A 72,089-nucleotide genomic window follows, 5' to 3' on the forward strand; every position below is an offset into this window, starting at 1 on the left:
AATGACCAAAACTTTCCATAAGAAGAGACCAGCACTTCCCTAACATAGCTACCATTCGTAGTTCCTTCCCAACCTGTGCGTTGGATAACCTGAGGTGTAGAATATGATTTAGTAAAGGAAAAATAATTGGTTAAATGTTACACAGCCTATAGAATTTAATGATCTCAGCAGCATCGGCTGCATCCGTAGGAGACGACCGCACTACAGAATTAGAAAATCTGCCGTCTGCTTGACTCGTCTGTTGGCTCTTTGCTGCTCCTGTGAGCTGGCCTGCGTTGACCTCTTCTTCACACCGCGCGCACTGAGCCACCGCTTCTCGCTCTTCCGACATCGGTCGAGTCAGCCGGAGATCTCTCTCTGTTGAAAATCACCTCTGCCCCGGCATGCTCGGAGCGCCGGCCGCTCGCACCTCCAGACGTGTCCAAGATATCGCATTATTGCACAGCGTGTGGAGGTGCGACCGACAGATGTGTGTCCCGAGATGTGGTCCGGCAAAAAAACCCCCCAAAAAACCCATGATTTTTTATTTTTATTTTTACACTTCCTCACTTGAAAACCCCAGGAATCCAGCAGAGGAGCGAGCATACTTCCTGTGAAAATTCGACTCTCCGCGTCCTGAGTCGTCCTATCTGACATTGGGATATTCTAATTATTCTCATTATGGAGAGCCTTTAGAGACTTCCAGCAGGAGGTAGTGTGCTCACAGAAAGACCTCGGCTGACCTTGGAGGACGTGGCTGGAGGGAGGTGGGTGATGGTGGGGGGTGGAGGTGTTGAATCGCGGCTCATTTAAAACGGCACATTGATGATGGGGATGCGTGGGAGGGAGATCGAGCTCCGGGTTCTCTCTGGGAGCTGGTTTTGCCTTCCACACAGGTAATTAATACGCTTATTAACTCCTCGGCTCATATCGCGCTCGGAACCGTGAGCAGAGAAGAACGGCAGGGGTGGAATACCTTAATGGACTTTTGAGTCTTTTATTTATTTTTTTTGCTCACAAGGTTGATGGTCGAAACTGGAGGGGAGAAAAAAAAAAGTTTAAAGGTGATTGAATTCACGTACTTTGTGGCGGCGTGTTCTTGGCAGGGGGGGGGATGTTACTGAAGCAGTATCGGTGTAATAAAGTGTGTGTGGTTGCCAGAAGGTAACTTATAAATGACCTGCGACGTACAGGCTGGTGAGAGGAAGCAGAAGTTGCCAAAAACTGGCATAACTACGGAATTTAAAGGGGCAGTGTTATGTAACATCGACTTTTTTCATCAGCATTACATCATGTTGTATTATTATTCCCTCATTAGAAACATATTTGGAGTGTTGCTTTGATTCTATCACGAATGTTTAAGAGATCCTCTAGTCTCCCGTGGCAACCATTCAACTGTGCGAAACGCCTAGGTGGACCTAGCTCCGCCTTCGAGACCCAGTTCCTCCTTGATTCTGCTACAAAATGGCTCTGATTTAATGATGAATGAATGCAACGAGTGCTTTAAATATGGACACATGTGAATGTTTGAGTACTTACTAGCTTGAGAGAAGTCGTGTTGAATGTGAACCCTGGCAGAGAAACATTCAAGGTAAATGAATTGACAGCGTTTAACCCAGTTTAAGAAAATATTCTGATTCTGATTTGTCCATATCAGATGTTCATTCCGACGCCCCGTTAGCAATGCTGCCCAATTTTTCATGAAAACATTAGCGGCGTTTTCATCACAAATGTGCTCAAATCTTTGCAGGTTTTCCGGTAATGTCGAAAAAAAAAAATCAAATTTCCCATTTGCGGTGTTCCCGTTAAATAAGAAACACAATTAAAATCACACGTAAATAAACGTATTTACACAATAAGTCATTGAGTAATTTGACAGACGTAAACAGTTACATGAGATTACATTCACATTTCAGCGCTCAGCCATCGTTGGAGACGTCGGCGTCTCATTCAGGCGTTGGAGCGACAAACTGCTTGTATAGGAGCTGATACGTATGCGGCGTACTGGGGAAATTGTAGTCTGCCATTTTACAGAAGAGCAACGGATTCAACACGTTGGAATGATGCACAATTTTTTTATGAACATTGTCTGAAAAACACAAAGTCAAACCATCATCCTCCTATCACTTATCTTTTTATTTTTTTTTGACATTTTCGAGAGTAGCAACAACCAGATGTTAGTCACACGACTCGTGAGATCCGCAGTTTTGCGAAACACACGTGTTTTGATACGATCAAATAAACACCTCATCCTAGCGCAAAGACTTTTTGTTGGGAAAACGTGAGTTTTTCCAAGCCCGGAGTGTTTCCGTTGAGCTAACTTATTTTCTTAATTTCAATTTGCCCATTTCTATGGCCAATGGAAACACAGCTGCTGTTCTGCACGAGACGTGGTCACATTATGTCACTTCCAGCAACCCATTCGAATTTATCGCGCTTTCATTCTGTAATAAATCAGAACCCTGGGAGACGATTGTAGCAAAAAGCACTTTTTTTTACTGATAATCCAGCTTGGTTTCAGAGGTCGGACGTTGCAGCCTGACCCCTGTGCCGCAGGCTACACTTCAGGTGGCTGAGCAATGGAATGGACGATGCAGACACACATCACGCCTCATCAGGCCGGCTGTCGGGATGCAGGTGTTGCTCGAGTCGAGAGTGGCTCCCCCCCCCCGCCCTGCGCTTCGCCCACAGCTCGGGTTTGAGCTCGTTTTTAATTCGGCTTCTCTTGGGCAGTGTTTGGGAGTGTTTGAGCGTGGAGGCTTTCAACAAAAAAGCCACGTTGGACAAATCTGACCCGACAGCCAATAAGGAGCTGGTGACCTTGACCTTGACGTGAGTGGGAGGGGGGTGAAGGAGGGGGTCGAGCCTGACCCAACTGAGCAGAGCTTTGTGGTGCAGGAGAGGTCGAGACGACAGAAAAACACCCTGACTTTTATGATAGGTTTTTGATGTTGTTGTTTGTGTTGGTTTTACTTCTAAAATAAAATGGAAAATATTAAGCAGCAGGTGAAGATCCAGAAAGAGGATACCTGGTTTTCAAAGTTCGATGCGACGTCACAGCAACGTGAAAGGATGTTCAATATTGTTAAACTTTAAGAAGTAGCCTACTCATCGAATGCAGAGACAGATATTCATTCAGATTTCTGCCTCAGGTTTTCCTTTTATGTATTTGTTGCATGTTCCACAAATCACAGAACTAGCTGGGACTACTTATAGCTGCAACTAATGATTATTTCAGCAATTGATTATTCTGACAATCAATTAATTGGACAGAAAAATTCGGCACAGACTTTTCATTTGCCCACTTCAGTATACTTTATACAAATAAGAAATACATTAAAAGGTGTAAATTAACAATTTGGTTCCTTTTTTTACATGAGAAAAAACAAACATTTTATTTAACAAAATCCAATACCGTAAAATCCCTGTGGCGTACTCTTGATCATCTGTAGCAAGACGTGCATCTGCAGCTACAAAATATTTCTAACATCGACATCTGAAAAGCTCAGCCCGTCCTGCGTGACTTGTCAGTACAGTTTGGATCAACTGATTAGTAATTGGATAGAAAAAAAAGAGTGCTCTAGATGTTTTTATTTCACAGAATTCTAACTAAATTTGAGCTAAAGCTTTGAATTACTGTTTTAAGTATGTTGTTATTGATTACTGAATTCGCTGACGATTATTTCAGATTAATCGTGATTAATCTGAGTTACCGTTCCAGTTACCGGGAACCAGTTACTGGGAACAAACTGGGAACCAGTTACCAGAAACAGTCTTCTTTTAATGTATGTTACCTGAGGGAAAGGTAATGAAGCAGGAGTGGATGAGACGGGTGAGGAGGGGGGCCGTAGGTAGGGTTTCCTCCCACCCAGCCCCCAAGTTTGCTTTCAAATTCTGTCTGATAGAGTGAAAAGCTAAAGTTTGTCATTTTCACACACACATACAATCTCGAGGTCTGCTTTTGATCTCAAATCTTTGGCTCTGAAGGACATGCTGTTTTTGCTTATTGTGCATATGAGCACATGTTTTATGACACACACAGATGCACATGTGTGCATCTGTGTGTGTGTGTTTGGACGCGCGCGTGCCCGTCCCTCGATCAAAGGCGACCCTGAAAACCGGCTCAAAGGTGGGTATTCTTTTCCCCTCTTCTACCCCCATCCAATTTACCTTTAAAGAACAGAGGCTTTGAAAAAAGCCTGTGAAGAGAGGCAGATCATTTCCGATCATTAAAAAGTGAATTTTGGATGAATTATGACTTTATTCAGCTAAGTGGCCTTAAAGGTAGGCATCAGGTGAAGGGGACTAGGTAGAAAAAAAACCCTCCTCGGCTGTCGATTTTTTTTCTCCCTCGAAGCTTTGAAAGCAAAGAAAGGCCAACGGTCTCAATCGGCAGAGAGCCTTTGAAGGTCTAAATGCGATTCGGATTATTATAAGGCAAAAGGCGAACGCTAAATCCTGCTTTGGTTTGGGAGATTATTTCGAGTATTTGTACTATCTGTGCGCCATTCGGCTGGAAAGCGACTGGAAGGACAAGAGCTGGACAAACGAAACGGGCTGTTAGCTGAGCTTGATGCTGCCGTATCACAGAGACAGCAGAGGAGATGAGCTCTGACTGTGACGGACCACCTGTCGCAGAGGACAGAAGGGAAAGACGAGAGAGAAGCCAGAACTTTGATTGCTTGATTTAGAAGTGTGGGGCTGGTCAGGGTTGGAAACTGAACGTGCATAAAAGGAAAGAAAAGTAATGGAAATGGTATTGCGACTCTCCGAGATAGGGTATTTTGACACCTGTTAGTCCGATTTGTTAGTCTGTTTGATTGTGGACTAAAATTGCAACATTTGTTAAATTCTTAGCTGCCGTGTCAAACGGACAAATCTGCTCCCCTCCTCACCTGTTGGGGGCAGTGTACCAAAAACCACTGAAGTAACACAAAAACCCCCTCCAAAAACACTTAAAACACAAATTATGATAAAATACAAGCTCTGAGCGCATAAAATGTAAACAAAAATGGAGTGACATCAGATTTTACCGGATGTTGTATTTCTCTTCAGAGCTAGTCTCTCGTGTTTGTTTTGGTTGTATTTACCCAAAATGCTTAATGGTTCGCTTCCTGTTTGTGGAGCAGTTTCCAGTCCACTAGGCATCCTCACAAATGTTCAAACCACACCAGAACTCACATCAGCCGAACCGAGACCTGGATCTTTAGGAGGCGTTCCATTGCGCATCCACACCTTAGCAAACAAACCAGACGGTTTAGATGAGTGAACTAAACTTTTTAGGCAACCAAACTAGACTCGTATGAAACCGGAAACTGTTGATGAAAGCGCCGAGAGTTTCCTAGTTTTCTTTAAGTTGGAATTTCTGCTTTCACTTGCGTTATTACGAAGTCTTGCTTTCTAAAAACGCCAAAGTATTAAAGGGCAAATCCGACTTGTGAACCGCAGTTTTACAATCTGGTTCAGTCAGGTAAGAATGCATTAAATATTGGAGCTTTTCGTTCCCAAATTGTTCATCAAAAAAGTATAGACAGTACAGAGAGGGTACAAAATAAAACTTCACACACACTTTAAGTCAAATGCTATTACCCTTCCTTTCAGAAGATGAAGTTGATAGGTTTTTTTAAGACTCCGGAATATATGCAGTTTTAATGTAATGCTGCTCAATTATAAATAAGGTTTGAGATGGATTTTGTTTTCACAGGCACAAGGGATTTGTTGCTTCCAAGTGAATGTTGGATCTTTCGTATTCTATTTTGTATTTTAGCAGAATCTGCACAGATTGGGGCTGCAATTGAGTCTACGTCTCAGTAGAGGGGATTGGACATACGATATTGTCCATTTGTCACTTTTTATGTTTCTCATTTACATAAATTTAACAAATTTTGGCAAAAGGTGAGCACTTTTTGTAGGTAATAGGCACCGAAAGCAAATTAGTGTAATCTCTAATTTAGCAATGAGGTAAAGTGATATTTTAACTGCCGTCAGTTTTTGTGCCTTTCTGATTTTGCGGTACCGAGTCTTCTCACAGACGGTCAATATAATGATCACCCAAAAGGACAGGAAATGAAAAGGTCTGTGAGGCGCTGAGGCAGGCGTTGGGAGAACAGGAGAGGTGTGGGTGACCAAGGAGGAGGGGGGAGTGCTGGTCAAGTCCTAAGCAGGTGTGACAGTTCTGAAAGCTTTCAAGGGGAATAAAAGGTTTTCCTGGTCTTGTAGCGATGCTAAACTGAGCGTGTCCCTCAGACAGAGCCCAGCCACCTTCTCCTGCTCATTTTCTCTCGCCCTCTTGCCTAAACCTCTCCGGCAAAGGAAAAGCCTCTGCTGACACAGCGTGGAAAAGAAGATTTAAGCTTACAAATTCCTGTTTTCCTTCTATTTGTCCCACCACTGGTTCCACTTTATCTCTATTTCCAGGCTGCCGTTGACCGAGGGAAATATACTGCAGGAGATAAAAACCTTCTCTTTAAATTGACTATCATGAAAGGTGTCATTGTTTCCCATTGGGATACGTTCTGCCAATATATGTTCGGGAAAGCCAATCAAAGTCCCTGTCTGCTGACCGATTGACTGTCGGCTTCCCAAACATGTTCATGTCAAATTGAAAAGACTGTAATACTTTGTGCAAATGTTCCTGCGCTCTATCCATGGGCCACTGTCGCACCATGCATAACACAGAAAGTCCAACTTCTTTCAGTATCTCTGTTTTCCACTTAAACAAAGCTGGACTTCATATAAAGAGTGTTAAGATTTAAGACTGGCAGTGTTCATCTTCACAACAGCCCGTCTTAACTGTTGACTACAATGAGCAGTTTTATCTTACCTTCTTTCTTTATCAGAGAGAAGGTAAAGTCTTAGATGATTTACATAAAATGATGAGTGGCTTGTTATGGAGCAGGGGTTGTATATAATGTTGGTGCTGTTATTATAAGGGTAAGATAATTGGGGAAAAAATATACACATTACTCTTTTAGTGTGGTTTAAAAAGAAGAGAGCGGCCTCAATTTATGTGGCACTGCACTTGTTACACAACACTGACAATGAAGATTTAAGTGAAGAGCAAATGTCCACAGAGAAATATAGCATTTTTTTTCAATAAGTTCTTGGTTGTACTGCTGGTAGACAGGCCTTACTGACATGTAATGCAGTTTGCTTGGACAGGAAGGCTGGATTTGTTAGCTTCAGGACTTCGAACCGACCTTCAGTGGCAGCTGTCATTCTTCTGTCAACATTACAAAGTGGTGGTTCGGTTGCCACATGTCCAGATGTTGTGGCACAAATGAGCAACTACTACCCACTGTCTGTGGAGACAGAAAAGAGACTGCTGGATGGGCATAACTGCTGATCAAGACATTGTATGGAATACCGATTATTCCTTCTGTCACAGCACCTATTACATTAAGAAAAGTACTGTTCGATGTACTTACATCTTAAGCAAAACTCTACTTCGTCCTCTGAATATTGTATATTTTGTGTAGCACAGTTGTAAGCAGTGTTGCTTTGAATCCTTGCCAGGACCTTCTTGAATATAGTTTACATGATCTCCTTGCACTTTCATGGGTGGGCCATCTCCAGGAACTCTGGCTTAATTCTACCACCCCCCCCAAAAAATCTATTTTAGGTTACATGATCTCTTTGAACGTCCCTTAGTGTGTGTGCATGGCGTTTTTGTTTCTTTTGCCATATGAATTACTGATGACCTGCCCTGTGAGTGAGTACACCTCTCATCCACCTGCCAGTGCAAAAAAGACCACCTCCCCCAAGCCTGTTTCCTGACACCAAGTCCTCTACATTTGCAGTTTGTGAAAACTGCCAGTCACAAATGCCATATGAACCCATTAAGATTTTATTATTTGTACTTCAGAGGGAGTTTCGTACTCCCTTGATGCTCCAAATGCCGCTCTAATGAGGGCGAGCTCTATAGGCACGTTGAGTTCTTGCCTTTTTGTTGGAATCTATGGGGCATGAGGAATGGTAATAAAGATCTGGAGTGGAGGCAGCTGCCTACAAATGGAACCCCAGTGGTTAGCTCCCTCCATCTGCCCTTGTTTACCCCAGACTGTGAACCTATATGTTGGGGGACAGCAAAGATCCACACAGGCAGAAGACAAGAGTGCAAGCTATCGGGTCGGAACCTTTGCACCTGCCAAGAAAAGTAAGTCTTCGTTTTATGAGCCAATTGAAATTCAGCTCACAGGCAATTCGTTCTGTCAATGACAAGAGGAGCTAGAACAACCTTGCAACCCCCCCCAACACTAATAACACAGTAATGGTCAGAGATAGATCAAGCTGAGCACTGATGGTTAGAATAGGTCTTCGCTCTCCTGTAAGTGTTTATTGCAGACAATTTTTGCCTTCATTTGTTTCGAGCAGATGCACGCCCTGGTACACCTGCGGTCGATTGTAATAGTTTTCACTCTGGCAGCGGACTGACAAATGACCTGCAGGCTTTCAGCTGTTTGTTCAGGGAGCAACCATCTGCACTTAATGCATGCCCCTGTTTATACCAGAGGCCCAACATGGAGGGAAGACCTTCGCTTGCTTTGTATGCAAGGGCCAGCTCCAACCTCTGACCCGGTGTGCTTCACTGAACAGGCAGGCAGGTTCATTACAGGTGCCTGAGTGGAAGAAATCAATCCTTGAAATGCTTCTCCTAGTAATTCTTCTCAAAAAGCTCTTTGCTCACAGGTAAGCATATTTTAATCAATACGGTGAGAGGAGAGGAAAATGGATGATTAGGTTAAGAAAAGGACTGCCTCTGCTTAGGGGGAAAACCTTCGGTTGCATCCTTTTTGTCGTTGTGCTCACTGACGACCACTAAGGGGCAGTAGAGAGCCTCAGTCAAAAGTGATGCACAATCCATATATCCTGTTATCTGGAGTTAAACTCAGTAATCGATAGCGTGTTTGTCATCATATGGCATGTTTTTCACACTTCTTTAATCCTATAAAGGCCACATACAACAATACATGCGTTTCAATGAATATGAAAATCAATTTCGACTAATCACACTAGAAATTTCTAGTAATTGTATTTATGGAACACAAATATCAATAAAGATACTAAGAAAAAAAACTACTTTTTGAACTATACTTCGTTGATGTGTTGGTTCACAGTGTTTTATTGTGCTATGAGACATATATTAAAAATGGCTCATTGTGAAAACAAAATTGGACAGAGGTAAAAAAAATTATGAATAAACTTACACTTTGTTTTAAAGATTAATTTCCAAAAAAATATGTTCAACACTTAAAACACATATTATGATAAAATACAAGCTTTGAAACCTATGTTGTTGTTTTTTTATTTTGTTTAAATGATTGTATCATATTTACATTGAAGCATAACAGTTTTATGTCAGAACAAATTTTGTTATCTGGAAGAGCTTGTATCAGATTTGAAGTGATACCAGGATGAAAATCTAGGTCAAAAGCTAAGAGAGTTACACTATTTTAGAAACGTATATGCAAACAAGTCAGGTGATTTTTGGAATATAATTCTTAAAACGCAGTTAGGTTGTTTGAAAAACAACACCAAATAAATGTTAAACATTTTTTGCTGTGCCAACGTTTGGAAGTTTTACCAAAGCAAAATACCTAAATATAATTGCAAAAAATTTAATTTGGTTTTTGGTGTGACAGTTGTTTTCTTAAGTCAGATCAATCATATATGAAGCTACTGAAGGAGCCGATCTATTTAAAAGGTAGATGCTTCTCTGTAGAATATAAAAAAATATTCCTTACCCCTACATGCTGATACACAGCTTTTTAATTCTATGCCACAGAATGACTGTAGTCCTTTACAGTCACTATAGCCAATATTATTAACCAGTTAATTGGTCTGTTTATTTTTCTATGAAGCATTTTGAATAACCCAGTTAAAAGTGTTACGCAGATAATTTTCCCTACCTCCATGATTGTGGCCACCCGTACAAAACTTTATGGAGGCGCCCCTATTGGCCACTTATATATACAGAATTATTATGCAGCTTTTCATGATTCATTTCTCTCTGAATCAAGTGTTTGTAGATTTTACCGCCTTAAGACAGTTTTCATATTCAACTTTCTTGTAATCCAGTGAACGCGCGGTAGGCGGTGTCAGACCAGAGAACCACGTCCCTCTGAGCTCACTTCCGCTTTTTGGAGTAGTATACCCTTCACTGCTTTTGTTCTCCCATTTCCAACGAGTCCGCACTTCCGAGAAGAGGTTGGTCAGCCTGCGAAGGGAACCAATACGAGGCAAAGCGCGGAGCCGTCCGACTGTAAGCCACATGCGAAGCCCCGTCTACTCTTGGGATACTCGGCACGACATAGCAACATAAACGGACTACTTTTTTGTCTTCTTGTTGGAGTTTTCCCCACGCTTTTTCATCTTCCACGATCCACACCGACTGCCTCTGCGAACTCAACAAGATGGAGAACGACGATAAATATCTCCCCGAACTGCTGGCGGAGAAGGACAGCTTGGACTCGTCATTTACGCACGCTATGAAACTTTTAAGCGCAGGTAGACAACTACTAATTTGTGTTTTATCGTGTGCTTTGACTAGCAGCGCGAGGGAGCAGAGGAACACAGTTTCACTCTTGTAGCGCAGTGTGCTTTGGCACAAGACCTAGAATGCCCCCCCAAAACTGCAGCGCTAACGCGGAGGGCTCCTGTAGCTCTGTGGTGAAGATAAATGGCGGTTAATGACTTATGACTCAAACAGAAAATAACCTAAACCTCGGGCAGCGTCGCACACTTCCATGTAGTCAAGCTGAAGGATTTCCGTTTCCCCCTCGCGCAGCTGCGACATGTAGTCACTGATGTCGGTCACACAGTGGAGGCTCGTGCTGAGTTTAAACTTGCAAACTTTAATGGCTCCCAGACAAACCGTCCTTTGTCTTCGTCGTTGTGTTTCTGTTGGTTTCACTACGTGTCTGCCAGCTTTGTTGAACAGCAGAGTACAGATATAAGTCAAGTATCCAGGACACCGCTAACCCCAACATCTGAAAGCCGAGATTCGGCTGTCATTTAAGGTGTAAATGAGCTCGAGGTCCCGGTGTGAGCCGCCGTTCTCTACAGAGACGGCAGCCATGGCGGATCTGGGACTGCTGTTCTAGTTCCTGCGTTGTGGAAACACCCCCCTCTACCCATTTTAGTTCTTCACTTTGGTCTCTATGTAACTTAATTTTGTTGCGGTATTTAAAAAATATATATATATTTTTTTTTAATGTTTGAACTTCTGTTCAAGTGAAGAAAATGAACTCTTAATACCCTAACATAACGTAGTACATTGAAATTATTATATAATATGATGAAGTTCTGCAGGGTCATAGCAGTGACGCTGTTAAAAATAAAAAGATTAATTTTAATGGAGATGCACTGGTTGCATTTTCTATTAATTGGATCACGCAAACTTTGACACTGAATGTTTTTGGGGTTTTTTGCATGTTCTTTGATAGAGGCAGTTCGAATCAAATAAAACATATTTTTGCATAAAGCCATATATATTCCCCATTATGTTTCTTTGGACTACTTTTGTTTTCCACCTTACTTTTTTGGGTGCTAAATTGATCTGTGCCAGATGGAGTATTTAGTTCATATTTTCTCTAATTTACTTGTAGTTAACTTTAAGTAAATGTGATTATGATGCATATAAATGTGAGCAGTGCTTTTGCTAAGGGCTGTTTTCTGTCAGTCAGTTGTTAGGATTTCAAGCCAAGTTTCAGTCAGCCCAAACAGGGAGCGGAACTAAATGAATAGATTGTAGGAAAGTCTTTAGATTATCTCTTATGATTTGTTAAAGTAGTTATTGCAAAATAAACTAATAAGGAATGATTTCACTACACACTCACAAAGTGGCTTGTGGGAATGAAGGGGTGAATTGTCCTGTTACAGTACCTCACTTATTTTGACTAAACATCACTTTAATATGCTCACTACTGATGGTTTTACAAGTGACCATAAAAATGGTAGGACACAGGAAAAATGATATGAAGAAGTTTTGAATTTGTCACAAATGTAAGAAATAATGGGATTATCCTTATTGTATCCAAGTGAAGATCCCAAAGAGAGACTATCAATAAAACAAAGATGTTTATTAAAGTACATTCTGTTAATTAAGGAATCTTGAGACAGAAATCTGGTCATGTTGTTTGATAAGTCTGGGGAAAAAGTAAAATCTGGAACCCTAAATATTTAAAGTGGTCTTTAAATATTTGACCCAATGATGGAACAATTGGCTTATTCCAGCTGATAATTAGTGTCTCTTCAAGAAATACAATATTTTTTACTATTTATTTAGCAAATTTCACTTTTATGTCAATGGCCAGTTAACTGGTGCACCACAACATTTTTTACTTTTGAACTTTTAACGTTTCTGTCCGATCACGTTCTTTACAACAGCCTGGACTGCCGTTTCCAATTTTGGCGGATAGGGATTCTTTTTGTCTGAAAAGTGCTAAATATAGCGACAAAGTTGCTAAATTGGCAACAGTGGGATGGGCATAGATGGGATATGATTTAGATGGGACGCTTTTGTCCAATGACATTGGAAAGGAAAAATATCCAGCCTTCTTGTCTGTACTGGGAAAAGTGACACCGGTGGGTGCCAGGCATTGGATGGGGTTTTGAGGTACTTTTTGTTGTTGCAGGTAAGTCTGTCACAATAAGCATTAAGTCAATTAAGGGAACAATAAATTAGAGTGAGAATTAGAGTGAGTGCAATCATTTGAACAACAGTCGTTAAAGAGATGCTTCCCTGTAATATTGCTGAAAAGACATTTGACAGTTTGCACTACCTGCCACTTTTGCCAGTGGCAGGTAGTGCACTGGCAAAAGTGCCTTTGCCAGTGCAAAAATTTAATTAAAACGCAATTTTTCTAACAGTGACTTCATAATCCATTTTAATTAATGTTTTTTATATTGGATATTTGAAATTATTTAGAGTGTTATCTTTAAAAATGTAGTTTTAAAAAAAATCCTTACATAGGTAGACATATTGCATTGGTTTACCTTTCAGCTAAAGTTGTTTTGGTGACAAGACTAGTTGCAGGAAAGAGGGTCAAGAAAGGAAAGTAAGCAAGTTGTGATTTACTTTTGAGTTTTTATCAAATCTTACTTTTTAAATATTTACCTTAGTTCCTTTAAAACTGGGATGAGGGGTCCATAAACTATTTAAACAGCTTTCTGTGTTTGTTTTTAATTATTTCACCACGCCAGCAGACCAAAAGCCATTTTCAGAGAAAAGTATCGTTTCTCTACATTGAAGAGTCTGTAGAAATACTCTAATGCTTTTAAAATTTTGCTTACCCACAGCTAAAATTATGAATTGATCTATAAAATTTAACAAATGGATCTGGAACAATATATTGATCTGCAATATGAGTTTGTGGAAGGACTGGTTGGGTGCAATATTTTGTTGGTGGTATTTAAGTCAGAAATGCGTATCATATCACTTGGAAGAACTTTCACTGTCTTTCATGCAAACATCCTAATGCACCATAGCAACAACATCAAAAGACAGAGTGGACGTCTGCCTATTTGTAGAACTTCAAATTATTTGTGGAAAATTTACCTATTTATGGATTTTTCTCTAAAACATTCAAAAGAAAAATGCTTCTGTGGGACCTGAAATACCCAGTCAATGCTACTTGACACACTATTGGCTGGTGTTCACGTAGCAGCCAATCCAGGAGCACCATTTGCCTATCCTTGTTGCTGATTGGCTGTAGCCCCAAGAGTGGTGATGAGGAAGACTATAGATGTTAGCTTCTGTGGTAGTGCTAAGATGGTTTCCACTGTGCTTATTAATGCATATTAAGTTCTATTTAGTGTTTGAACTATTAAAATAGTCAGTTATTAATTTTTAAAGGGTGTCTGAAGCATTTGCTGATTTTAGCTATTTGCAAGCGGTTTTGGTCCCTGAACCATGCAAATACAGGGGCTTCACTGTAATGAGAACAATGTGGGTTGTCATGACAATGTTAAACAATAAAATAACGATTGCATGTTTCTTATTCGATAAGCATCAGCAAATTAACCCAGGATTTTGTTCCTTTATTAAAACAAGGCTGAATATTACAAAATCCCCCAGTAGTGTTTTTATTTTTGAATATGCCCTTCATTTCTAGACCAAAGTTTGTAAAACTGTCAACTATCTGGTTCAAGTTTGATCTTTCAACTGTTTTGTGGCTCTTTTATATATTTTTTTCTTCTATGTCCATAATTCCCTCTCGATACAAACGATACGGTTTGGTTGCATAAAAAAGTTTTCCTCCCCTCTCCAGAAATCGATAGAGTGCAGAAAGGAGAGCCGAAGAAGGAGACTGAGACCTACCTGGACCTTTTCACAACAAAGAACATCAAGCTCAAGGAGCGAGTGCTCATACCTGTCAAACAGTACCCAAAGGTGAGACGCTTTGCTCTTGAACTGCCTTCAAATGATTTTACCAGCTGACCACCGTGGCTTTGTATGTTTCAATTTCACAAAGTCAAGTGTTACTCAGTAGCTTCCCAGTTTGGTGCAGACCTCTGCTTTCTAAACTCCTGACTATAACCGCAAACAACAAATGGACCAAAAGGTTAATTTTGATTCCCTCCATGTTCAGATCTTGCTATTCCTTTAAAGTTGAGCCTTTCATGTGGATTAGTCTATATCAGTACAGTGGGTGTGTTTAAACTGTTGCACTCAGAATAAGAGGCTCATAAGAGTAGCATCTCCCCTCTAAAGATACAGAAACTCCTCAGCAGTTGTGAAATTTTTAATTGTGGAGAAGCCTGTCTCAATAAGCAATTAATTGTTGCCCTTAAAAGTTTTTTTTAAGGGCAGTTTTAATTATGATGTTCAGACATCATAATTTTGGTTGTAAGAGGGATTTTTATTTTCATTTTATTGTTTTTTGTTTAGTTGTGTGTTTTGACTATTTTAAATGTCTTAAGTGTTAAGTTTTTACAAAATTAAAGTATGTTCATATTTGAGGGCAAACTTTCATTACTGTGCCATTAACAATGTATTGCATGAAAACAATGTCAATACAACAATAATATTGTTTATTGCAATACTTACTGGGACAATTTATCATCCAGCAAAAGCCCTACTTGTGGACAAAAAAATTTTTCTGATGTAGTTTTAAGCACTAAAAGTAAATATTATTTTTTAACATTGGATAGAACTAATTTCTTAATGTATATATATATATATATCTTTTAAGTTTAGGGAAAATTAATATAAATGGCAATTTTTATATATATATATATATATATATGCATTAAGAAATTATATGCGTGATTGTAATTATATGCATTATTATATAGAAATTATATGCATTAATTTCTTAATGCATATATATATATATATATAATATATATATATATATGCATTAAGAAATTATATGCGTGATTGTAATTATATGCATTATTATATAGAAATTATATGCATTAATTTCTTAATGCATATATATATATATATGCATTAAGAAATTTACTGTTGGCCAGAATTGGATGAGAACTCTTTACATTAATAGAAGTACTGAAGAATGACTTCAAGGTCGCCATTGTTTTGTATTCATAAGATGGTTAAATAAGGTCAGACAGTTTTTATTTTTTTAAGAAACTGAATGAATAGATGTCTCAATTTTTCTAAAGAAATCAAACTGAACAAGACCTGATCTTTAGAGGAAGTAACAGGAAGGCTGAACATATTACAGGAAAGCTGCTCTATTTATTTCTTTGAGCTTTCAGTGTTAACCTTTTGAAAATCTGAGATCAGCTCAGTATCTATATCCTCCAGAGAAAACAGACCGATTCAGTAATATTATGAGATGCTAAGGATGGTTTAAATGTTGGCTGTACTGATTTTGTTTCAGAAATGTTAGTAATATCGCTATTAGTCTTAACCCTTAAACAGAATGGCGGAAACATTTAGGGCTTCAACTAAATTATTTTAGTAATCAAATTATTATAACGATCGTTTTTCTGGTGATTGATTATTCAGATGATTAGTTGGGGGAAAAAATGGGTGCATTCTGCAGATTTTGCTTATTGGGAGTGGTTTTTATGTAATTCAAACCATGTGAAGCTAAAACTGTGCCTCTTAAGAACAGAGTAAAGCTTACAAACATTTTTGTTTAAATGAAAAATGTATGTATTTTTGTACAGCTTTGGCTTAATTTCTGTTCTGACTGCTTCATCAAAGTTTCCTTGTTTTGGTCTTTATACTCTAAATAACGATTAATCGACTTCTAATTTAGTTGACGATTATTCAAATAATCGACTCATCACATTTAATCCGATTTATTGTTTCAGCCCTAGAAACATTATTGTCCTTATTTGTTCCATTGAATGTTGGATCAACATGAAGCCTGAGCGTGTCTTGTGTGGGCGTGACGGCCGTCTGATCTTCCAGACATGGTTTGATTCGGTATATAATGTACCACTGTTGAAGATGATGGAGCTCATTTGCCAAAACTGCTTCAGAAATCAAAGCAGAGACTGCTCCCTTTTTAAAAGCTGCTTTAAAAAATAAAAAAAAATCTGTTACCTCTAAGCACGGTGGTGGATGACAGCTAATTGTAATCCACGGTCATGACTCGGTTCAGACCAAGATTGCAGCCTTTGATCAGGAGGAGAGTCTGGCTCGGTGCATGGATGATAGCAGCTGACATCGCTCCAGCCCTCAGGGGATCATATCGACTCTGTCTGCAGTGTGTGTGTGTCTTAGCAGAGAGCCCCCTGACAGTGATTGCTCCCTCAATCTCTTGGTATTTAACAGGGGCCCTCACTTTGATTGTCAGGCTAATTTTGCTCCGCTTTGTTGCTCTGTTTAGTTCAATTTTGTGGGGAAGATCCTGGGACCGCAGGGCAACACGATCAAGCGTCTGCAGGAGGAGACCGGCGCCAAGATCTCTGTGCTGGGCAAGGGTTCCATGAGAGACAAAGCCAAGGTACGCCACACATTTGTAGCCGACATGGCAAAACATCTGGATTTCCCACGAGGAGAAGGCCAGATGTTGCTAACCTGCAGGAAGTCCAAATGTAAGGCCGAGGAAAAGAGAACGCTGCAAATCTGGCTTAGGATACCTTTCCACTTCGGTGTGATTATTGGGCTCTGTAAAAGCAGCAATATCACACCCCTTCTCCTGCCCCCGAGGTGGATGAAATGTGATAACGGCTTGCATAATTCATGCAATATTTGAGTAAGGCTGCGCCCCCTCTGGCTCGCTGACACTGCTCTGATGTTGCTCGTCTCAGGAGGAGGAACTGAGGAAAGGCGGCGAGCCCAAGTACGCCCACCTGTCCATGGAGCTGCACGTCTTCATTGAGGTGTTCGCCCCCGTGCCGGACGCTTACCTGCGCATGGCGCACGCCATGGAGGAGGTCAAGAAGTTCCTGTTTCCTGTAAGTTTCTCCCTCCCAAACTACAAGCGTTCCATTATCTGGTCCTCTGACTTTTTACTTTTGTTCTTTGTGAGATTATTATTATTGGTATTTATTTATTTATTTATTTATTTATTTTTCTTGTCTTTGTCCAACTAAACCTAAAATTTGAAATGTATTTTTATACCTTTGTAAACGTCTAAGGACTCTAAAGCACTTTAAACTACAGTAATACACACATTCCCTGTTGGTGCTGAGCTACATTGTAGCCACATCTGCCCTGTAAGGTTTCCATTCAGTCTGCAATCGGTGATTATAGCACAGTCATTCAGCAGACAGGTGTGTCTCAGGCTGTGATGACTTGGAATAAAAACTGTAAACAGCTGTAAGTATTCCTACTTGTTTTTAAAATAACATTTTGATGACTAAATCCAACTATCTTATCTATTGCTTCTGTTACTTTGAACAAGTTTATTTGTATAACACATTTCATCGGCAAGGCAGTTCAAAGTGCTTTACATCATTAAAAACATCATTCAGTAACAAAATAACCAATAAATGTTGCATTTTGTCAAATGCTGTCATCAAAATCAAGAAAATGTACATCAAACAATGTTGATTAATGTTAATGTTAGTGCTACTTAAAGGCAGCTTTAAGCAGGTGGGTTTTAGTCTTGATTTTAAGGAACTCAGTATTTTGATTGTTTTCTAGTTTTCTGGAAGTTTGTTCCAGATTTGTGGTGCATAGAAGCTGAATGCTGCTTCTCCTTGTTTGGTTCTGGTTCTGGGGATGCACAGCGGAACCAGAACCAGGAGACCTGAGAGGTCTGAAAGGTTGATACAACAGCAGATCTTTAATGTATTGTGGTCCTAAGCTGTTCAGTGATTTATAAACTTAGTTTTTTAAGTCTATTTGAGCTACAGGGAGCCAGTGGAAGGACTTTAAGTCTGGGTTGATGTTCTTTATCTCCCTGCTCCATCTAAAGCAAAATATTTAGATTAAACACCATAAATGTAGCAAGAGATTCCAGTCGTATCTTGCTGGTCCTTGTTGATGTGTCCGAAAATCCCAGAATTTGTCTTTGTGAGGGGAGGGAAAGTGTAGTAGGTCAAAAACATTTGGAGGTGTAGAGTTACTGCTTCATTCAGCGGAAGAAAGCCTCTCTTGCTATTTGTGTGGTTTTGACATTAAAGAATTAACCTGTAGATAACCTGTATTAAATAAGCTAGCAATGGTAACCAGCCTGGGCTCATCAATCAACAGGACTGTTTTTTTAATTGCAGCGTATAAAATTAGTTGGTAGAAAATAAGACACAAAAAAAGATCAAGAAGTCAACATGTCTGACCAGATTGACATTGAAATATGATACATATGACCAAAGTGATTACAGTTTTGAGGTTTTAGAAATTAAGAATCTACTAATGGATACAAAAAATGTTGTGGTTGCAATATAACCAGATGTGATTAACCCACATTTTCCTCACTCTTTGCCACTGTCTCAGTGTCCCTAAGACTCTGAACGAGCTCCAGCGTCCTGGCCTCCAAGTCCTGTATGAGTTATGGGCATAAAGCCAAGTTAGTTCATCCAACTGGCTGCAGATAGAATTGCCTTGCAGAGCTTAATTGCGTCACACTTGATAAATAATGGCCTAGCTGTTAATATGCAATTTTTGTTTTTGGACACGATGGTGTTGCTGTTCAATATTTTTGCTCAGCTCTAACACTGCTTCTACTGTGTAAGCTATTTTCTAATCTGCACATCCTTTAAGGTCTTAAACTTGTCTAAAATTAAGGCCTTAAAAATGTTGAATTCATAAAAATCCAGTTGGCATTAAATATGTCAGTCACAGGTCTAAAATGTTGTTGCATGACCATTTAATCTAGAATATTCTATGTAGTTTTTTGTTTTTCTCACGGGGCTTTTCTGGCAGTCAAAAGTTTGACTCGCATGCAAACATCTTGAATGCATCCTGTCACTCGAGGCGGTTGAGGCTAGCTGCTAATACAGCCTTGCAAGGTAGCTAGCAAGCTTTTTTGGCTTCATCTTGGGCACAAAGTTGGGTTCTTAGTTTTTGTTATGCTTGATTATAATGCAGCAAGAGTCCCCCCAAAACATTCCCTACATCTATAGTTTTTTTTCTGTCATAAATTTGATTCAAGGTGGCATTAAGATTGTCTTAAAAGTCTTAAATATGAGTTTCAGAAATCTGCAGGTGTCATGTTTAATCACAGGCCAGAGAAGATTGCAGAATGGCTGGAGGTTTTTATTTCTATTTTTACAGAATATTGCCCCTCCCCCACCTGCTGCCTCTCTGCACTGCCTGTTAATAGGCTGGAAGAAGAGTGTAATTCTTCAGCTGATGGCGAATATTTTCAGTTGCTATAAATGTGAAAATTCAGCCATTTTTTAAATAATCAGCAGTAGGAATAATTGCTGATTCTCTAGTAGAACTAAAAACAATTGAATTATATACGTTTTCTTTTTATAATATGAAAATAATTCATATTATATTGCATATTACATAATCATACAGTGAGAATCCCATATTGGTCCCTGCCTCATACCAATATGGCTGCTCAGTACATTAGTGTTAAATTATTTTTTATTTCTCTAAAAGCTAAAAATGGTAAGTTTTTTTTTTTTTTTTTCCAAAATGTGTTTTTATTCAGATTCCACCTCATCTTTTCTGATCGCTGGAATCTGAAAGCTGTTTGCATGCAAACCTGATTCATACAGGGCTTCAGTGCCTTACCAGGGCGACTTGCTGCATTATAGATGGAAAGAGCTCTAGGTGGGAGCCCAGAAAAGACAGGCTGGGGAAAATGGAGTGGGTGTTTACCTTGAGCAAACACAATCCACGGCACAGTCCAGAAACGTGAAGCAATCGGCTTCAAAGGGAGGAACTGGGGCTGCATTCGGCGTGTCAGCACGGTGCCCGCATGTCTGTCCATCACTGCACGCTCAACAAAGTCCCTGCCTGAAAATGTCCAACTCAGACACACACAGAGCTGACACCAGCTTTATTGGTTTCTATCTGCTACAGTCGAGCCAGGGAGGGTCTGCATGTCGGGCTTGGCTCTGGATCGTAACAATCCAACGAGGGTGAGTCGGGCTGACGGGCCCCCACCGTTGTACAACGGCGGGGGCCTTATTGTGCAGGGTGCCACAACAGACTCATTCTGAAGAAAACCAAGATGAATAAGCGAGAGAACTAGTTGCAGCGTTAGTATTGCTGTCATGTAAAGAGCTGTCCCCTGCAGCACCTGTCACAACAATTAAAGCCTGTAATCTGTCGGGCTGTCATGTGGAACAAAGCTGGAGTTTGAGAAACGGTTATAGAAAACGTGAGGCTGTGTTGGAGAAAATTTGTCCTTTAGCTCCATTATTTGTGTTCAGGTATTCCGAGGATTTGACATCCTTCTAGCATCTGTGCAGCCTCATATTTTACTGCTGTAAATGCCACAGCAGATCACTGCCGCAGTGTTCCCGTCCACAGCGCTACATGTCTACAGATCCGTCTTTAACAAGGCTGCATTGGGGTTGATGAATGAACACGAATTGATTGGGTCACAGAGAGAGAGAGAGAGAAAAAAGAACAGCAGCTCGCATCGCTGGAGTTGCGCTGCTCAGGCACGCCGCTTCACTAATTCAGTCCAACTTATTGTTTTGCAGATAAAATAAGGTGGCTGCTGATGCAGTCACACTAGTCTTGTCAAGGCTGTGTAGAGAGATGAGATTTACATTTTCTGCATGATGGAATGATGGGATGGAGTGTGGATGGAAGCTTTCCAGCCCACCCCACCTCCCTGTTCTTCCTCTCCTTAACAGTCTGAGTCACTGGCACAGAGGCTTTTTTTCCCCCACTTGCTCTAAGCTCTTGTATATCCTCTTTTTTTTGCCCTTGTTTTGTTTCAAGTCCCCTTTCTCCCCCCCAGCCCGCCTACTGATTTTTGCACAATCACATTCCAACGTGCGGTACTGATGCGCCTAACGGTTTCTTTCTGTGTTTTTCTGCTGCGTGTGTGTTATTGCAGGATATGATGGATGATATCTGCCAGGGCCAGTTCATGGAGATGAGCTACCTGAACGGGGGCCAGGAGCACGGAGGCAGAGGCCGAGGGGGCATGCCTGTCAGGGGCCGTGGTGTCCCCCCTGCTGGAGCACACAGGTAGAGGGGCAGCCCTGTTTACACACTCATTATAAGGTTCAGGGCATATGTACAGCAGCATTTTCCCTCATCTCTGTAGCTTTATATTGCAACGTTAACATGATAAAGCTATGATTGCTGAGAATGTAGTATACTCAGTATATATAGTAATATACTCCATTCATTATTAAAAAAAAGCCAATATAAAAGCTAAAATCCACTGAATTGCCAATGTTAGCTTAAATGCTAATTTTATTATAGTGGCTATCAGTAGCATGTTAGCTAGTAAGGAGTTTGCTCTCTGTATAAAGCTTTAAACAACTTTATATTGGATATATTGGAAAGGTAACATAAAAAGTTAATTATTGTTATTGTAATATAAGCAGTATATACCGTAATACACTCTCACTTTAAAAAAACAACATAAAAGCTTTAAATCTAATGTTAGTTTAAAAGCTAATTTAAACTAACAGTGGCTAACAACGACTTGCTCCATATATGCTTTAAGCAGATCTATATTGCAACAATAGCATAGTAAAAATGTTGATTATTTTGATTGCAATATACTCTGTTCATGATGCAAAAACAAATTTACTAAAATGCTAATTTTTGTTATAGTGGCTAACAGTAGCAAGTTGGCTAATAATAACTTGCTTCATGTATAGTGCTTTAAACGGCATTCTATTGCAAAGTTAAAATTATGATTGTGATTGCAATATAAAATATAAAAGCTGAAGTATGGTAAATGCTAATGTTAGCTTGTATGCTAATTTTACCTTTGGCTAACAGTAGCAAGTTAGCTACTAGTTCCTTCCTCCACCTTTGAAACGCTTCATATTGCAAATTTGATGTGAAGTTACATTTGTGAATCTGTATCCTGCTACCCCGACATTTAAAAATCAAAACCATGTGAACAATAATGCTACTTTATATAATGTGCTTTCTCTATGAAGAAAATAAATGAAGTAGTCAGTTTAAAAGGTCCTAAACAGATAACAAAGTGACATGTTGGCTGGATTGAACCGTTGCTCTCCCCTCATGCAGAAAGCCATGCGTGTTCACTCTGCCCTCGTTTCCCTCCAGGGGGAGGGGGATGCCTCCTCACGGTGCTGCGGCCAGAGGAGGTGTGACTCGAGGAGGCCCAGCCAGGGGCGGAGCAGTGAGGGGCGTCCCCGCAGGCCGAGGAGGACCTCCCGCTGCCCCCGCCAGAGGGGCTGTGGCACCACGCGCCAGACCCCCGGCTGGCGGCCCACCTCAGAGGATGGCTCCGCCCCCTGCTCACCAGCACACAGCCGGTGCCGGCGCAGAGAACTACGACGAATACGTAAGTTGTTTCCAATCCTCCAACTCCTACTTTTTTCCAACAGCTGGCTTTATGTCGATGGCGCGCTAGAGAGCAGTTCTAGATGTGAGCATAAGGGATCGTGTCAGCTTTACTGTCAGGATGTTTTCTAGGGACATCTTGACACTCAGGATTGGTGAACAAGCCCCTCTTATATCTCTCTCTGTTTCTTCTGGTCTCCAGGGTTACGACGAGAGCTACACAGACACAGCCTACGAGTCTTACGACAGCTATTACAGCCAGCCGCAGGCGTAAGTGAATCAGACGACTCTCTGGTTTTCACCTGCTTTTCCACGTTGGCTCTGCATCACACCGGGAACCATCAGAAGTACAATTTCAGTTCTTCATGTGGAATTTAGGAAGATTCGATTGAGCTCAGATGTTGTCTAATGGAGCACTGAGATTAGAGCTCATTTGTAAAAGACAAATATCATCTCCCTGGTTATTGCAGTCAGCAGCTAGTGATGTTATGCAGAGATGAAAATTTCATTTCTCAACTGTTTCATTTCTCTTTTTGCAACTACCAGAGAACCAGAGTATTACGACTACGGACACGGAGAGACGACCGAGTCGTACGAGTCATACGGTAAGAGCCGACTTCTATGAGCTGAGTTTGCTTTAGTCATTTAGATCCAGTGAAAAAATCTAAGCTGGTGCAGAGCCTTGGTATAAACCTGAATGTAATTTATTTGGAATTTATGTAATAGACCATAACAGTAGTGCTAGTAGTGTAGGAAGAAAATCCTCAGTTTTGTTTTTAAGAAATGGAAATCTGAAATGTGGCATACTAGAATGCAGATCCTAAATCATGTTAATGTTTGATTTCTGCCATACAAAGAGTTTAATGTTGGTCTCATGTGAACACAGCAGCTTCTAACTCCAGTTTACTTTGTATCTGGATAGAACATGAGGAAATGTGGCAAAGCCCCTGGGGTATGAAACCTTTTACAACATGCTATGTATGTGGGTGACTTGTTGTTTGGATTATGGTGAATAACGTCTGGTGTCAGGTTGAAATTCTGTGTCTATTTTTCTTGACTGTATTAGTATAAAAGAAGAAACTGTCCATCAATCCATTTGTCTTTTCCTGGATTCCTTGCCCTCCTCCCAGTTAATGTTTGAATACTTAACTTTGAAAATTTGCCCATTATATCAAAAATCTTCCATAACTTCCTTCTGAACTTTACCTAAAATTCTTGTGGGACAAATTTGATGCTGTAAATCTTGACTTGGTGGTGGGTTTTTTCTGTTCTGGCCCTTCTCAACTTGGCTCCACTCCACCCAGTTCAGGTGGTTTTTCATTACTGTTGACCACCCAGCAGCTTTGGTCAGTGAGGTTGTTGTTGTGGACGACCACCAGAATCTGAAAAGTAGCGCAATGACAAACGCAACACAATGGTTGACATGGAGAATCTGTGTATGGTTCATTCTTTCTTTTTTTTCCAAACTGAAAAATGACAAAAACAAATTAGGTAGTACTTTTTTTTTCTTAAGCTAAATTAATGCACATATTACAAAAAAGACTACCCTTTATGTATATTTAAATAGTTCAAGCTAAGACCTGCTTTAGGTTTTGTTAGTGCACCTTTTGGAACTGGAAATTATGGCACAAACTCTGGGCGCATTACGTATTCACTTAGCACTTTAGAAACGGCCCAAGACTCACCACTGATATGTGTGTCTTATTTAGAGACTTTGTTGTTGAGTCTTTGAGATCTGATGATCTTACCATGAACAAACTCTTCTTCTGGTACTTGTGCCATTTCCGAGATCGCTACATATTAAAACAGCATAGCTGGATTTAGATAGCTGAACTATGGATGGACATTTTTTCATTTGGGTTTTAAAAACAGAAAAGAAACTAAACAAAACTCTCATTTCCTTTTTGCGATTTTGTTTTGAAATGGAAAACCCCAATAATGAACCATGCACGGGTTATGAATGTCATGTGTTCTGCTCAGTCTGCTGAAAAACTCCAGATCTGCTCAGTAGTTTTTGGAAATTGTTTGGGAATCACTCACTGGTTGCATCACCCAGAGTGACTCCACCCACTACCAACCACTGATCAATAGTCTTCTGATGCTTTATGGCCAACTCTTCACTCTTGGATTCCTAATAAGTAACTGTTACCATGTAGCCGTTGCTAGCAGAAACCCCTTGTAGCCGTGTAGAGTGGAGCCACGCCCGTGTTAAAGGGCCATTTGTGTGCTTGAACCATTTGATGTTGACTTTATTTTCCATCTACTTCCTGTCCAGCCCAGGACGACTGGAACGGCACCCAGCGGACGGCTCCAGGGAAAGCGCCTCCCGCCTCTAGAGGCGGCAGCACGGCTTACCGGGAGCACCCCTACCGACAGTACTGAAGTGAAACGGACCCTCTCCACCCTTAGTGTTGCCCCGATAAATCGCCCGTTACCACGGCAGCTCTCGCTTTAACAAGCCTGACAAAAGTAATTGTCCGTTTGTCTTTGGGTTGGTATTTTTATTTTTGTTTTTGTTTTTTTGTTTTTGGTTTCCCCTTTTCACTGGACTTCTACCCGACAGAGCCAATTGGGAACTGGAAATTGGAACTGTTTTTTCCAGATTTGACCACAAACGCCACCCCATCCCCTACTCTCCACCCTCTTTTTGTCATACTTCCTGTCCAGCCAACCAAAGTGGCTTTCCGATTGGTCAGAGAGGATTCGTGGGCACCTTGTGAAACTTCCATTTTGATTATTTTCTTCTTTTTTTTCCCCCCATTCCTGCTGTATATTTTTTCTCCCCCCCTCTTTGGCTTTTTTGCATTGTTTCTGTTTCTCAATGTTTGGGAATAGTTAGTTCTGGTAGAATTAGTGGCTCAAGAACTAATTGTCTAAAGAATCAGTTTTAATTGTTTTAAACATAAAGCACCTGTTAAGGGTCAGTTGCAGATTCCCACTTAGGCTACATTTCAAAATTCTGTTAATATAGACCATTATTAAATGACCTTTTAACCCTTTCTTTCTTTTTAAATCCTGTAATATCTAAACCAATACCAAAAAAAATATATCCTAAATTAAGTTTAAGGCTAAAGCAAAGTTAATGGAATCGGTGCAATTCATTGTCTATAATGGTTTGTTTTTTAAATAGTTCTAAAACAATTGTTCAATTAGCCTTAGGCAGCAATATTTGTTATTGTGCGTAGAGTTTTGAAATATAGCCCTAATAGACACTGTTGAGATGGACTGTCCTCATATCCTCATTTTTTTTAATCTAAAAAAGAAAAATAAAATAATTATTTTTAATGAGAATCTGGCTGGTAAATGATAATTTAAACACAGTTCAGGTCTTCATTGTGATTTGACTCTATACAAACTGCATGCACAAAGTCCAAAAAAAAGGAAAGAAAAAAAAAGAAGGATTGGGACAAAAATCTCCACATGGGTCTTCTCTTCCTGTAGAGAAGGGATCCTGCAGCTCAATCCGAACTCTTGTACATATTTTAAAAATATCCTAATTGTACTTACTCTGCCACTAGTATCTGTACCCTCTCCATTAAAAATGCATTATGCTCCATGTGTAAGCTTGGCTAAATAGGTTACTAAATCTGTCCAAAAGATGTTTTTTGCAGCAGTTTGTCAATAAAGCTTAGTTTTTTGTTTTTTATGAAACCTTAACTGGCTTTATTTGTCTCCTGTCCTGTTAAAAAAAAAAAAAAATCAACAACATGGTTTTAAACGAGCAATCAGATGTAGCTGGTTTTCCCCTTTTGTTTCCTTCTTCAAAAGCGCTTTTTAAATCTAAATGAATGTATTGACGTCTGGAGGCTTTAACCGTACTAAATGATGTCTTGACTGATTATCAAAAGAGCACAACTTATTCTCTCTCTCTCTTTCTATACTTTTTAAAAAGGAGCCAGAGGTAAGACCTCTAAAATAACCTGGATAGCTTCCTAATGTGTATAGAGTTCTAAAGCATTGAATGCCTGGGTATGTATAAGACTTTTTCAATCCTTATACCTGTGGTCGTAATCGTCAATGAGAATTTGCTTTTATAGCCGCTTGAAAATTAACTGAATTCAAACCATCATTCAGGTCTAGGCCTCGTTGTCATGAACGATGCTGGCGCGATGGCTACTTTAGTAGAGAGTAATGGCAGTGCAATGGAGAGGATGCTTATAACCTAGACAACTCCACTGTAAAGGTAACCTAACCCTAAATGTTTAATTATTAATTTCTTAGTGTGTTTTATCCTTTGACATAAACCTTTTGACATAAAAAAAAATTCTTACAATCATGAGTACAAAAAAAAAAATCAGTTCAAAAGTAAAGAGGAGAAAAAAAGTAACTTCCAACATCATACACTTTTTTTAATGGACAAAAATAATTTGTTTTGTTTTTTTTCTATCAAAATATGTCAGGGTAGTGTTAAAAGTGAACAGAGCCAAATCTGTGTCCAGATCTTCTGCCGTTTACTTTTTCTTTGCTGCGTAAAGGTTGTTTACTGTAGGGTTTTTTGACAATGTTTCACCTGTAGAGTTAACTTTAACAAAAAAAAAAAAAAGAAGTGAGTTGCATGATTTTACTTTTTCCTGTAGACATTGCATGATATGTTTCAAGTTTTTATTTCTCTCACAGCGTTTTTAGACGAGGTACTGATTAGCGCTTTGTCCTTCCTTCAGGGACGGCTGCTGGTCATTGAGCATCCATAGAGACGGTCTGCTGGAGACCAAAGAGCCCTCAGGTTAGTCTGCTGCTGCATGCTGTCTGTAAAAAAAAAAAAATGTATATATATATGTATTTGTATATGCATGTTTTTTTAAATGTATCAATAGCGTAAAGATGGAAGTTTTTATTGAAATGAGCAAAATAGTCAGATGTTTGTAAGTATAGGGACATGTAGATCATAACGAAACAAATGTTTGTTGCATTATTATGAGACAGGGCTACAATTTTTAATTTTTATGGTGTAGATTTTCTCCTTTTTTTTTTTTGTAGTTTTTGCTCTGCATTCATTCATTCAACCTTTATTTAACCAGGATTAAACGACTTAACATCAAATGTCTGTTGTACAAGAGTGTCCCGAGAATGATTCATTTTAAACACGGAGTTACAAAAATGCCCACAACAATATCATTAGCATCATTCAGAAAAGAAGAATAGGTCACGTTCTCCTGCTGTTAGAAAAGTGTACTTTTGAGCAAACGTAGCTGAAAAGATGTGACTATATGTACTACAAATCTAAAGTAAATATAGATAAACTAGAAACCCTTTTTCTCATTTGAATAAAATTAACACCATATCATTCAGAGTATGTGAAATGTCCCATGGGCCATTGTTCAGTTTTAGCTGTTTTAGCACATGCTAGCATGCTAGGCCTCATCATTTCCACTGGTCCCACTCAGGAAATTGGCTGCCATGCAAATATATTCACAGGCCTTCAGATTTATTTATACCACTTTGTCACACAACCACAAACTTCAATTTATTTTGGGGGGGATTTTACATGGCAGTCAAATAAAACATTAAGTGAAATGATGCATGTTTTTTTTATTTTTTTAAAGTAAAAAAAAAGAAGGGATTTTGTGTTCGTCGGTCAACTTTTTTGTGCCATTATACCCCACTTTTTCATGGCAGAAAATAGTAAGACTAACATTTCAGTCAGTTTTTATCTGTGTCTAAAGTTAATGGCAACAATTAGTCAAACTTCTTCACACAGCGAGAATTTTTTTTTTACAATAAATGATAAACGATGCAGTAAAGGCATCACCCTCAGTTGAAACATAACAAAATCAGTCATATCTACTATTCATCCCGTGGAGGAACTAGCTTTCTGTTATGTCTCTCACTCAACTAAAATAGCAAATTCATTTTTGAAATAGCCTTGTGGATCCAAAACCCATATTTCTGTCGGCCATCTAAAACTCTGAAGCATAATATTTGCAATTTAAGGGTTTAAATAAATCAGAACCGCCAGTGTAGTCCTTTAACATCTCCATTTCCCCTAAAGACTTGCGTAAAAGAGTGTGCTCCCGACGCCCGCGGGCTTTTTAGCCACTGTAACGTTACTCCACATCTCCCATGTTCACAGAATTTCAAAGCTCGGCTGATTCCGATGATTGCCCAGCTTTCTGGAAGCGGCCTTGCTTCTGACAGTGGTTGTGAATCGGTGTGTGGCCGGGGCGCTCTCCTCCCCTCAGCCAGCCTGAGCGAGGCGGGGGCAGCATGACGCCGGCGTCACCATGGCATGAGGGGAGGTGACTAATGAGAGGAGTGGGAGACGTAGGCTCGCCGACACAAGGAAAACGGAGCAACGGGGGGACTCAGAGTCCAGAAAGGGAATGGGATTTCTTATGATGTCCAGACTGGACCTTGAACGGAGTGTAAAGATGAGACAGCAGCAGCAATGTTCACAGTTTGATTTGTTATTGAATGCCTTTGTTTTTTTTTGTTTAAGGGTATATGGAATTGTTTTTACAGTGTTTGCTTTTGGGCTTGTAACCCAAGAATGCTATGATTTCTGTCAAAAATGGCTGATATGAGAAATATGGCAGAAAAAAAAAAGAAATTAATGCCCTTCACCAGCCTAGCATACTACCAGTTATATTCCACTGCAGCCAGTGGCTCTGTCAAAACCTGAAATTGTGTGTGGTGAGGATACTTGACATTTTTTATCTATTCTGCGTTCAGACTTTATCAATTCCATTTCTTTCAACAAAAATCTCACCAGAATATTGTACTTTGCATTAAATCCTAGTAGAAATGAATGGAAGAAGCCTAAAGTCTCACTTTTCTTCTTATAGTTGTTCAATGTCTTACTCATCACAGCATCACAGTAACAAGGCTATTGATACCTTCATCTGAGGATGCAGTCTAAGCACATAAATGTGTTTGTACTTTGTTTCGAACATGTTGAATGGTCCCCTGAAGCTAATGCTAAGTGTAGCATCAGCTACACTTAGAAAAGAAGTTAAACTGTTGACCTACAGTCTGAGAATGACTTGGCTCAGACTATGAGGATAAATAAGTGATATGATATTGATATTAACCAGGTTGCCATTAACTTCCTCAAATATAGAATGGACCGCTGGGTCAGTTCATCTGGCTTTTTTTTATTTTTATTTTTTTAGTGCAACTGTACTTGGAATTTAAGTAGGGATTCACAAACCCACATTCAGTCTTAGCATGACGACGCTCACACTGAGCCCGGTATTGCTTCTGCTGAAGGTTTCTTCCTGTTTAAGGGGAGTTTTTCCTTTACAATAACTGTCTTCATCCAATTGTCATAAGGATTTTGAGCTAACAAGTTATGCAAAATGCAGTTTTGCCCAGAGTAGACACTGCGTATGACTAATAACAGGAAGTGGAGGTTGCAAGCTAGCAAAAAAAATACATGCTGGAGGTCCGGATTTTGAACGTTTTCTGAGTTTTGTGCCTTTTGCATGGTGCAGACCCACCAGAATCAACTAGAATCAATTGGAAAATGTAAGACTGGATCAAATTAACTATTGTTTTTGTAAAGTGCCTTGAGTTGACGTGTTATTTCAACAATAGATGTCTTCCTGTCTGAGAGATGTAGCTCTAAATACTGTTTTAATGGCAAAAAAGCGACTGCTTTGAAAAATAATGAGACTTCAAGGTTAATGTTTTAAGAAAACTATTTGTTAATGAATCATATCAGGTGGGTTAGCCGTCATGCGTTATATATGTCTAACATATAAAACGCATATGTCCTTGATTTAATAGACGTCTGGCGTTTTGCACTCCGTCTGCACATTTACTGTTAATTGAAAAAGTAATGTAATGTAGTTTATTCAAAGTTCCCAAGACCTGCGTTTAATCACAACTTGCTTAAGAAAAATGTTGCTTAGCTACTGTAGAAAAGCTGTGCAGGTTGGCAGGAAAAACGCCTCTAATTAATGCAGCTTATAAAGAAGTTTGTTTTTTTTTCCTACTTGGCATCTCGTACCTCCCATCTCTAAATCGCCTGTTTTTATTTCATTTTTTCCCCCCTTTTCAGCAGAGAAAGTGGAGCAGGTCGCCGTTAAGAAGGTGGTCAGATGAAACTCAGGGGCATCCCGACGGGGAGGGAAGAGCGCAAAGATGGCCGCCGAGTCGGGGCCAAAGGCAAAAGCTGTCCCTCAGAGACACGAAGAACCTTCTGTGAACTGTTGAGTCGTACTGGTGAATTAGTGTAATGATTTTCTTATCTTCGAAGACTTTCGAATGCTTCCGTTCACATTTTCCCTCCTCTGGCGCCTAATGTAGCAGAAAATGAGCGCTCCTTTATATAGAACGCCGTGAAATTGTTTTTAATTTTCATGAACCCCCCTGTATCTGACCTGAAACGCTTTTTTTGGCTTTGACTCAGGCACATAGTCATACTTCGAATACATTTTTTTAAAAATTACTATCATTATTATTAGGGAATCGGTTTTTAAATTTCATGCCTCATCGTTGCAGGAAATGATACTCAACAGTTTGCGACAGGGAGGGCGTGAATCCGGAGATGTCCCACGCCAACGCAGAAGCACGTTTCGCATCCAGACACTGTCCTGTTCTCAGCACTTTCACATCCAGATCGTTAGAATTCAGCGAGACGACTGAGCCTTCGAGCGGGATGGAAAAGAGGAGGTGGGGAGGGGAAACAAAGACAGTGAACACCGGCATCCTCCTCTCATCCATCCATCCTTCCATCATGTTTCTGTTGATTCGATCTGCCGTTTTCAGCCATTATCACTCATGACATTACAGCAGCCCATGGTGCCGAGTTACACTCAGAGGTCAAAACTCTACTTTCCCATATTGAAAACAAATTTCCCGGCGCTGATCCGCTGGTCAGAGGCAGCATTAGCTCCTTTCGGCTTATTGGAAAAAGCCTCTGCTGAACGTTAGACATCAGGCCTGGGAGAGAAGAGGGGGAAAAAAAAAACATCACTGGAGATGAAACGTCAATGGAGCCATATCCAAAACACACCATTTTTCAGTCTTTATGCGCTATTACGTCTCGAGTAATGATCCCCGCGTCTCCTATAATCTAATGCCAGATAAGTGATGGTGTGGAAGCAGTCTCGTTTGGGAATCGACAAACTGTCAGGAAGCATAAAGGCGGAGAGGAAAGTAAACGTTACCGGGGCGGCGATCGATGAAAGGTAGACTTTTGAATATGAGCCGGGCCGCGGATCCGTCGCTTTTCCTCTCTGCCCACGTCCGACGGGTCGGCGGCGCCTCGCCGAGGGTGGGATGTGTTAAAATGCAGAGTGGACAGCTGGATCGCTTCCCCCTGGCCTTGACGGATTCACACCATCAGAAGAACATCGCATGCTGATGCCTGTTAAATATAAAAAGAAAAGAAAAAAAGGTGACAGCGAAGCTCTCTTCCAGACGCAGCAGGACGGGCGGTAATCTGGAGGCAGGAGGGGGGCTTAATGTATGCCCGCCTCATGCCTGGTGTCCTTGATGGTCCAGGGGAACTGCAGGAAAACCTCTGAAGATTTATATGGATAGATTCTATTAATAAATACTGTGTCTGCGTGTGCGCACTGTTTACACCAGGTATGGGGAGAAAAGAAATGCTAGTCTCAAAGATACAAGGTGGAGGTCAGCGGCTTTATTAATTGTGAATTCTAATAAATAAAAATGAGGTTAGTTTATTTTCATGTCTTAATGTGCTGCCAAGATCCAAACCTGCAATTTGGGATAGCATTCATATATATTTTTTTCTTGCATTCCAGCTGCAAATGTCTGTATCTTATGTAATAAACACAAAGTGTAAAACTAAGAGGAATGAAAATTGTATACTTTTACAAATAAAACTCTCAAAAGTGCTTTGTGTTTGGTAACCCCACTTTACTCTAATGTACCTAAATAAAGGTGCTCTGAAGCAGCTTTCAGGAGTCAAATCATTAATCCAGCTGTTTACTTCAGTCAGAGGCTCCTTTGGATTATTTGTGAGCCCTCCTCTACAGGAGGAGTATTTTTCAAAGTATTTTTCAGTTTGATTTCAGAGGTTTGTTCGAGAACATCAGAGAGCAAATGGAGACCAAGGAGCACAGCACAAAAGTCGGAGAGGAAGTAATGAAGTTTAAAATGTCAGCACAAAGCAAAGGATGCTGGGAGAATTATAGAAAATGATACAGGGTGCAAGAACAGCTGAGAACATTTATAAGAAATTATTTATCCCAAGTGTAGTAACTTGACCTCAGATGTGAAGTTTTACCTGTAGGTTTGAAAGATTGACTGTAATTTCTTTTTTTTTTATTGTGAGAATTTTTAACTCGCAATATAAAGCCAAAGGCAAATTTCCATATCTGTGGACAATAAAGATGATTATTATTCATGCAGTAGAATGGCCAAGTCAAAGTCCAGTACTAATCCAAATTATGCTCAATATTCTAAAATTAATGTCCCCAAATTAACCCATCCTTAGTGTAGCGAAGTGGATAAAGGTCTTTTACCTCAAAGACCTTTTGGAGGTAAAACAAGAGATTGCAATAAGGTATGCAACACAGAATACATGCTAATTGGAATGGTCTAGTAAAAGTAAAGACCTAAATCTGACTAAGATGTCACAGTAACGTAAATGACTGATTTTCATTTTGTATTTAAAAAGTGTCAGCCTGAAATAAAAATTTGCTTGATCCCCATTGTTTAGGGTGTAATATTTTACATATGCTAATGTTTTATGCTAGCTCACTCATATGACCTATTCCTTTTTGAGCTGTTATGTGCAAGGAAATTGTGAAATCAGTACTGCCATATGATAAAACATTTGGGATAAACCTCAAAAACAAACATAAAATTGCAAAGAAAATATGCACTAAATTAATATTTAGCAGACGGGGGGCGTCGTAAGTATTGACTCCGATAAATAAAAGATCCGGAAGTATTTCTTGCGCAGCCCGGTGGTTGGGGACTAATGCCTAAGGTATCCAACATTTACAACCATATAGCTGTTCATTGGTAAAACGGGTGGTCTCACTTTTCACTGTGAAGAACTTGGTTCACTTCTATTAATATACATACAAATAGTAGCTTTCCCCAATAACGTAGTAAACAAAACAATCTGAAATTATCCGGACTGGGGAAAAAAATCAGTTCAAAGGAAATGCTCCTTTTTTGGGGGGCTTGTCAACAGTGGAACCCTACTGAGTCTCCGGGTTGCTAATCAACCTGGAATTGCATTTCCTCTACCACATCTTCACAAGGCATCCAAATTCAAGAACAGATGAGAAGCAAAGTCGCTGGCACCTATCAGTCAATCATATATCAGCCTACAAATTGAGAAAACATGAAACTGTGGTAAACCTTCCCAGAAAGTCTTGGCCTATCAAAATTACTCCAAGAAGGCATTGTTGACTCGTCCAGGACTAGGTCACCAAGTGTTTTGAAAAAAAAACATCCTTAAAAATTATAATGTTTGGGCATAAGCTCAAGCGCGCCTGGGTTATGACAGTCAATAGGTGAAGTGTAAGGAGGCACAAGAAGCAGGACTTTATTATTGTCTCTATTCATGCTTGACTGATAAACAAACCTCCGGCCACTAGGTGGCAGCAGTATTCGAATGAACCAACAGGCTGCCTGTTGAAGCCAGCAGAAAGAGTAGCCTGAACCAGCACAATGGGCTCTTTGCACCTGCCGCGCTGACGTCACAACGCTTTGAGTTACCATGACAGCTAGAAAAGACAAAGTCTTATTTCAGACGAAAATAAAACAATACTATTTATTTATTTATTTATTTATTTATTTATTTCGAACAGACTTTAAAACAATCAAAAATAAAATAAAATAAAATGGAATGAAACAACTTAAGAAATAAAATATGAAACAAATTATTATGCCCATGTGACATGCAAAATTTTTCTGTTCGAAAAGGAGCAGGTAGAAGATACATCTTATAATGTCCTGCCCCTTTCCTACTTGTCAATGTATTTACAATGAACTGTCATAACATCAAAAAGAAAATTTTTTCCATTTTTCCATCATGTATAACTATACAAAATTATTTTAAGTACTATTTATATCATCAATTACATTATAGCCTATTGGATATTAAACATCTTATACAGCATATTTTGAAATGAGCTCTGCTTTAATCAGCTTTTTAAATTGGTTTACATTTGTAATTTGTTTTAACTCATCATTCAATCCATTCCAGACATTTACTCCACACACAGATAAACAAAAACTCTTCCTTGTTGTTCTAATATGTTGTTTTTTAAAATATCCTTCACCTCTTAGATAATACCCACCCTCTCTGTCAGCAAACATTTCCTGTATACTGTGTGGAAGTTTTTGATGTCTGACCTTAAACATGAATTGTGTCGTTTTAAATGTTACCAGGTCCCAGAATTTCAGTATATTTGATTTAATAAATAACTGGTTTGTGTGTTCCCAGTATCCCACTTTATGTAATATTCGGATGGATTGTTTTTGTAAGAGGTATAATTGCTGTAAATTTGTTTTGTATGTATTCCCCCAGACTTCCACACAATATGTCAGGTGTGGTGCAATGAGTGTATTATATAAAATAAACAAAGATTTATAGTCTAGTACGAAGTTAATTCTTCTTATAACAGCAACACTCTTGGCTATTTTAGATTTTACTTGTCCGATGTGTGGTTTCCAGCTGAATTTATTATCTAATGTGACACCCAAGAATTTTATTTCATGTACTTCTTCTAAATTAACACTGTCAATTGATATTTTAATTGGATTATTTTCCTGTTTTTTATTGTTTCCGAATATCATAAATTTGGTTTTATCTAAATTTACAAATAATTTATTGTTTTTGAGCCAATGCTGTAATTTTTCTATTTCTGTGTTGATCACTTTAGAGAGTTGTTGAATGTTTTCTCCGGTACAGAAGATACTTGTATCATCTGCAAATATAATATATTTTATAAGATTTGATATTTTAACTATGTCATTTATATACAAAATGAACAATTTGGGTCCCAAAACTGATCCCTGCGGAACTCCACAGGTTATGTTGAGTACATCTGATTTCTGACCATCTAATTCTACAAATTGTTTCCTATCTCCAATGTAGCTCCTAATCCAGTTTAATGGCACCCCTCTAATGCCATACCTTTCCAGTTTTTTTAATAACATGTCATGATTAATGGTATCAAAAGCTTTTTTGAGATCCAGAAATACACCAATTGCACATTTCTTTTTATCCATATTGTCTATAATTTCTTCTGTTAATGCCATCAGTGCCATCGAAGTTGATCTTTTTTCTCTAAAACCATACTGACAATCAGTCAGAATGTTTTGCTTTTCAATGAAATTATCCAACCTTTTACTAAAAACTTTTTCTAGTATTTTTGAAAATTGACAGAGAAGTGACACTGGTCTATAGTTGCTAATTATATTCTTATCTCCAGATTTAAATAGAGGAATAACCTTCGCTATTTTCATTGCATTTGGAAATGTTCCAGAAATGAATGACAAGTTGCAGATGTAAGTTAGAGGATCTGCCACATCATCAATTATCTGTTTTATAAGTGACATGTTAATGTCCTTCCAGTCCATTGATTTTTTATTGTTACATTGATTAACTATTTCCTTAATTTCAATTTTGTCTACTGGTTTCAGGTACATAGATGATGTATTTTGCTTAATACATATTTCCGATGAATCCCCATCCAGTGGGTTTGATTTATTTATTTGTTCTGCTAACGTAGACCCTACATTTACAAAATATTCATTAAATCCATTTACTATCCCAACTTTTTCATTCAGGGTTTTATCATTATAAATAATATATTTAGGGTGAGTAGTATTAGAAGAATTTTTTCTTATCAAGCTATGTAAAGTTTTCCAAATTCCTTTAATGTTTAGTTTATTATTTTCTAATATTTTAGAATAATAATCTGTTTTGCATTTTCTCATAATAATAGTTAATTTATTTTTATAAGATTTATATTTTTGTTCTGCTTCAACCGTTTTATATTTTATAAATTGTTTATATAGATTATTCTTTTTCTTACATGCCTTATGTATGCCTTTTGTAATCCAAGGCTTATGTTTGTTTTTTTGCCTGTAATTACAAGTTACGATTGGACAGTTTTTATCATAAAATGCTTTAAATATTTCGGTGAATATGTCAAAAGCCTTATCACTATGAACATTGCTGTCTTCCTAATATAATGGGCTTTTAAGTTTTCATGGATTTCCAAGGGATCCTGAATTAAGAAGACGGTGGTTTGTAAATATTCGTGGCTGCCAGTTAAAGCTAACGCTGCACAGCAAAGTTTGCAGCCTTCACTTCACTCTGGATCAGCTTCTTCAGCCTAAAGAAGAAGGTAAAGGAGCTTTCTGTGTTATTTCCATGGAATCACTTCTGTATTCAGCCTGAAAGAGAGTTTATGGGAACGAGAGAGCAGACCAGAGCCAGACAGCCGAGCTACTGATCCGCCTGTACAAACTGCTGTAAACACCGTCCTGCTTCACAAGAAGCATGCAAAACTAATAAAGCGAAATAACACGGAGACCTTAAGGAACACGGCCATATCTTTCTAAAAGCAACAACTTTGAACCTGAACAGTCAGCTGAACTAGAACTCCGACACCAGAGCTGCTCTACTGTTAAGCTATGGGCTTGTTGTTCCTCAGGCTTCAGAAGCAAAAAGCTTGAACCGTAAAATCCCCCGTTACTTGGTCTCTGACACTAACGACAATAAACACACGTAATGTACTTGAAAACAAGGTAAAAACATTGTCAGTTAGAATGGATGAAAAATGTTTAGATACTTAAATAGCACATTTTTACAAGAAAAATGTCTAGCATAAGCTGAAGCTAATGTTAGCCACAAAGTTTAAAGAAAGTAAAACTCACCTTCGTATCTGTGTATAACGAGGCGAACATCTTAAAACCTTTCTCCAGCTTACTTGTCAGGGCTTCAGATCAATGTTCATCATTAATTGTTACCTTGGACAAGCCCTGCAAATATCCAGTGTAAAGAGCCTTTTTCAATAGATCGGAAAAGATTGAGCCGCTTTTCCCCGAACGCGGAAGCTGAGGTGCAAAGAGCCCATGGCGTAAACAGCTGACGAAGGAAGATATAAGCGCGAATTATTTGAAACATAGCCACCTCCAGAGAAGAGAAAAATGGCCGCAGAGGTTAGTAATGAAAGTATCATACAGATACGAGAACCTTTTATATTTTTCTTAAATACAAGGACAAAGTCATATCATGAGAATAGTTGTACAATTGACAGAATAAAGATGGAACAAAGTGTAAAATTATGAGAAAAAAATTGTTTTAATGGGGGAAAAAAGGCTTCAATACAGTTATTAAGAGCTGACATGACCAGCTCAGCAAGTCCGTGGTTATGTCATTGAACTAGATAAAGTCTTACTCTGATGATAATTTGATGCTAATGTGTTTTTAAGCGTCTCCTTATTTGTAAGGAAGATAGTTACCACATCTTCACAAGATGCTCAGTATTTCTCATTGTAACGAAGTCAGTGTATAGTTCTTATAAAATTATGACTTTATTCTCGTATTAAAAACAAACAAAACTTATTGGTCTGACCCTGTTACTCTGCTGCGAGCAAGTAACTAGCGCGCAGAAAAGGGCCAGGAAATAGACAGTGACGCTTTACTTTTCATCTCTTCTGACAAGCTGAATTATAAGCAATATTGTTGCAAATTTTGCATCCAAAAACTTTGTAAGCTATATATATTTTGGAAATTAAGCTGTCAAGTTACTACTGCTAACAGTTTTAAAAAGTTGATGCATGAGTGACTTACTATGCAGTCTTCCATGAGTGCGTGTTACTTCCCTCTGCCCAGCCACTTGGGCCAGCTCCTCTGGGGGTACCCCACGGCGTTCCCAGGCCAGCCAAGAAACATAGTCCCTCCAGCTTGTCTTGGGTTTTCCCCGGGGCCTCCTAACCAGATGCCCGAGCCACCTCCACTGGCTCCTCTCGACGTGAAGGAGCAGCGGCTCTACTCTTAGTCCCTCCCAGATGACTAAGGGAGAGTCCAGACGCCCTACGGAGAAAACTAATTTAGGTCACTTGTATCCGTGACCTCTTTCTTTGACCCAAAGCTCACGACCATAGATGAGGGTAGGTAGATCGACCCGTAAATCGAGAGCTTCGCTTTGTGACTCAGCTCTCTCTTCACCACGACAGACCGACACAGCGCCCGCTTCACTGCAGACGCTGCGCCAATCCATCTGTCGATCTCCTGCTTCATTTTTCCCTCTTTTGTGAACAAGATCCCCAGATACTGAAACTCCTCCACTTGCGGCAGGACATCCCACCCGACTGGGAGAAGGCACTCTACCATTTTCCGGCTAATTTATTTATGCATTTATTTATATAGCTATGAAGCAGGAGGCGTGGCTAATTGTAAAAATGTCTTTGATCCAAATCAATTAGGCGTGAAAAGATTTACCACAAATATCACCTTTAAATATAACATCCATAATGGAACAACTATGTTTGCTCTGTACTAAAGGGATACAAGTATATATTGGACAACTATTATTATCCGAGTCACTTTTCAGGAGAAATTAAACCGTATCTCTATATATAGAAATGGGGGTTTTGGGAAAGAGAAGGACCACCATTATTCTGTTTCACTAGAATAATGTAGCATGTTCAGTTGTTTCCTCATCTACTGTTGAAGTCTGCAACTCCAGCACTCCAGAGCTTAAAATCAGGCCTCCATAAATTCTTATGTGGGTCTCTTGAAAGCTTCGCAAAGTAGAACACATAACTTTTAAGACTAAATGTTGGCATTTGCATTGGGATTTTGCGCCACTCCCTCCTTCCTGTCCCCCCTCCCCCACACACACACACACACACACACACACACACACACACACACACACACACACACACACACACACACACACACACACCTTCTCAGTGTAGTCTGCAAAGGGCCCAGTCGTCATCCTGGATGGCAGTGCTCAGCGGGGGCTGCGGCACACAAACTAGGCCAACTATATAAAGTGGACGAATCTTCATTTTGAAACGGTTGCCATGGAGTATGTACAAGATGCTGCAGTGCAAGACTGGACACTTTGGAGCGTGTGTGTAATGTGTGTGACCATCTTGGGTTGTTTGAAGATGCAACTAAACAGTCTAAATGCATAAACGCATCAGATTCAGAGAGGTTGGGGGAGGATTTTTGATCTTAGAAAACCCAACCAGAAAATGCCATACCTGTCATGTTTCCTAAGTAACATTTATCAAAATGTGAGATTACTCCTAAAGAGCAAGCCGGCCCGTTCTCCGACGCAGGTTCCGGTCTGACTTCTCCTGACAGCCAGACCTTTCACTAATCCCATTGATATTCACAAACGGACACGTACGGGAGTCAACTCGGCGTGTCGAATTCTCCCGTCCTTCGAGTGACAGGCAGGGGATCAATGAGGACGCACGCCTTTCCTGAAGTCCAGCTTTTCGTTAATGAACATACGGCTCGGCTTCAGAGCCACGGTCGAAACAAGGAGAGGCGCTCCGGCCGGTCCTACTCGTCCTCCGCGTGCCTCTGCAGTGGTTCACCTGTCAAAAATATTGACGGTGCTGACTTTAATGTCAGCCGTGGCAGCGCCGTGTGTGCAGATACATGGTGGCGAAATACCGACGGTTCAGGAAAAGAGTTCAGAGTGATTCTAACATTGATACTTACCTGAGATTTTACTGTCTTATTTTTTAATTTTTTATGGAACCTCCTACTACTAAATAAGGAGGCAAATTAGACCTGATTAGTGCTTTTGGGGTTATTGATGTTTTAATCTGAATCGAGAAATTTTTTCACTGATTCATTGTTTATTGTTTTTAATTTATCATAGCCTAGTAAAAACCAAATCCATGTTCTAATCTTTGTTTTGTACAGAGGCCGTTGGGAAACGATTGCTTCCTGGAGGCATGGACTCTGTTGAAGTTGTAAACGATTGAATCTGATTTTATCCAATCGCTAACATTTGGCTGTGTTGTAAGTATGTAATATGCTAGCTTGATGAAGCTTACCAAAAATTGTGTGCACTTTAAACGGTCGCAGTAGGGGACCGTCCCCCACTGCGAAGAACAAACTTCCTCTTAGTCCGACCTTAATTGCTCAATATTTGAAACAGTCGGTCATTCAACACCGACTGAATGACTTTCTTCACTTCCTCCGCTGCCGTTGCTGAACTTCAACCCTATCTGGGCAGACTACAATTCTAAAATGGCTCAGAAAATTAATGTCGTTGTTTGCACACTTCTCAAACAGGAGTGGTGTGGCAGTGTGCCAGATATTTAAAACAAAAGAACTAATCAATAATCATCGGCATCGACTGACATGAAGTGCCTATGTCATATGTTATAGACACTATAACATATGATGCTATATGTCATAGACATATATCATGCTATATATGTTTTATCATATATAGCATGATATATGCTGGTCTACCCTAGTTGAAGGGCTACACCAAAGAGCAGAGAGAGGAGAAATGTTCGTACTATCTCTTCCATCAATCCTTACGGACAATGATCGCATCCCGTACTCCGTCTTTGCCCTCTGGACATTCGACCAGAAAGTAGTTTAGCAAAAGCAAATTAGATGGATTAGCAGCACTTACCAACAACTTACATTGTCTTCAATGATTAAATATTCTCTGTGCTGTCAGGATATTGAGCTGTTAGCATGTCATGATTGTCATACAGCAACAGTCTTTAGTCAGAGGCTGACTGCTACCCAACATCCATTCCCACCTACATCACCAAACGACCACTTGACGACTCTTTGATAAATACTCTCCAAAAACTACAAACTTTAAAAATTCCAGCGCCTACTTCTTCCCCTCCTCCCACACAGCCCCGTCTCGTCGTTCCTCTGCTGTTCTTGTTAGCGCCGCTCTGTTCGTTCACCTCTCATTAGCTTCTCCTCTGCTGACTGGAGGCACCTGTCCTCCGGTCCCACAGCGGATATCTCACCCTCTGTTTAAATCAATTTCTATGTTAAATAGCTGCTGGGAGGGACAGGAGGGAAAGGGAAGGTGGGTGGAGGGGGTTGCTTCGGTTAGGGTGAGGCATTACACCCAACCACAACTCTTTCACACCTCTGACCCTCCAGGTTGATCCACGGTCCCCGTCGGCTTTGCTCTGGCTGCCACTGCCCCTCCGCCCCATCTTCCCCTCTCTCCCTCTCTGCTGGTTCAGCCTTTTATCTCTCTGCGTTCTCCCCTTTGGCTTTTCTCTTTCATTTCATTCCCCTCTCCATCTTTCCTCTTTTTTTTAATTCTGTATTTTGACTTCCATTCCCCCAGTGTGACCCAAGGCATGTTCTCATTTCAGATTAGAGCTCTAAAAAGGCTTGTGACAAGGTGGTGTGTGTGCATTTGTTTGTGTGTGTGGGTGCGCTCGTCTGTGTGTTTGGCCCTTTAGCTAGGAGCTGATGTATTACTTCAAATGTAGTCTCTGTGTTATAAAACCTGTTCCTGCAAAACCATGGGATCTTAATGGAAGTCTATTTTTTTATTTTTTTTTTTAAGATGTAAGGACACAAAGTATCTGCTGTCATTAACTGTCATTTAGATGGTTGAACTAAGATATTATAGTGCAAAAACAGAAAGCCAGGGTGACCTCAGATAACATTAATGGCTCACTGTGGCAGAATTAGGTGTGAGCATAAATGTCACCGATATCTTAGTGTTGTGTTTTATAAAGAGGAGGTGAAAACCAGTGCAGTCATGGTTAAGATGTTTGCTTTCTGCATATTAAACAGTCTATTTATCAGCATTTTATTTTTATTTGACTGAGGCTACAGGCAGCTATACAGTGGAGTAGTTGTTGCTTTGCAGCAAGAAAGTCTTGAATTTGAATCCTGCCCAGGGGACTGAGTTGGGAGGTACTCCAGCTTCCTCCCGCAGTCCAAAAACATGATTGTTTGGTTAACTGGTCTGTCTAGATTGTCTTTGTGGATGGTTGTTTGTCCAGTGTCTGTTTAGCTGTTTCCATTTGAAATGTAGGCAAAACTTTGTGAATATTCTGCTAATGTCAAAAAATACAATTTCGAAATTGTGGTGTTTCCGTTAATTAAACGTAATTAAAATCGCATGTGAATAAGTTTGTTTACCTATTTTATTAAAAACATGCAGCGCCGTCGTCCTCCTACCACTTCCTGTCATTTTCATCTTTTGTTGTTTTTTTTCCCCCTAGTGGCAACATCCTGTTGTTGATCACGACTTGTGTGTTGCGACATAAACCGATTTCAATATGGTCAAAAAAGAAAAAGAAAACATTATCTTTGGTCCTGAATTTTCTATCAAAGAACAAGACCTTTTTTTTTTTAAATTGCTGTGTTTCCATTAAGCAAATATCAAATTGATGGTAATTATGTAGTCTGTGGAAACACAGCTTGTGTTGCTCTGCGATAAACTAATGACCTGTATAGGGTATACCCTAGCTTTTGTCCAACCACTGCTGAAGATAATCATCAACCCCATATCTAAAGTACTCTAAATGGCTCGGGAAACTGAAATACCTGGGAGCAATGCCAGTTGACTTGGTATTAGCTAGCATCTGTAAAGCAGCTTATATAGGAGCTACATCCATTTCGTTTGTGATGAATAAAGAAGACTGTAGATGTTAGCTTCTGTGGTAGCGTGGTAAAATCCAGCTCCTTGTTCTATGGTGTTTGCTTTGTCCACTGGGTCTGGTCTCTCGGCTCCTGGGAAACGATTCCTCCCTCGAAGCATGGACTGTGTTGAAGTTTTAAATTTCACCCAATCTCTAATGTTTGGCCGTGTTGTATGTTGTGTGCCAGTACAACGTTATGAAGTTTACTGGAAATTGCCTGCGCTTTAAACAACCAAACCAGACGGCTGTCAATAGCAGCCGTATAGGAGTAGTAAAGAGGTATGTGTTATCAAGCGAAGCTGCATAGGAAGGCTTCTTCTGTGGTAGAGCTAGGACGCTTTCCACTCCGTGTATTAATGCATAATAAGATAGGGGTGAATATTTATACAATCAATTATATGTTTTTTAAATTATTTTAATTCATATTCATTATTTTTTAGAAATTAGCTGTCTTTGTCAAAAAAGTTTTGTCATAAAAAGTCAAATTTAGGTCATCCTGACTGATTTGCAGCGTCAATAAAAGGGTAAAATATCAAAAAGGATTAGTACTTTTAAACAATACTGTATGTTAATTATAACTTAAAGTTGCCACTTCATTTTTTTATATATCTTTTTTTCTTGCTGTAGTCACATTTCATGCACACTGTAGCAGCAAATTAGTCAACCCATAAATGCCAAAAAACTTTACACACAATTGAATAATCTGTCCCCGACTCTCATGAGTCCATATCAACATTCTGTTGTCCGGTCACTATCCTAACATCATATGAATAAGTCAGGAAAATAAAGTTATCAAAATTTATTTTTTGGGGCGTGCCGTGGTGGCGTAGTGGTTAGTGCGACCCATATTTGGAGGCCTTGAGTCCTCGACGTAGCCGTCGCGGGTTTGACTCCCGGACCCTACGACATTTGCCGCATGTCTTCCCCCCTCTTCTTCCCCGTTTCCTGTCAGCCTACTATCATATAAGGGACACTAGAGCCCACGAAAAAAAAACCCCTGGAGGGGTAAAAAAAAAAAAATTATTTTCTGACATTTTTGTGATAAATAATGTTTAATCAAATAATTTGAGGACAAATAAAGGCACTTTGTACTGACTTTAATGGCTTAGCTGGAAACTATGAAATTCAGAGGTGTTACATGTACGACACACAGTTAAACTTGAAGACTGTAAAAGCTGTGGTATTAATAGGCTGGTGGATGTTGGGTAATGTATGTCTTCTGCAGTCAGATTCTGCTCATAGAGTCCGGTATAAACTGTTAGCCTGCGTTATAATGAGAGAAAAAAGGCCCTTTAAACTGCTGCAGAAATCAGTATTTTTCCTCTGTTTATAGATGCTGACAGCCCCTCAAGCTTTCTCTTGTAAAGAGTAGTCTAGTAACTATGTTGTGCCATTGCAACTTGATGTAATTACAGCCTTTGTTGCAGATTAGCACATACACAATGCAAATTACCCATTAATCGGCCAAGTATACGCGTGTGTGTCAGCGTCTTTGTGCATGCATGGCATTGTGGATTGTAGCTGCAACTTCAGTGCAGCGTCGGATTCCAGTTGGAGCAGCGCATCTGATGAGATAAGAGATTAATGACTCTGCCTTAATCTCCATATAAAGGAAATGAGCCTGCTTGCAGATAAGACCATCACCTAAAGATTAATGAAACGGTGAGGAAACTCTGGTGTTACCCCGCTATAAAAACACACACAATGCAGTACAGTGACAGGATATGATGGATGATGACAAGGACTAAGAGATACCCTCACTTGATCATTTAGCATTTACATGTACAGTGTGTTTATTGGCCGTCATGCCTCATGGGGGGAATTTATTGTAAACCGCTGTAGCTCAGCTAAACTTGTGCCCTCACACCTCGTCTCGCGCACAGCACTGGATTCGAACGCTTAATATTCACAAGCTGAGCAGGCACAAACAGTCGCAGCTTTAATTTAAACCCAGGCCTCTTTATCTGCGCGCCCGCGTCGTCGAGGAGATGTGTGAGTCGCGTAACGTTGGCGTAGAGCCCGTTCCGTGATCAACGATGCTGTAAATGAGTGGCGGGGGAAGACAAAGGATCATGAAGCTTTACAGCACACTCTGCCTCCTGGTACATGCTGTTAAAATGTAATATATTGGATGAGTTCCATAACAAACTGTGAGTATTGCAAGGCGCTGCAGAGTTCCCACAAGCTCGGTTTGTTTTATTCTTGAAATTAGCACCAAGATCAGCTAAATGCACTGCTAAATAATAGCCAGAATTTCATAGGCTTAGCATAAAGGGCTCTGATATTAATGGCAGCATTGAGCACAAAGTAGTATGAAATTGTAGGCCTTTCAAGTTAACAAATTTTGCTGGACTATAAATTCTCTCAGTAGTTATGTTGTTTTGAGGCGATTTTCAAGTACTACATTGATAATGGCATAATTCAGTTTGCGTTTTATTTAAATGGGACAGTGCATATTAAGGAAAGTACAATATTGTAAATATGCTGAATTTAGCAAATTGCGTTGTAGACAAAATTACCTTTCAAAAAGGAAAGGAATTATTCAGAGAAGACAATGAATGGATGGCAGGTCTGGGGGAGCTGCAGAGATCCAAAGCTCAATTTCATTCTGGCCAACGTTGAAAGAGACGTATCATTCCCATTGTGACACATTGTGGTGGACAAGAATAGGGAAACTGGTGAGAGGTGATGGTCAAATAACAGAAGCCAATGCTATTGAAGGCAACACGCTACATGCTGCAGGAAACTTGAAACTTGAAAATGGACAAAAGTTCCTCGTCCAACACGACATCAGTAAAAAACATACATTCAGAGATACAATAGAATGCTTTATAAATCAGGGCACATTCATGAATTTGGGCGCCAAGTCAAAGACTTAAAGAGTTAAATATCGATTGGCAAGAGTTGAAGTGTAATTTTCACATATGCTTTTCATCAAATCTGTCTGGGCTATTTTGCAATTGGAATAGGCAGAAATTTAAACTTCTAAGGTTTGCAGCTTTTAGGGCCTGGGAGCGGGGTTGTGCTTATCCAGTGATCATCAGGAGAGAGGCAAGGTACACCCTGTACATGTTACCATTCCATAAACCACAGAATAAACAAAACTCTTAAAGGCAATTAAAGGAGACCAATCAACCTAACATCCTCTGTTTTTGGACTGTTGGACGTAAAGAAACCCAATAATGAAACGGGGGATGAAAGACTGGCTGAGACCTGAACCTAGGACCTTCTTGCATCAAAGCAATGTTGCCAGCAATTGCATCACCATGCATCCCTCTAAGTTCCACAAAGTGTCAGTGGCTCAAAGGGAAACAAAAGTACCCCGCACTTAACAAGCCATCAATTTTCCTTCTACTTCACAGTAAGAAGTACTTTATGTTGTCCTATCGCATGTGCTCCCAGAAAGGGTAATTCCATTGTTTTCTCCAACAAAGCCTCTGCAAAGAGTATAAAGAAGCAGCTCACTGCAGTTCCTCCTCTGGCTTGACAGCAGGGGCCACGCCTGCAGAGAAGAGGAGAGGTAGCAGTGAGGGGATCGGTGAGGCATTGTTGAGGTAATGGAATGCAACCTGCTCGGTATGCGCTAAAAATGTGACCACAGCCGTGCCAGGCAAAAAATAAATCTGTGTGATTCCTTGGAGGAAAGGCTGGAGTCAGCCACTTGTTTTGCCACTTCTATCCTTTTCATAAACCATCAACAGCCTGCTGGCTTTTGTTTTCTTCCTTCAGACCTGTCAGGCATAATAGTCACATCTGCTCCCCTCCGCCCCTATCTCCTTCAATTCAGGGGGACACAGTTGGCAAAGCTGCCAGCTGCTGGCCAGAAATGTAAGAGTACGTACAGTTTGTACGCAGCGGTAGTCTATTGTGTGCGCGTGTGTGTTGTGTGCCTGCGAGTGTCGATGGCGACTGGTTAACCGGTGCTTGTCACATGGGACGTCATTAGGCCTAGTGTGGCAGAAACCGGGATGAAGATGGAAGCTTGGGGAGAGACGGAAATTTCAGGCAATTCCGAGGAGAAGCTTGTGCTTTCAGAGTGAGGGGTTGATTATGAGAGTGGAAGTTTAGGTAGTTTAGTTTTCCTTCCCTTGCTCTGTTCTGCTCTCACACCCACACAGCCTTGCTATTGCTCTAGCAACAGATTGTGGGCTCCTAACTACGTTCCACAGCTCACATCTTTGTCGGAGCAAAATGCCAGTTTGGGCCGATTGGCTGCACCTAAAGAAGACTGGAACTTAATGTTCCCTGCTAATTATATAGAGCAACAATAACAAGTACGGAAAAAACTGGAATAGAATATGAAAGTTTCATCATAATCCCCCCCAACTTCAAATTCATCTGGTCGTAAACAGGTATTTTAATTTAGTACAACTCCATGCCGAAATTTAGAATACAAAAATAACAAATGAAATGTGACATTCTAATCTTAAATGTCATATTTTAGTTGTAAATGAAAAACATAAACAAAATGAACAAAGATAAAGGCTAAATGCTAAAAACATCAATCTTTGTCTAATGGTCTGTAAAATGTGTTTCATTTTGTGAACTGCTACTGAAAAAGCCCTTAACGTTTACCATTCCTTAACTGCGGTCAGGGGCCACATGAAATTACTCCTAGGGTCACAAATGGTTCCCGGTCCACACTTTGGACATGCCTGCCTGAGGGTCTTAACTTTGTTTCTTGCAGAAGTGAATAAGGGATCTGTTGGGATCTTCAGGGTGTGAGGAGTTCACAGCTAAGTGGCAAAGGGCTGGGATGTGATGGTTCTCCATAGGAAAAAGATGAATAACCCCTGTAGATACAGGGTCAGTCTCAGTTGCAACCGGAGCAGTTAAAATACCTTTGCAACCAGTTCCTGAGGGGAGAGTAGGATGGAGGTCCATCTGACCAGGTCAGATGGAGACCTGGTCTGGAGTACTTGAGGCACTGCTACTGTCTGTCATGGTGGAAGAAACGCACAAGTCAAAACGTGAAGCAGTTGAGTTACTGGTCTGTCTATGATCCAACCCTCAGTTATGGCCGTATGTGTGTCATAACAAAAAAAATAAGACCCTGGATACAGCACTCCTTCATTTTCTCTTGAGCACAGGTCTGAGCAGATGTTCTGCAACGTTTAGATGTGTCCCCGTTCCAACACACCTGGAGGTTTTCTAGGCATGTCTCACTGAGAAGAGACAAAGACTGGTTGGTTGGTTGGCAGTCATTGGATTGACCAATACCCTGACCAATTGGAAAAGTGTGTTCAGCTCTAATAAAGTGTAAATAAGACAATGGTAAATTTGTTCTATTTGGGAATGTCTTTTGAGGTTTTTGTTGACCTTTCTGAAGTGTTCCCAAAGTCCTGACCTCATCTACGGATAAAAAAGTAGAGCACAGGACCAGAATACCAGACATTTTAAAAGAACCCTACCAGTTCTGCCAACAAAAGTCATCAAATAGCCACCAGAAATATCCTCCAAAGATGTTGGTGGCAACCAAATTGGAGCTGAACAATAGCTCTATTTGTAAAATCCAGACATTTTCACACTTTGCTTCTCCATACAGTTGCATGTCTCTGTCTAAGGCAGAGCGCAACCTGGACAGATCCATCACAGGACAAACAGACAGATGAGACAATGCACCTTCACGTACAACAACTTATAATCACCGGTTTATCCAGAGTGGATGCATTTAGCGGAAGACCTTGAGACAACACATGCAGTTATGGGAAGAATATGAATATTCCAGATATTAAGTCTTTGCACTGCTGACATTCCTACTGCCAACCATACTACAGTTGGTGCTAAACCCCAAACCATGACACGGCTTTTGTTCTGTTGTTTTTCTGTTTCCTGAAGATGCGTTAGTCTGTGTCTCATCATCCTATTTGTTTCAGGAGAAACTGATGGACAATGCAGTGAAATGAGCAATAGAGGTTAAATTCATATACTTAAATCCCTCAAATAAATTTGTTTCATGCGTTCTTTTTTTGTTTATTCCTGACTCACTAGAGATCGGTTTCTGTTTTTTTGTAAAATAGCACAAATAAAAAAAAAAAAGGTGTGTTCTTGAGTGGTCCAAACAGTTGATGGAGAGGTGATGGTTGACAGATGTTTGATGAGAAATGTCCCAACTGTCAAGTTTGGGATGATTGAGTAAGTGCTCGGTCCATGTCAGCATCGTCAGAACTACAGATCAATACTGTAGAAGCTGTCTGAAGTCAGCTATTATTTACAACGTTACTGTCATACAGAGCCTGGAAGAAGCTTTCATCCCGGTTGAGCATTTTTTCCTTCTTTGTCACGTCACAACTACGAACCGCAGTGTTTTCTGTTGGATTTTTATTTGGTAGACCAACACCTCAAAGATTTGGACGCAGCAAATGTGAAAGAAGATTCTCTGGTCGGATGAGATGAAAAGTATTGCATTATGTGGTGACGTGCGTTTGATTAGCAAGGATGAGGAAGTCAGTTTGAGATTATGGAAAGAAGGACAGAACTACAAAGAGGGAAATGCTGAAAGAGAAACCTTTGAGGCTCCAAAATTTGGTGTTTCTGCTGGAAATTGAAAGAAAATGTTTTTTCCCTAATTAAAAACACGCCGCCCCGTCATCCTAATACCTTCTTCGTCTTTCCACCATGATCAACGACCGGATCCGTAACATCTTGTTGTTGATCATGTGACGCGAACAAAGGATTTCCATTGTAGTTTTCAAAAAATACCAGTTTTGATACATCCATTAAGTAACTCCTCCTAGCACCACAACCTTTTATCATAAAAGGTAAGGTTTTTTTTTTTTTTTTTCAAAATTAGTGTTCCCATTAAGCAAATTTCTTTGTGTAACTCCAATATGCTCAATTATGTGGCCAATGGAAAATTAGCCAATGAGCTGAAACAGGTTCCGTTTTCAAACTGAACTTCTGATTTGACACGAGCACTCGCATGACAACAAATTAGCAAAATTAAAAATTCCTATTTTTCTTCTTGTACAAAACAATGTTACTTGCTTCAAAAAGCCACTTTAGGTGGAAAAATGCCTTCTGTGGAAGAAAAAAAAAACCAACTGAAACTATTCTCTGAAAGGTGGAAACACCAGCCAGACTTAATAAGGTAAGACACCTTGTATTGAATGAATTATTTCTGCTTCGCTGCACCAAAACTTTTTCAGCAGCAAACCCTTCCTGTAGTACTGGACTAGAAAAGAGAACGGGGCTATACAAGCAAAGATGAGGAGGTGGGATAAAAAAAAACAACTCCCCCCCTGCTCTATATGTATATAAAAAAGCCATGTATTTAAAAGAGAGACAGTGTGAGTTTGTCCTCTTTGTAGAGTGTAAGAAAGCACGCTGAGCTCCGCAAAGCTTCCCTGCTCTTCCGCCTCCCTCTCTTACCGCCTTGGAATCGGCGGTATTCAGACTTGGGGACCGTAGCAAGCTCCGAGGCCCGTCTTTCATCCCTTGCACATAAGAAGGAACGAGGCTTTCTATTATAGTGGCACAGCTTAGAAGAATATTACTTAAGCCCACGCACACAGACAATGCCTGACCATAAATAAATAATACCCATTTCACCAAGCAGTGCAGCGTTAAGAAGTACAAGAGGAAGACATTGAGAACCGGGGAAAGAAGGGAGGATTGGAAGTGGGGGGCGGAGAGGCGGGGAATCAGGCTTCAGAAGACAGATGTATGAAAGGGAGAAGACATTGAGAAAGGAAATTAAAAGCCAGGGCCAAAGACAACTTAATGGCACGCTATTTACTTTTCTTTTTTACCCCCATCTGATCTTCCATTTCTCAACAAACCTTCCTCCTCGCTTCCATCTGTATTTTCCCTCCGTTTGGCTGTGCGTTTGTCCAAACTCTCACGAGTCTGAGCTTATTGTCCACTGCTGAAATGGAGCAAACATTCCATTATGTTTGTCATTATAATTGGGCATTGTTTTGGGACGCTTACGCTAATTAAGTGCTTAATAATTAATGTGCCCGGAAGTTTGCGCCTCTGCTCAACTTTGCATTCAGAGATTCCTGCCGGGCTGGAGGAAAGCTGGTGGAAAAATCAATTGTTTACAACTCCTGTAAAAGCCTGTGGAGGAAATGTCAACGCAGCCATCTGGAGCTGGAATACATTAGGGGCCTGTTAGGAAAACGGAACTTGCTAAAAAGCTTTTCACCAGAACTTTCTGGATTCGTTTGCTCTCTAAAGTTCTCTAAGTGGAATATCTTTTTAATAACAATATGTAGTTAAGGAAATATGTTACTGTGTACAAGGAAGCCAGGCATGGGCTGGTATGAAATTATGCCAGGATGATAATCTTAGGTAAAAATATCACAGTATTACAACTACAGCTCTAAAATGTATTAATTAGCATCAGATTAAATAGCGTGATAGTCTTTTTAAAATCACTTTAGGAGTTTTATTGTGTTTTAGATTCTGTGGTGGTATTTGACATAAATTAATCATATTCATCCAGAAACGACAAAAATCACAAGTATGAATGCACGTTTATGAAATGCATGTTCAGCTAAAGAGCTATGGAGTCACTTGGTACTTTCACCTCTAACTAAACATCAATCAAATACACAATCCAACAACTCCTAAACACTGATGCAGACAAGTTGTGACCTGTATAATGTGCCTCAGTAACATGGTGATAATTGTTTCACCAATCCCAGATGGTGAAACGAGGAAACTCATTCAGTTCAAGACAGCATAAACTTTACCTTGAATTTAGCTAGATGTGCGATAATCTTCGCCTCCTCTGGAAGCCACAAGTTGCACCCTGTCTCCTTACCGTAGCCAACGTATTCCCATAAAGTGGACTTTGTTCTTTTAGATGGGGGCTTACAGGGGACAGAGCTAGTAGCTATGGAGGTGGTTGCACTTTATCTCTGACCAGACAAAAAAAACAAAAAACCCCCGCTTATGCTGCAGGAACAGTATGGTGGAAAATGTTACTGGTTTTGAATCAGTGACTTTTTCACATCGTGGTATACCTTGAAACTGGAACCGGCCCGTGACTACAGGCAGCAAAAGCCAACTCATAGAGAAAATGCCTTTGTCTTTATAGAAAATAGTTTCCCCTATGTTAAGGAGAAGGAACAAATTCCCAAAGAATCTTCCTAGGGCTTTGGGAGACATGGCCGACCTCAAGGTGAGAGGTGAGATTCAACCTTAATGGATCACAAGTCTATCACAAACTATTAGGGCAATGAAAGTGAAAAATCAGAACAATGATCTGAACCATAACCAGGGGGTCCACTACATTTCTTTCAGCTTGTTGGGGTTGTCTGTCTTTATTTTTATGTTGTTTACAGTTTGGCAAATAATTGCAGTAGTTTGTGAAGTTTGCAGCACAACATAACAGAAAAGCTAAGAATCACTATCTGCTGTGTGCAAACCTTGGTCAGAAGTCAATAAACCAAGGATATATAGTCAACACAACCCATTTCTTTACTTTGTAATCAATTCATGACCAAGACTTTTAATCTTTTGTAAGATTGATAGCAAATCTATGTTAATCACTTTTAAAATGTAATTCTAATCGTCTTAACACCCCTCACCTCGGTGTTTCCTGTCACTTATTTGGGTCATGACAACCACAATGTTGATTCTTGTTCAGATTCTCCTGCACTCTGTGAACTGGAGGAGCAGCACTTTTATTTCTTCTCTTGTTCTTTCACCAGAATCTTAAATCTTAACCTGATCAATAGAAACTTGATGGATCTTGGGTGTCCTCAGTTGCCTCGGTTAAAGGTAAACAGAGGGAAAGTAACTGGAAAGTTTAAGACCCTGCTATTGGAAAAAAAGGGCCTGCTGTAACAGTGAATTTCATGCACCACCAACAAGGCCTGCTGTTTAATCAATATGCTGTGCAGGTTGGACTTACAGCACTTAAAACTTGTATTGATCCGTGTGCCTTTTTGGCTTCCATAATTCACTATGACCCTAGACAGCCATAGGGTCTGTGCAGTAAGCAAGGTACACCGAAGGCAAGAAAAAAAAAAATCTGGATTTGGTACAAATTTAACAGCTAAGAAAACAAAGTATGGGTTTAGTGTTTGTCTATATTTTATCCCAACTCGGATGTCCTTGGTTTGACATGCAGGGAAAGGAAATGATCCAGCATTGCATCTAACATGACTTGGTACCTTATTGTCACAATATCTCATGACACCAAATGAAGGATTTTTTTTTATGTCACATTTCGTTTGTGCAAAACCTAAAATATTTTGTGCTGACGTGCAACATGGAATATTTTACTCTAAATGCCTAAACGCCACTTCTTGGTTTGACACCCTGCTAAGGACTTTAAATGGCATCTGCTGAAACGGTTCCACCAAAAGGAAAACACAAAATTCCAATTTTAGTTTTCCATGGTAAGGGAGTCACTTTGAAATCCATACTATTTCCAGTACTTTTTTTTATTTTAGATTTTACACAAGGTTATTTACTGTGACTTTCTGGCTTTCTTCTTAACTTTCTTTCTCTGGAAGCAGATAAGAGTTTTCTGGGCTGGCATTTATTATTATCTTACTCCACACTCGTTTTGCCTTCAGATTCCTGGTAGATTTTTCTGATTGGCTACCTCTCTTCGATTAGTTGAAGTTTGCCAGCACTAAATGCTCTAAGACAGCCCACACCACAATGTTCTCAACTGTACATTTTGCACTTTTAGTGTGATGTTTATCATATTTTCCAAATATTACATTTGTGCTAACATCCAAAGAATTCAGCTTTGAACTTATTTAACTACACTATATCTGTCCAAATCTTCTGCAGCAATTTTTAAGCAAGTTTTAACATGATTTTTCTTCAGCAGTGGAGTCTTGTGTAGCAACTTGTTATAGAGGCCATTGCCATTCAGTGCATTACTTATTGTTTTCATGGAAAATGCTGTACCTGTTATGTCCAGGTCTGTCTGAAGCGCTCTGTGAGTGCTCCTTGGTTTGGCAACTCCTTCATTATCCTTCTGATTCTTGTGCCAGAAATTTTACAAGGGGCCGATGAGCGAGGCTGGTGTACGGTAAAATTATTTTCATTTAAAAAGTTTGCTTTTTAAACGTGTACAGCCAGCCTATAGTGATACATACAGAGCAGTAGAAATGCTTTCTGAACAATAACAGATTTCAGGTGCCGGTTTATTGGCTCTCCGTGTATTTTTAATGTGTTCAATACTTGTTCTCTAAATTTATAACTTAGCATTCAGATTGAACCATTATTATGGATTCTTTACACGTGTGGATTACTTGTGGTGTTACCGATGTGAATTTTCTTCTCATGGCCCCATTTGAAATTGAATATTGAACTTGGGAGAATGCTGACCTGTTCAGTACTTTTTTGAACCGAGTACTGTCTTTTGTTTGTCTTAGTCATAATGAAGCATTTTGGTCATTAATGTTCTCAAAAAAAAAAGTAAGTATCCAGAAGAGGAGTTTATTTGCGCGTCTTCTGTATTGGCTGTACAAAATTTTATTTAAGGGGATCCGATTAGAGGGGTTGCATAGAAATGCACGCCACAATTTCCAGATTTTTGTTTGCGAAAAATTTTGAACGCTATTTTCGAGTGTCCAGATACAAGAACTCCCAATAGATATCTTGAAGTTTGGTGTTGTAATGTGACATGTGAAGGACTTAATCAGGAATAAATCTTCTAACTAAGTGGTGGGAGTTTGAACATGGCTGCTGGCCTCAAACACTAGCTAAAGTGGATATCTGACTGACAAAAGAATCGGTGCTATCAACAAAAAATAGAAAAAGAAAAAAACTAGTTTTAATTAGACATAGTCACTAGAACTAGTTCGGTGAAAAAAAACAAACCTGATTAGAGTTTTTGAAAGCTGTAATCTTTCACTTAAAAGGCACTTCACATGTCTTTTTAACCCCTTTTTGCTACTCCACAATTATCTCACTACCATACTACCACTATCCTTCTGCTGGTAGCGTTTCGTCCAATTACCTGGGCCCACACCGCGCCGAGCACGAATTCATTCGCTCTACAAAAGGTAATTAACGAAGAGTCGTCATTACCGAGTTCATCTCGCGCTGAGCAGCAAACCAGAAGGCTCGGCTTGATGTGTGCTGACAGGCGGACTATGAAAAGAACTGTTTGTTTTTTTTCTCTCATTTTTTTGATAGCTCAGTATGAGACTGGCGCTCCCCGGCAGGGACCGTTTAATTCAACTTCTACTATCCCGGTGGTCAGCAGCACAGGGCGCAGTCTTTCAGCCCCATTACACACACTGATGGAGCCGCATGCGATATATCCTCCCTACGCAAACCTTTCTCTCCACTCCCCATGCTGTCTGGAACACAGAGCCACCCCTCCCTCTCATTTACCTGTGCTCCATCTCCTTCTATCTCCTTCCATCTCTTTGTCAGAGAGAAGAAGAAGAAGGGAGGGAAAAAAACACCCACTTACTATAGTTCTGCTTGAGTGCTGAGTGGGAGAGTCCAAACAAACTCCGCTCCAACTTATCTCAATTCCTCCCGAAAGCCTTTGCCCTTCGCCTACAGACGTCCAAGTTCAACGTTAGATATTAGAGTGGCGGCAAAGCGCCCGTGGTGAAACAATAAGAACGGGGTCTCAGAGTGCATCTGCAGACGCATCTCAGATCCTCCGTGGCCTCCTGAACTCTGACCTGCGGGCTTGAAACTTTAAAGACGAGACCGGATCCAGACTCGGGAGGTTCCCAAGGCAACTTGCAGTGAACGTTTACCGTTTACTGACTCATGCCAGGCTAAGCTTTTGTAAAGTAAACTTGTTTTTGCTAATGTTTGAGTTATACGTAGACAATGATCACCTGATTGTGAAAGCAACATAGCTTGTCGTTTCTAACTTCCACGATTAAAACCAATGTTATAAAAACAAACAAACAACTGTAGACTGGTTTTTCCGTCCCACCTGTGACTTGGGTTCCTTGCTGTTATTGTCATTATTTTGGGTAACTGTTCTAATGCTGCTTTTTGATACTGATGTTTGTGGGTATGTGCTATATAAATGTGCTGTTTATATAGCACCTTTTCAGCAACAATGCAGTTCAAAGTGCTTTACTTAAATTAGAAGAAAATGCAAACAAACAACAAGCCAAAGGAAAGACAAAAAGATAAGGAATTTTACATTATGGCTATTTGTTTAGTCAAAGCTGCTCTTGCTGCTCTCTGTTTCTTTTTTTCATCCTTAGTTGGTTCTATTTTTACAGTCTATTCCAGCTTGTTGTAGTATGGGTCCGTAACTCGGAATGCGCTCCCAGAATTGTAAAAACTAGACCCAATAACGTGGCTCTTGATAGTGAAAAATTGAATCTAACAACATATAATTCACCATACTATTAATTTCTGAAGGTCATCTGCAGTGCCTTCGCTCTTCCTAGAACTGTTTCCCACTGGAGAGAAATCTGAGATTGTTCCTGGAATCTGCCGAAGTCAATGTTTCAGTATTTTCACAATCTCAAGTTTGCTCATGTGGCGAAGGAGACCGCAGGCTGAACTGAGGCTTCGCAGTTTCACAGCATCCTCCTCATTGAGGTCTTGGTATTTTTCAACCTTCAAGTCTTTCTTCTGCCTGATTTGTCTAGTGATTGGAATCGCTATCACTGCTGTATGATGGAGTAGGGCGAGGCTAATGTTCTTTTTGAATTACACTTACACAATAAACACCCGCTTGTCAAAGCAACATAGCTCGTCACTTGTAATTTCCACCAGTTAATTTTGGAATTATCCTTATTTAATTATAGGAGTAAAGTCCTTGTATTATGAGAATAAAGTCATAACATTAGCAAATAGGAACAAAAAAAGTCATACAATTACTAGAAAAAAGTTGTTTTAATGAGACGCTTCAAAGCTAAATTCATAAGATGCTCAACATTACTCATTTTATTTTTAATACTTTTTTGTGTTATATTCCCATAAAGTTAATACTTCATTCACCAAATACAATGATTTTATTTTGGTAACATTATGACTTTATTCTCATATTACTATGACTTTATTCTTGTAATGTTTTCACTTTATTCTTGTAATATTCCGACTTTTTTTGTAGTGCGATTTGATTCTCGTAATGGAACGACTATTTTTCTTATAACGTGACTTTATTCTTGGATTATCACATCTATTCTCGTATCATTTTGACTTCGTTGTCTTATGACTTTATTCTCAGATTATTGTTACTTGTCATATTATTATGACTTCATTCTCATGTGACTTTTTTTTCTCGTAATATTACTTTGCTCTTGTAAATTAAGACAATACAAATTACTCTTAGCCTCAATCTTTCTGCCAAGGTGACAGAAATGCTACTTCAGCGATGTTCTCAGAAATTTAGGAGGCAGTTAAGGTTTGGTCCGAACCTTTGTTAAAGACTACTATGAATATCTAAATGGTATTCCACTTGATTTGAGTTTATGGCTGATCGGTTGCAGTGGTGAGGTACTAACATCAACACAACTTAACGTATTCTCACCCTTCCAGGCAACCAGTAGAGTCCTATAAAACGCACTGTGCTGACTCGGAAACAACAGATATTTCAGATATAACAGTTTTGGACCGTTGGTCCAAGAGTTGACTTTAGTCCACAACAAAGCCTGGCTTTAGCTGTTCCCAGACCGTTCGGTTAGATCACAGGTAATTACGTCAAAGCAGAGCCGTTGCAGAGATTCGTGCCCGCCAGCTGCAAGTCAGCAGGTCAACTTCACACAGACTGATGCAACCCTCTGTAGCAATGTCTGCTTTTTAAGGGATGCTCGTTACAAGTCAGTCAGCTATTATGTTGCAAGAGATGGAGCGTGACAAATTCTTCATGTTGAGACGGGCCGCGGGTTGAAAAGGTGCTTTGGTCAGCTGGGTGGGAATTATAGTACCTCGCAAAACGTCTTCTCTCTACTTGGATTTTTGAAGAGACAAGAGAAAATATTACACTGTCTTGAGTAAGATGGATCGTCAGTCCTCTTCCCTATGCAGCAAATGTGGAAGAGAGATTAGAACCTATTCTCACCACTATTTTTGACAATGCAAACGGATCAAAAGATTTTGGGATGCGATTTCTAAAGAGTTGGACGATGTGTTTTGTATCAAGATCAGCAGTGGCTCAGGACTCCTTCCTCCTTGGTCTTCCATCGCTCTACCTCAATCACACTTCAAACGTTGTGACAAATTGTTATTATTGGCTAGGAAATGCATTTTGATGAAAACAAACCACTATATAATGGTTATTTAGGGTGCTCCTCCATGTACAGTTGTAGGGATATTTAGCAATATTTCATCGTGTACTCAGCTGTTTACCTAAAGAACTGATTCCACTTGTGATGAGTTGACAGAGTCTAACAAAGTGATCAATCTCACCAGGTTCTAGCTAGCGAACATCCTCCTCCTGTGTCAATATGCATTTTATTATCACTATAGTTGCTAGCTTTGCTTGTCTTGTTGTTTGGCTTCAAATTTGTGTGTAAATGTTTGGTGACCATTATGACTGTAGGTAAGTCATCAGACTGTTGCGACACGATTCAGCGGCAATTTTATTTTTTATTTTTCTCTTTCTTCTCCTCCACTTGTGCAATGTGACGCACCGTCTTGTGAAAACACAAAACTAATAAAACTGAGTTTGAAAAAGAAGAAACGCGCCAAGTGCCCGTGGTGTTCACGGGGGTTTTACGGCAGAAGCTAACATCTTATGTGATTCCTCATTTCTGCTCTTGGAGGTATGGCCAAACACCGGCAGTGAAACTAAATGTAGCTCCAAGTTCCGCTTTCCCGAGCTTCGTTTTCTTTTGAATATTTGATATTATCTACGAATAAATTTGCAAATACACAGATTATCCACGAATAATTAGAAGTTTTGTTTAATAGGAAAACCCATGAATCGGTGGACCCCCAAATCCTGAAAAAATGTTATGAAGGGGACACGGGAGCGTTTTGACATACATTCACAACTTTAACACCTCACATCACCCTAAACACACCATTCCCACTGAATTCATGTTCACTGGTGTTCTTCATCGAATCTGACTGAGGTAGAGATATTCTGTAAAGCTGAGTGGGAAGCAAAATTATCTACAAGTGCAAAATTTGAGATATTCCCCCAGAACTCTTCCAGCTCTGATTGAAACTGGCTCTGAGAAGCATTGACTAAGGTAGTGTGTGTGCAAATGCATGTCCTTCCTTTGCAGATAGAAATTTGTGAACATTGTTAAAAACTATTTCCCTGTACAGTGCAGTACATTTTGCCCCATCCTCCTAAAAGATGTTTGCGATAACGTAGATTTTCTGGAACTCTGCAGGAGATTCGGCCTGAAATCAGGCACGTCTGTTTTCGTCATTTCGGGGTGGGGGGGGGGATCTGCGCCAAGGCAACAATTATGAAGAGCTGCTGTTCCATGTCGAGCTCCATCTGGCCCAGTAAAGTCGCATGAAATCCTGTCAGGGCTCTTTCATTTGTTTTCAGCAGAACACCTCGTTATAATCCAAATCCAAACGGAAACTCCCACGGAATTCGTCTCTGGGGAACGTCTAAGTTCAACAAAGTTTTTTGGGGAGTTTTTTTTTATTTTCCCAAAAATTTGTCGTCATGTGAAGTCGAGAAGACGTTGCTTCAACTTGCAGATTCTAACGCTCAGAGCCGACATGCGGCAAATACCACAAAGTGTGTCATTTTAATGACTTTCATGCGTTTTAGCTACACGTGCACATGGTCGCCGCACGTGCGTGGGAGTCGGGAGTTTGTCTGCGCTCCGGGGACAAGGTGCTGTAATGGAGTATTGATGTCGCGGAGAGGTTGGTGAGAAGAGGGCGATAATTAGATTCTCCTCTCACTCTCTGTGCACTGCTCAGATACAGAGCGTTTCTAATGAGAGGGGAGCTCTTGCCAATAATTACCTCTGTATTTCTAAAAAATCCTTCTCAGCACGGCGGCCAGCCAACGCCTTGACCTCCAAGAACCCGTCATTAGCCAGCCTCATAATTAGGTGTCATTAGATGATCAAGCATGTCGAAGAGGCGCAGTTTTTAAGTGGTGGCCTAATAAACGAAGAGAACAATCATCCCCGTTCTGTTTCCTTGGAATCGCTGGTGTGTTGGAGAGCAACAACAGCAGCCCAGCCGATTGGTGAGGCTGTTCTTTGACGCGACATTTCCTCGGGTCAGGTACAGTTCCTTACCTCCTTCGTCTCCTGCTGGCCTCTAATGAAATACTCCATACTGGGTGGGAAGTTTGCAGGCCTGATGCGCTGGCAGTTATGAGGCAGTAGAGAACACATACACACACATCTGGTAAACACTCATTGCACAAGCAAAAAAGATATGCACGGTACATGTGTGGTAGCCATTTATGTTAGATTTATATGATTAACAAGTATTAATCAGTTTAGTTTTTTTCTTTAAAGAGGCAGTTTTATGTCTTTTCCAGCCACACAATGCCATTTTATAGCACAATTAAAAACCTGTTAAAAAAATGACGTAAAAGAAATTTTTTATTTAACACCTCGAAATTGGACCTCGGTCTCTTTAAGAAACTCCCAACTCCACCTTCAGGAAGTCATCACAACATGACTCCTCTATTAATCCGTTAGCAACGTTTGCTCTGAGAAGTAGCTCGTATCATGTGGTGCAACAGATGCGCAATTCCAGCAGGTGTTTGCTAATTGCTGCTGGCTAGTCTGAAGGAGCTCTAAGGAGGAGCTGCACCTCGAAGGCGGGGCTAGGTCCAACCAGCCGTTTTGCTCAGCTGAATGGTTGCCATGGGACATTAATGGGTTTCTCAAACATGCATGAAAGAATCAAAGCAACACTACAGATACGTTTTTGATGAGAGAGTAACATTAGAATATGATGTAAAGCTCAAGAAGTTCAATGTAGCAATGGGTTTGATATGAACAATAATCCATGCTGAAGAGGATGACTTTTAGATTAAAATAGCCAAGTTGTGGATTATCAAGATATAAAAGCAAATTGTTATTCATGAATACGTGCCTAATAAGTCTCAGATATTAGATAATCATAGATGAAAGTTTAAATTCATCACTTATCAAACATCAGAGCTCTGCACAAACATAGAACAAACACAACTATCACTTCAAAATATAAAAGTTTATCAACTAAATGTTTCAGCCTTAAAGTTAAAAATTCCTTAATTCCCAAACTCACTAAGCTACTGTTGTTGCGCAACACCCCCCCCTCCTTTCTGTCTCTACTCTCTCACTCTCGTACTTCCTCTTCTGAGAGGGGAGATGTGCTACCAGCTCTCCGTCTAACGGGTACGTTGAGTTTCCTAAATCTGCTGGGATTTACCCTGTCCAGAACTGAAGTAAACTCTGTTTAAGCTGGTTTCGAGAAACAATTCGCCTGGTTATCTGACGGCCTACATCCAAGTGTCCCACCCTTCTTCCCCCTGTGAATTAGCCAGACTGAGCAGCCTACAGCCAACTAGTTTCACAGAGCACACCTGTTAACGGTCGCTCGTTCTCTATTTTGCAACTTGCATTTGTTATTGAACCAGGTAGGTTTTAGTAACTCGGGCGAGTCCCAAGGATGTTGTTTTAAATATGGGCTACCAGCAACCTAAAAACATTTTCCACTTTTTCCTCTCCAGAATCAAACATCACAGCTATTTTACAACCATCAAAGAACTTTAAGGTGACTCATTAACTGAATGTCCACAACATCTTTAGATTTTCTTTATGCTAAATATTTTATTAGTAAGGCATTTTTGCAAGGGTCAGTACAGCTTAATTCAGTAGCAGAAATAATCAAATAAGTAAAATCAATCATCTAGTCTATCTTTCCCTACTGCTGACACTGAGAACTAAAAAAGGAACCTTAGAGCGAGACGGACGGAGTTTGGCGCCTCGAACCCCAGACCTGGCACGACGACGAAGAAGGTGTGGCAGCAGGAGGAAGATGTTGATCGGCGAAGGCCAGGATCTCCGCAGGTCTGATGAGCCTCCTCTCCGCATGGATGCTGAGGTCACACAGGACTTGGTGCTGGCAGGAAAAAAGGCACCAGTTCTTCTTCCTTGTCTTTGTCTTCATCTTTGTCTTTGGGGTCAGAACCCAGCCGATGAGAGAAGTGCGATTCGAAGCCACAGATTGTGGGCCTGACGGGTTGGTCTCCATGTGCAGGACAGTCTCCGGCTCCGTGGCCCCGGCTCTTCTTCAGCTGCAGAGTTCTTTGTCCATCTCGATCTTGGCTCGAAGCTGCCCGGAGGATCCAACGAACGGTTCCTCTTTTGCACCCACCTTATATAGGGTTTATCTGTCTGCTTAGACAGATGATCTCATATCCGTCACTGTCTTAAGAGACATCATGTCATGATGTCTGTGCTAATGTCTCAGGGCTGCTCAACCTCCTATGTCCAAATAAGGTGCTGATCATCTCTGCTATCCTGTTAGTTCCCCTTTTTCCCTTCCTGTCACCTTTCACCTACCATCTACCTCCAACATATCAGTGATGTTTAATTGCAGCTTTATAACCTTTTACACCATTTCAAGTTCAATGTCAAAATCACATTTATATCACATTTATTTTCTTCAGCTTCTCTGATTTAGCATTCATTTATAATTTTATAACCATAACTTATATCACATTTATTTTCTTCAGCTTCTCTGATCTATCATTCATTTATGATTTTATAACCATAACTTATTAGTTACTCTTATTATGATCTTAATGTGAGTTATTACAGATGTTTTTCTGAAAAGAAACCAAGAATAATACATGATTCTAATTATTTACTACTAAAGTTACAGTTACTTGTTTTTCTTGTAGGTGTTCTCACAAATATAAGTGTAAGTATTATTACAAGTAAACCAATATTAATATAAGTATTTTACTTTGAATCTTATCAAATTACTCAAAATGTTTAGATTTAATTTTTTAAAACTTTCATGCTTTAAAATAGTCTCAGCTATTTTTATAAATCTGCAGGCTGGAAACTTCCTCTTTTTCCAGTAAACCTGCTTTTCCTGTTTAATGACTCTCTCTGACTGACTATGATTTCTTATGATTAGATAGAAAAAAGTAGAATTAAAGCAAAGTTTGCATGAGACAAAAACAACACACACAACTAGATTTATTTTATTGACACTTAAGTCTACTGTTGGGCCTTGATATCACTTGAGTGATTCATTTTAAAGATAACTTTATTTATTATTACTGTTAAACTAAAATCTCCAGCATGGGGAAGTGGGATGAGCTCGGATTTTCTTGACACTACCAACACTCAAATAAATTCCTAAGTGAAAAATGAAAAAGTAATGGAAAGTAGTAAACTGCCAAAAAACTAAAATTGGTAACGTTCAACAAATAAGAATAGAATCAATAACCAATAAAAATGACCTGAATGTTGAGAAACCAGCAGGTTTATTTTGAGGTATTTGGAAAATAAGGCCAGTTTAGCAAACAAATGAAGTTTACATTTTATTTACTTCTACAATTTGCTCCCTCCTTATGCACCCCAAACATTTTCCTCCATTAACACTCTTGATGTAGCGTAGGCAGCAACGTTCCCTGTGGATTTCCATTTTCTGTCAGCTCCATATTCATCACCCTTTATCCTAAATATCTACTGTAGCGCATGTCCAAACCATCCCAGCCTCGTCTTTTTAACTCCACGTCAACCTGAGCTACCAGTCAGTAAACTCATTTCTGTCCATTTTGGTCTGTTCTATAAAAATCTTCCCAATCTTTCTCTGACACCTTCAGTTGTACCTTCAGTCAGAGCCTCTTTCTTTGCACCGCGGATCTTGGCACCGGCGTGTCCCGCTAGCATCGTGTTAAACTTTCACTTCTGCTGCCTTCTGCTGTCATGAATCACCCCTGACACTCGTGTCTACGCACTGACTGAACAGTTGACTTGTCCGATCGACCCGGCTTTTAAGCGGAGTCCACGAATTTTTAAGCAGGGTGGAAGTCAGAGCTCAGGAAGGTCATTCAGAAAGCTCAAAAATAGTCTGTTTTTATTATTCCAACAGCTTGTGATGTGAATCTGGGATCCCTTTTTTTTCCTGCTGAATACCTTCCAAGTGAGAGAAAATTGGTTAGGATCCTCGGGGATCCCAGAGGATCCTAACCAATTTAGGATCCATTTCCCGTGAACTGGGAACTGCTGAAACACCAGAATTCCTGTTGAGAGAGTTATTGTTATCCTCATTATGTCCACCGCACACAAGACGAGTTTTATGGTCAATGAAAAATAGGATTGAGGTATTTCTTCACAAATCTTCAAACCTCAAAACACAGCATCATTCTGTAAACTAACAAATTGAAGGCAAACAGTCAGTAATGCAAGATAACACAAAACTAAACTCACATTACAATCATTCTGCTACAGAGAAGTATCTATTTTTGTTTTTAAAATCAAAATGAAACAAGCAGAATACACCATGTTCCAAATTATTATGCAAATTGGATTTAAGTGTCATAAAGATATATTTTTTGTTGTGCTGTTAAATTCATAGATGGTATTGTGTGTCAGGGCTCTTTGAATCACTGTAATTAATTTCAGAGAGCTGGTTGATTAGTTTGTATGCTGAGCTCAATTAAAGGAAATCTACTTAAGAAGGATGTTCCACATTATTAAGCAGGCCACAGGTTTCAAGCAATATGGCAAAGAGAAAGGATCTCTGCTGAAGAAAATCATCAGATAGTGTAGTGCCATATGACAAGGTATAAAAACATTAGATATTTAACAAAAACTGAAGTGTTATCATCGTACTGTGAAGAGATTTGTGGCTGATTCAGAACAAAGATGGTTTGTACAGATAAAAGCAGAATGAGGAAGGTTTCTGTTGGACAAATTCATGGGATTAAGAGAGCAGCTGTTAAAATGTCCTTACAAAGCAGCAAACAGTTATTTGAAGCTGCTGGTGCCTCTGGAACCTCAAGGTGGAGGATCCTCCAGAGGCTTGCGGTGCATGAACCTACTATTGGGCCCCTAACCAGAGCTCACACTCAGAAACGGTCGCAGTGGGCCCAGCTGTATATTAAAATTCATTTCCTAACAAAATTGTTCACTGATGACTGCTGTGCAACCCTGGATGGTCCAGATGGACGCAGTAGTGGATTAGTGGTGGATGGCCACCATGTCCCAACACGGCTGTGACGTCAGCAAGGAGGTGGTGGAGTCATGCTTTGGGCTGAAATCATGGGGAGAGAATCATTGGTCGGCCCCTTCAGAGTCCCTGAGGTGTGAAAATGACCTCAGCAAAGTATATGGACTTTCTGACTGATCACTTTCTTTCATGGTTCAAAAAGAAGAGCCGAACCTTCAGTAGCAAAATCAACTTCAATGCACCATCTCATGCTGCAAGGAATACCACTGTGTCATTGGCTGCTATGGGCATAAAAGGGGAGAAACTCATGGTGTGGTCACCATCCTCCTCTGACCTCAACCCTATTGAGAACCTTTGGAGTTTCCTCAAGCAGAAGATCTGAGGGTGGAATGCAGTTCATATCAAAACAGCAGCTCTGGGAAGGTTTTCTGACATCCTGCAAAGAAATTCAAGCAGAAACTTTCCACAAACTCACAAGTTCAATGGATCAAGAATTGTGCTGTGATATCAAAGAAGGTCCTATGTTAACATGTAACTCTGTCTGTTAAGATGTTTTTGATTGAAATAGCTTTTGATTTTAGTACATGTGACCACTTAATGCTGCACATTCAAAGAATGACCGTTTGCAGTTCTTTATAATCCATAAAGTGTTTAGAAAATCTGCTGCACATAATAATTTGGAACAGTGGATTTTGAGTTTTAGATTTTGTTAAAAAAAAAATACTATTCTCATGGGGATCTTTGTTCAGTAAAATTTGATTTATACTGTAATAGTTCATGGCTTGAAAATTATACTGACCATCATTTGCACTGACCATTTAAGAAAATCTGAGAAAATATCACTTGCAAAATAATTTGGTGTAGTATATATATTGATTTATTATATGTATTTACATATATGCATTTTTCAGTTCTAAATTCAGTTAAGATCAGTGAGGCCCAGAGCGTGGGACAGTGGAGGGAGGAACTGCTAAAAGTTTGCTTGGTTGTGAACTCAGAAAAAGCACTTCCTGACTATCTTGGGATCACGGGAAATGTATGAGGAGGAAGTAAGAGCCACAGCATGGGAGGAACATAAATCCTTGTTTTTGCTCAGCTTTGCTGTATGCAGTTAGTATCATATATCAGGAAATGCAAAGGTAACACAGTAACTTTTCTTGTAAGCAAAATGTTTTGGTTGATATTAAATGTTGCTCTCCCAAGAAAAAAGATGTGCGCTGCAGGGGTTGGCAAATGCTCTGAATGTACTTTTTATTCCTAATAAAATATTTACAAAGCTGATTTTTCTTTAGGTTTTCTGTTCGCCATAGCTTAGATCAATAAGTTTATTACCATACTTCAAGTGCATCAGTTTAAAGTTAAGAGATATTGCTCTTTCAAACACCTGCAGTTGAGGTTAAAAGATGCATTGTTGGCTTTTACATTAGAGAATATGAAGAAACATCATCATAGGTAGTTTTTCCTACCTATGCTAATTAGCTACAGATAAGGTAAACAAAAATATTTCATACATTAAACTAGTGTTATTCATAAAAAGAAAAGTACCAAATGAAATGTTGTGAAATGTTCTGGCAGCACCTCAAAGATATAGTTTGGATTGTTTTTAATTAATTAATTAATTTAGTTTTTTGAGATGAGATTCCATTGAGATATAATAAACAATCTGTATCTTATAATCTAATCTCCATTAGCTATCTATGTAGCATTTCTAATTCCAAGTTGAAAGTAAGCAGCTTCACTTAATATATCTAACTAAATTAATTTGTTTCAGTTATGTTGCGGTAGTAATATTAATCCTCTGCATTGTTTTTCTTATTTATGGGTGACGTAGGTGTCAGGAGTTCTAGGCTTGGAATTGTTCCTCTCTTTCTTCTTGCATGCTAGTCAGTCTTCACAAAAACAAGTCTATATTTAGACTTCTAATAAACATCTTAGATATGAAAGAAAAACATTCACTTTTGAATCAAATACCAATCAAATATAGTCTGGATGCCTGTGAGCCATTCAGGAATTGTTTAGACTTACACTCAACAAGAAGAGAAAATGCTCACTGTGTGGAAGCGATTGGGAACGGCATCAACTCGGCCTCAGATTGGAAGGGCTCTTGAAATCCCCAATTGGGGTCAGGTAGAGGTCACCTAGTTTCTGTGGAGTTAATTGCAATAGCCTCCTAGCTTAAAGCAGGTTTCAGATTAGCTAAAGAACACCTCATAGCATGGCCCTACAGCTTGAATACAAACTTTACATCATCAAGTGCAAGTGAGTTTTAATTTGGCAGTTGCTAGGAGCCTGACTGCTCTCTGTCAAGTGTCAAGTTTGGTGCAGAGATGATTATGGTGTTTCATTAGGAGTTGGGCTCAGGCCCTCAGTAATAGGACTACCATAATAGGACTTTTCTAGTCTTACCAACCACTCAAGCCATAGTCACCCATTCACACTCACAAATACACTGGGCAACTTTGGGTTAAGAGCTTTGGTCAGGAGAACATGAACATGTGACTGAGGGTAAGGTGGAATTGAACCTATAACCTTCCAATTTCAAAACAACTACCACTGATCCACAGTCATCCAAAAAAGTATTTTCAGTAGAATACCTGTGGAATGATGTAGGTTGCGTTCACACCAGCCCTGATTACTCTGTTTTAATCAAACTCTAGTTCGTTTGCCTAGAAAGTCGTTTGCATCAAACTCTGATGTGAACTCTGGTCAGCCTTAAAAGCTAGGACTCTGTTTGGTTGAAGGTAACTCTGGCCCGGTTCGAATGCATATGCAGACCAGAGACTAGTCCAAAAGTAGGAAGCGAACTACAGTGCATGGCATTCTGGGTAAATACAACCAAAACAGACATGCTAGTCTAACACTAGTGGGAGAAATGGTTTGTGATCTTTTCTCTAAGATAATAGCTACAACCGTTAAAATCTGATGTCACGGGCGTGCCGTGGTGGCGTAGTGGTTAGCGAGACCCGTATTTGGAGGCCTTGAGTCCTGGACACGGCCGTCTCGGGTTCGACTCCCGGACCCGACGACATTTGCTGCATGTCTTCCCCCCTCTCCTTCCCCGTTTCCTGTCAGCCTACTATCATATAAGGGACACTAGAGCCCACAAAAGACCCCCTGGAGGGGTAAAAAAATCTGATCTGATGTCACTACGTTTTTGTTTATGTTTTGCAAAGAAGGCAGTTGAGTTCAGTGTCTTCTGAGGTTTTCGCATCGTTCTTCTCAGTGGTTATTGGTGCGACCACGTGCAAGGGAGTAAACAGGTTTTTCTAAGGGTGTGGTTCGTTTCACACAGTGGAGTGTGAAAGTGAACCGCACCGACCACAAATGAAACAAATGTAATTTTTGGTCCCCAGTCAAACCTAGTCTACCGGACTATCAGATGTGAAAACACTCTTAGTGTTAACCTTGAGAAAATCCAACTTGTCCAACAACTGTGTCTGACCTCTCAAGTGCACACCTGGAAGAAAGACATAAAACTCTTATGAACACACTCCTAAACCTTGTGGAAAACCTGTCCAGAACAGCTGAAGCTCTTAAAGCTGTAAACTTTGGGCCAATGTCTGGATAAACCTAATAGATTAAGAATGGGATGTGAATATTTTTGGTAATGTAATTTTTATATTTGAGTGTAAACGCCTGAAAAAGAAAAGTTTAAATAACTAAGTAAAAGTCTGAAACATATGAACGATGTTTAGTGAGTATAAAACATATGGCCATCAGAGTACAGTCTTGAGAGACAGCATCTGGATATCCATACACCCTTCCTAGCTCCATCAGTAAATCCCATGGCTAACCAACAGATTGAGACAATTAAGAATGTTCTGATGCACTTTATGTCCTTCTTGTTGACTGTTTTCCACAAATTTGGCTTCTCTTGCCAAAGATATTACTGCATTTAGCAAAATAAACAACTCATTCATCACCAAAATATTCACACTGAGGGACAAAGTCAGCCATTCCTGACCAAACTAATGATCAAATCCAGCTATATAACCATTTATATAGAAATATAACCATTTTTTAAAGATGGAGTCACACAGAGACATATACACATATACCCCCTCAAACCACCAAGATGACTTATTTTCTTTATTACCCTCCTTGGTGACCTCATTCACACAACTTCAAGATGATTTTGATCTCTACCAGGATGCACTGAACCAGTAAAACCTCTCTTCGCATTCCAGTCCCATGGCACATGCACACACACATGTGCCCAAACACACAGTCACACACACCCATCAGATCCCCCTTTTATGCTGTGTTCCAGATAGCTTGTGGAGATCAGTAGCATTTGGTCCATGGATTGGTTCATCCGGGGGTCACAGAGTAGCATATTGATGGTGGCTTCAACTCGTGGAGCATATATTGGAAACAAGTTTCTGCAAATACAGCGTCAGGTATATTTTGTCAGGCTGGCTAACGGTTTGACCCGGAGAAGAGCCTCGTCTCGAAGCAGAAAATATGACGCTTTCTAGTTTAAAAGGAAGAAAAATATCTGGGATGTGACAAAAATGAGATGTTTTTAAAATCGGTTCGCCCTTTTTTCCCCCCTACATTATGCCTGTTTCCTGCCAGCAGAGAGGAGCGAATAAAAAAGGAGCCGAAACATTCCGAGTGTCATTTCTGCCATCCTGGTGGACTGATGGCAGTGGGAGAGTAATAAAACACCTTTACACTTCATTGCCTCATAAATCCTAATATATTTCACAAATTAACTGCCGCATCCGCCTGCTCCCTTACTTAGCTCCCTGTGTTCATTTGCCTTCGTGACGGGAGACAGATTCGTTTACCAGTGCCCTCAGGCGGATGCTGCACCACCACTGGGACCCCACTGAGTTGCTGTCAAAGGATTAAAATTTTGCGTTCCTCCATATCCATTCCCTCCTATTGGATGTTTTTTTTTTCTTTTTAGCTGCTCTGCAAAGGTTCGGGTGCCCGTGCTTACATATGTGGGACCACAGAGCACTTTTTCATGTGGGTGGAAGATGGCATGCCTCAAGGACTTGTTGCTGTTCTGTTTGAGCACGAGAGCCGACTTTTTTTGTACCGTGAACTCGAATGATCATTGATTTTGCATGAGCCGGGTGTTAATTCTAATAACCTTCAGGGGGGAATTTAAAAATTTGGAGGATTATAGTTAGCAAGTTGGTGGGTATCGCATATCATATTATGTTTCCACACGATTTGACTCGGGATTCAATTTGTTTTGCCTGATTTAGCAAGGAGGATGACCCACAGGGAGGATGATGAGTAACTAGGGAGGATAATTAATTTCCCAGGGTATCGAAATTAGTTTGCTCCTCGCACGTGAGTTAAATGGGACACTTGTTTGATGCAAATGCACAAGGATTTTCAAAATACTCCCTGGGGTTCTGTGGCTGAGATACATTTGTGTTACGGGCTTGCTTGGTGAGTCATCACGATGAGTGATGAGGACTTGGCAACACTGGCACAAGCATATCACGGTAGATTTGCCGTGGAAATGTGCCGTGGCAAACACTCAAAGCAATGTCAAGGTCTTTTGCTGAGATGTGGAGGAGGAATGGGACAGAAGGCTGTTTTCAGAGAGAAAAGGTGTGCGTTCGATCAACTCTTGTGGAAGTGGTTGCACAAGAAAACATCCACTGAAAACATCCATTCCACCATCCATCAATCCATGAATGAATGAATGATCAGGTTAGGGGGGGTAAGAGGTCCAGAAACAATCTCCTAGACATCACTAATGACACTTTCCAAGACATAAACAATTCTATTCCGCAGTTTGTCCTGCTTTTTTGGGATCTGCTCCAGAGTTTTCTCCCGGTGGGACATGCCAAGAATAGCTTCCAATGGGAGTCGCCCAAGAGGCATCCCAGTCAGTATTTTCACAAGGAAACATTCACTGGAATCCAATGGATTTTATTTTCTGTTCATCCAGCATTTTCCTCATATCCAAGATCGGGTTATGAGGGTAAGAAATCCAGGAATGATATCCTAGTCATCCCCAATGAGACTTTCCTAGGTATTGCCAGCCCTGAAAGATTATATTCCAAATTCCCTCCAGCTTTTTTTTGGATCTTCCCTCGAGACTCCTCCTGGTTGGATGGGCCAAGAATAACCTCCAAAGGGAGGACCCAACAGGCATCCTGATCAGATGCTCAAACTGACTCCTGATGTGTAGGAGCAGTTGCTCTTCTCCGAGTTTTCCCCTGGATGTAAAAGCTTCTGGCTGTCATCTTTTGATCTCGATTACGCCACTTTTAGAGTATCCGGGATCTTGTCGTTCGGTGATGTTCTATGTCTCATCCTGGTCACTTTACACTCTGTTGGGAACCGTCCAATTACATGTTGAAGGTCGTGAAGAGTTGCACAAAAGACATAGTTGCTCACCTGTTAACAGCAGAACACTAGATTGTCTAATGTCATCCACTTTGCCTGTCAGGGACTTTAATGTTATACCTATCCATAAGCATGCATGTAATTCCAGTGGTTTATCAGCCTTCAGTAGAAATACTGCTGTGCTAACTCAAATGTTTTAATCAAAAATGTATATCTTGATAAAATGTTTTTTCCTTAAAATGGAAAAGCATCTGTGTGTGTATATATACACTTGAGCAAAAATTTTGAATTAACCCTTGCTAAATTACTTTGTAGTTTAAGTAAACTTTTTCATTGCTCACAACGTTGCAACATTTAGCTCAGGGATCTGTGA

The 72,089-nt window shown here is 40.0% G+C and overlaps 1 protein-coding gene across 3 annotated transcripts; it reads left to right on the forward strand.

Moving 5' to 3' along the window:
* Nucleotides 1-10,140: 10,140 nt before the first annotated feature.
* On the forward strand, nt 10,141-32,675 carry khdrbs1b (KH domain containing, RNA binding, signal transduction associated 1b). 3 transcript variants are annotated; one of them, XM_028035645.1, is made up of 12 exons: nt 10,141-10,485; nt 14,250-14,371; nt 16,788-16,904; nt 17,212-17,358; nt 21,375-21,508; nt 22,571-22,811; nt 23,013-23,080; nt 23,357-23,415; nt 23,733-23,762; nt 25,086-25,279; nt 27,472-27,533; nt 30,810-32,675. In XM_028035645.1, the coding sequence occupies exons 1-10, from the start codon at nt 10,392-10,394 to the stop codon at nt 25,190-25,192; spliced, it is 1,119 nt and encodes a 372-aa protein (XP_027891446.1). In that variant the 5' UTR covers nt 10,141-10,391; the 3' UTR covers nt 25,193-25,279; nt 27,472-27,533; nt 30,810-32,675. The 3 variants fall into 3 exon arrangements, with proteins under 3 accessions (XP_027891446.1, XP_027891445.1, XP_027891447.1); XM_028035644.1 differs by having other exon boundaries at nt 25,086-26,993; nt 30,810-32,570; XM_028035646.1 differs by lacking the exon at nt 23,733-23,762 and having other exon boundaries at nt 10,142-10,485; nt 25,086-26,993; nt 30,810-32,570.
* Nucleotides 32,676-72,089: the final 39,414 nt, after the last annotated feature.

The sequence above is a fragment of the Xiphophorus couchianus genome, chromosome 13 (genome assembly GCF_001444195.1).
Source record: "Xiphophorus couchianus chromosome 13, X_couchianus-1.0, whole genome shotgun sequence".
In the NCBI taxonomy this organism is placed as follows: Eukaryota; Metazoa; Chordata; class Actinopteri; order Cyprinodontiformes; family Poeciliidae; genus Xiphophorus; species Xiphophorus couchianus.

Excerpts from the sequence above, each read along its gene's own strand:
- khdrbs1b (XM_028035645.1), top strand. The coding sequence starts at position 10,392 with ATGGAGAACGACGATAAATATCTCCCCGAACTGCTGGCGGAGAAGGAC. Across the intron at positions 14,372-16,787 it reads CTGTCAAACAGTACCCAAAG|TTCAATTTTGTGGGGAAGAT; the intron begins GTGAGACGCTTT and ends TGCTCTGTTTAG. Across the intron at positions 23,416-23,732 it reads CGAGTCGTACGAGTCATACG|AACATGAGGAAATGTGGCAA; the intron begins GTAAGAGCCGAC and ends GTATCTGGATAG.